Source organism: Sorghum bicolor, chromosome 7 (genome assembly GCF_000003195.3).
Source record: "Sorghum bicolor cultivar BTx623 chromosome 7, Sorghum_bicolor_NCBIv3, whole genome shotgun sequence".
Taxonomy (NCBI): domain Eukaryota; kingdom Viridiplantae; phylum Streptophyta; class Magnoliopsida; order Poales; family Poaceae; genus Sorghum; species Sorghum bicolor.
Genome location: NC_012876.2, coordinates 4736383 through 4806803, shown reverse-complemented (window position 1 = coordinate 4806803; position 70421 = coordinate 4736383). Strand labels below are relative to the sequence as shown.

The 70421-nt window shown below is 42.5% G+C and overlaps 5 protein-coding genes and 2 long non-coding RNA genes across 30 annotated transcripts; 2 read left to right on the top strand and 5 right to left on the bottom strand.

The window, feature by feature from the left end:
* Nucleotides 2887–6147, bottom strand: LOC110436868. Its single transcript, XR_002454747.1, has 2 exons — nt 4746–6147; nt 2887–4381 (listed from the first exon to the last, which is right to left on the bottom strand). It is a non-coding gene; the product is annotated as an uncharacterized LOC110436868 (long non-coding RNA).
* Nucleotides 14658–16514, bottom strand: LOC8080838. Its single transcript, XM_002443847.2, has one exon. The coding sequence runs from the start codon at nt 15918–15920 to the stop codon at nt 14796–14798; it is 1125 nt and encodes a 374-aa protein (XP_002443892.2). The 5' UTR covers nt 15921–16514; the 3' UTR covers nt 14658–14795.
* Nucleotides 26512–30840, top strand: LOC8080837 (protein NTM1-like 9). 2 transcript variants are annotated; one of them, XM_002445040.2, is made up of 7 exons: nt 26512–26974; nt 27700–27986; nt 28302–28628; nt 28768–29058; nt 29145–29744; nt 29935–30028; nt 30119–30840. In XM_002445040.2, exons 1-7 carry the CDS (start codon nt 26797–26799, stop codon nt 30331–30333), a joined length of 1992 nt encoding a protein of 663 aa, XP_002445085.1. In that variant the 5' UTR covers nt 26512–26796; the 3' UTR covers nt 30334–30840. The 2 variants fall into 2 exon arrangements, with proteins under 2 accessions (XP_002445085.1, XP_021320654.1); XM_021464979.1 differs by having other exon boundaries at nt 28765–29058.
* On the top strand, nt 33386–39301 carry LOC8069624. 3 transcript variants are annotated; one of them, XM_002445039.2, is made up of 5 exons: nt 33386–33597; nt 34013–35032; nt 35151–35323; nt 37952–38149; nt 38411–39301. In XM_002445039.2, the coding sequence occupies exons 1-5, from the start codon at nt 33474–33476 to the stop codon at nt 39026–39028; spliced, it is 2133 nt and encodes a 710-aa protein (XP_002445084.1). In that variant the 5' UTR covers nt 33386–33473; the 3' UTR covers nt 39029–39301. The 3 variants fall into 3 exon arrangements, with proteins under 3 accessions (XP_002445084.1, XP_021321432.1, XP_021321433.1); XM_021465757.1 differs by having other exon boundaries at nt 33387–33597; nt 35145–35323; XM_021465758.1 differs by having other exon boundaries at nt 33389–33597; nt 35145–35323; nt 38414–39301.
* On the bottom strand, nt 43669–45209 carry LOC8069623 (putative B3 domain-containing protein Os08g0157700). Its single transcript, XM_002443846.2, has one exon. It carries the CDS (start codon nt 44942–44944, stop codon nt 44183–44185), a length of 762 nt encoding a protein of 253 aa, XP_002443891.1. The 5' UTR covers nt 44945–45209; the 3' UTR covers nt 43669–44182.
* On the bottom strand, nt 48958–61260 carry LOC8080836 (protein CCA1). 21 transcript variants are annotated; one of them, XM_021465285.1, is made up of 13 exons: nt 60660–60765; nt 60281–60341; nt 59434–59488; nt 57479–57529; nt 57207–57232; nt 56988–57072; nt 56404–56432; nt 56029–56234; nt 55848–55959; nt 55624–55685; nt 51159–51380; nt 49682–51061; nt 48958–49592 (listed from the first exon to the last, which is right to left on the bottom strand). In XM_021465285.1, exons 8-13 carry the CDS (start codon nt 56146–56148, stop codon nt 49245–49247), a joined length of 2244 nt encoding a protein of 747 aa, XP_021320960.1. In that variant the 5' UTR covers nt 56149–56234; nt 56404–56432; nt 56988–57072; nt 57207–57232; nt 57479–57529; nt 59434–59488; nt 60281–60341; nt 60660–60765; the 3' UTR covers nt 48958–49244. The 21 variants fall into 21 exon arrangements, with proteins under 21 accessions (XP_021320960.1, XP_021320980.1, XP_021320961.1 ...); XM_021465305.1 differs by adding an exon at nt 60895–61260 and having other exon boundaries at nt 49010–49592; nt 56029–56432; XM_021465286.1 differs by having other exon boundaries at nt 49010–49592; nt 57422–57529.
* LOC110437092 lies at nt 52473–55617 on the bottom strand. The gene is made up of 2 exons (XR_002455203.1): nt 54436–55617; nt 52473–52836 (listed from the first exon to the last, which is right to left on the bottom strand). It is a non-coding gene; the product is annotated as an uncharacterized LOC110437092 (long non-coding RNA).

The following is a 70421-nucleotide window of genomic DNA, read 5'->3' as shown; positions in this document are numbered from 1 at the left end:
TGCTTAATTACCCAAATAGCTATTTGAATAGTTTATGCCTTCCTAGATACTTGACTGCATTGGTTTTACGCAAAGTCTGTCTCGTGACTCGTCTCGCTCTAACGTGATGGCGCAACCTCGCTCCCACCCTTTCCCTCTCTTCTTCCCCATCTCCGGCGCCCTTTATAAAAAGTTTCAGAGCAACAAGCGAGGTGAAGGCCGCGCTAACGCCGGAGCAGGCGACTGGGCTAAGTTGGGGCTAGGATGAAGAATAGCCATGGCGGCGGCGGGGAAAAGGGGAATGAGGTCGCCGATAGGGTTTCACCAAAGCTCCACGAGCGACCATGTGAAGTCCATGAATTAACTAAGACGGTCATTGTGAAAACCATAATCAGTTGAGCAACACTTAATTTTTACAAGTTGTTTTTTCGGACACCACTTCTATACATATTTTCTGGCTCCGCCCTTAGTGGGAGAATCTAGAAGCAAAGTAGTCCATGTATGATAGCCCTATGACGATGACTGATGTGGAATCTTGGAGGCTAAGTCTGACTTTGACGGTTTGACCCATCTACGCCTTCTGACCTTTTATGTGGGCCTATGTGGACGTGCGGCGTCATTGGGCTAAGGCCTTGTTCAGTTTGCGAAAATTTTTGGATTTGACTATTGTATCACTTTCATTTGTAATTGGTAATATTGTCCAATCATGGACTAACTAGCTTTAAAAGATTCGTCTCGCAAATTACAGACAAATTATGTAATTAGCTATTTTATATCTATATTTAATACTATTTAATTCTTTATATATGTATTTAAAGATTTGATGTGATGAGGAATCTTGAAAATTTTTGGCTAAACAAGACCTAAAGGAGTGTTCGGATCAGCTTGCTATGGCAGCTGCCGCTGCTACTTCTCAAGTGTCCAGCCACTGTAACTGCTTCAACTATTGCTTAAGACACTCAAAACTGGCCCAGTTACCAAATATTGAGCTTTGATTTTCGGCGTAAACAGTTTTGTGTCCTTTTTAGATGGGAAAAGGTTAATTTGAGCTCCTCAACTATTGCTTAAGACCAATTTACACCCTTGAATTAGAAAACTAAATTTTTAGACTTTTTAAACTCTTGTATGTAATCGTCTGATTTACCAATCTAAGCAGTTTTGGTTAACAGGGTGAGGTCATGTCTGCCACAAGGTGCCTAAATCGGATTCTCACGATAGTTCAGGGAAATCAATTAGATTTTATAAAAAAAAAACTATAGAAATAATTTTCAAAAAAATATCCACATTATTTTCTAGAATAAATATGCATTAACAAATACTCGATTCTGGTTTAATATTAGAAAACATTTTTTTACTTCCAAAAATATGAAACTAGTTTTATGTTTTTTTTCTAAAATCATGCTCCATCTTTTCATTCTTTGCTTAGAATCTAAAAACACCTACCCCTCGATCTTGCTTGGACTGTGGCTCAGGTCTCAGCTGGTGTGCGGCAGCGGTGCTTGATGAAGTTGCGTTGAAGACGAAGGAGAAGACAATGGGCAAAACAACTCATGTTCTAGGGTCCTGTTATGGAAAAAAATTGGGTGCACCCTGGGTACACCATGCGGCTCGTGCTACCCCCAGCTAGATAGAGGCCACGTACACAGCCCCTGCATCGTACGGCAGCGCGAAAGGACGCTCCGACGCAAGCCAATTAGGCACACGGCTCAGCTCGTCAATCCCCGTCGGCTCAGCCAGAATACAAGACGCATCGATTGATCGTGCTTTTAACCCTAGACCAGTGCGGCGGTTATTTTCTTGACGATCGGTCGCGCCGCACGAGTGACGCCGCGCCGCCGCCACTTGTTCGTCCTCGACGCTTGATCTCAGACGTGGCCAAACCAGAAGAGCTGAAGGGAAGGTGCGCCGGTGAGAAGCTGCAGCAAGGCCGCCATCTCCTCCTGCAAACCACGGTGAGAAACTTGATCGTAATATTCTCCCTGATCAAACTTGCAGAGAACACGTAATACTAGTGCGACATCGATGATCTGAAACCATCTTTAATCTAGTACTCGTACATGCACTTGATCGTAAATGTGCAGCTTCACGCCGCCTGTCTCAGACTTCGTGGGCAGCTATTCAGACTTGGAGACGTGGTTCTCATTAATCATCTGCGGCAGCTATTCAGACTTTTTAACTGAGACTAGGTAGCGTGCCCGTGCGTTGCTACGGGATAACTAATAATTTGTATTTAAAACACATGATCGCACGATATGATAACAATACTATGAGAATTAAATACCAATATTAATGTGACATTTAATCTAAAAAATAAAGTTTGTGAAATTAGTATAGTCATGGAGAGTGTAGCGTCGCAGGCTCATAAACACTATATAGATTTTTCCGTGATACGGCTAAGATAATGTTTTATATCAGAAGAAATAAATCTTTCATATCTATTTTCATAAATAAGATCCGCCCTATCTCTATACCATATGTGCGGGTCTGCCTCGTTTTTGTAGAGTTGTTTGCTATAGGGAAAGAAGGAATCATGCAGGAAAGGAACAAGAATAATTGCCACAACCAATAAATAATGTGATTATTCCTGTTTTTTAGAGATTTGTTTTTGGAAAGAAAAATCATAGAGAGGGGCAGCGCAGTGAGGCGCGAGACCAGAATGAAAACTATGAGCAATTACTCAAACCCGAGCGATCCTGGGGAGGAGGGATGGTAGGATTCAGCAGACCAATGACCGGATAGATTTTTATTTCACAGGATGGCGGTGCTGTGATTGAGTACGATTGCTTTTGGTTTCATGCCCGTGTTGCAACGGGAACGACAAAACTAACACAATCAAGATGATGGTTCATGTCTATATGTTTCCCATGCAATGTTTTTAGTGAATTCTTAAGATTGAACAAGACTAACACAATCAAAAATTTCCTTTTTAAATTATTTTTTTGTTGCAAGGTACATCGTGATTACAAATTACAAAATACTGATTACTGAAACATAACAAAGTGCTTCATGATTCAACACCTAAGCTGAGTGTTCGCTAGGCCTTTTGAGAATGATCTAATCATTGGAGCATTTCCCTAAGAGGAGGCCTCAAAAACCAGTTTTCTATCAAGCTTCAATCGTTGGGGTAGCACCAGCACTCTCGACACGCCTCCCTAGTTGCCATCTCTGCCACCAGTGTGACTGAAACCAAACAGCTATTGTGGTTCTAAGTTCAAACCAAACAGCTGTGGTGCATTGTCTCGTCTTGAACAACAATAACAGCAGATATGATATCATTCAATATTCTTGAAAAAAACACTAGGCCTAGACAGATTACCTAGCATAATAGACTATAAAGTGTAACAAAGAGGCAACGAAGATATGTGAAATAGCAGACATTGAACTCACTGAATCTGAATTTTTTTTATGTTACATGGTGTGCAGACAGTTTAAAAGAGTCATTCACACTTTATTGCGATGCTCGTACAATTAAGATGAATTACATGATTTCGTGAGAGGGTTTCTCACCTCTGCATCTTGTTACTCAATTTAGTGATGTACATTGCAATGCACATGGATTCCATGATACATCTAAGAGCTAGCTCTCTCTGCTCTACTCTTTGATCTTCCTTACCTGCAGAAAAGAACTAAGATTAAAAACAGGAATGGATTAAACGGAGCACTTACGCAAAGATGGAAGGGCCATAAGCTAATATGACTTACTGACCTCATCACTAACTAATACTAACTATAGTGTATAGTGAAGAAGATTGCTGACGGCCATGCTTATTTGGTTCCTGCATCTGGCCGAATTTCCAACTTCTAACAATAAAAAAAATCACGTAGGGGTGCTTGCTAGTCATTTTTCAAGGAGTGAGTTATGTTTTGGCTTGATCATTGTCTTACAGTAATCAAGAGAAAAGTATTACCTAATTGATTGCAATATCAAGAAACAAAAGCTAGTTAAACAAAAAAACTATTGTTTAGGTGGCAAAGGGCACCAAATATTGTGGGCTCCGGCGTTTGACAGTCCATTCCATCCAAGCACATGTTAAGAAGATACACATGGTATTATGAAGAATGAAACAACAATCGACATGTAAAATCCCTCAAATGAAATTTTCTTACCATTTGCCACCAAATATTGTGGGCTCCAGCGTTTGACAGTCCATTCCATCCAAGCACATGTTAAGAAGATACACATGGTATTATGAAGAATGAAACAACAATCGACATGTAAAATTCCTCAAATGAAATTTTCTTACCATTTGAACATCACCATTTCAGATGTGAGTTTGAGAAATGAAATTAGAAAGCCAGCTAAGGCTCTCTTACTGCAGGTTGCATGGCAGGATGAGGCTGAGTTGCAATCATCAGGCAGTGCAAAAAGCTCAAAATTGGTGACTAAAACCAAATGAACTCACTGCAAATTACCGAAACAATGTTCTTGTTCAAACAAATGAGCTCCAAACTATCCAAATTAAAATGTACTAAATCTAAAGCACTGACATATTGTAGAGATAGAAAAAGAAAAGGAGCACATTTAGCTTCCAGTTGAGTAGTTGACCAAGATGTTATAAAAATGTAATTATAAACATTATGGTCTCAATAACCGATCATGCAAAGGGAGACTATTCTAGTATCATAAACTTTGTCAGGATGGACTCATTAGAATGTTCCCATAAAAACAAAACATTGGATGCAGCTATGGCAATGCAATTGTTTCTTTAGGAAAATACAGATGTTTTTGTTATTTATTTATTTTCCTCTAAAACTCGAAGCAATACCTGATCCAATTCATAATCTTTCTTGCTCCTCTAGCTAGTCCCATAATTGAATTGTCTTATTCTGTACAAGAAACAGTAGTAGCTACTCTGCCACTACTTTCCTTTTCGGCAGAGGATAATAGGTCGAATCTGAACCACAAATCCTGCAAAATGTCCATTTTTGTTGACAAATGTTATATAGTTCATACGAATAATTCTTACGTTATATTTATTAAATGTCCTAAAGTTCAGTTTCAATGATGTGATATCTGCAGAAAGAAAAAAAATGAAGTGAACATACACTACGACCTAAAGAAAACTAAGACAAAATTTGCAGAAAAAACAACCAATCTAATTTCTAATATAGAAAATTACACTACGACCTTCTCTATGATTCAAACAAAGCACCGGAGATCTGTTGGATAATAAATATGAATATTCCTAATTTCCTATCCCTAGCAACTTGAATAATATGTAGTACTTCCTTAATTGCAATTTGTTCTATGAATTGCGAGGGCACTTTCATTCCAAGGCTGTTCATTATTTGAAATGATAATTTTCCAACAAAGAACAACCCATCACATAGAGAGGTTAACATCTCAGGAGCAGGTGCTTTTCTGAAGAAGTTACTGCCTCCTTTTGCAATAACCAGAAGAAGTCAGAAATAAAGAATCCTGGCAATAGGAAGCGATTGCATGAGTTTGGCTCTAAAAGGTACTTCGTGTGACATATGGATCCTCTAGCTGCACATGCTTTATATGGAGCACAAGTTGATAAGATGACTTTTTTAATTGCCACTAATCATATACTATAATCTTTAATCACTTGTTTTCAGATAAATAAAATCTCCAACTTAACTGAAAGTGGCAGCACAGAATATTTAGCTACTATCAACCCATGAGCTTAATATTACAATTTCATAGCATCGATTGTTATTATATTAAAATGATATGAACTATGCTATGATGCCTAAAGTCGCATTGGCTCACTTAAGAAAAAACCAACACCAGTATATACTACTTCTGGCTAATTCGGTACTTCTCAATGCCTCAATGAAATTCTGCTATATAAGAAGATTTTCAAACAAAATAATATTGTTCTGAGCCTACTCTCTTTGATCCTTCCTTTGCTCAATTCAGTAACCCGTAATCAGCAACGATCCATTGCCGGATCCACTCCCACCACCCCTCACATGCTAACTCCGCTGACACCAATACCACGCCACCCACCAGCCCTCCACCAACCATGACCACATGGCTTCGCCACTCATTCACAATCCCAAGATTTATAAGGGGGATCTCAAACCCCAAGTGACTTATTGGTAGTATTTTTATGCAATTTTGCCATAAAAAATAGACTACTAATCTAATTCACACAAGAACATAGGCAGTTGTAAAAAAGGACAAAGCCTGAATACAGATAACATAAGTAATCAAGCTATGATCTAGATTCATACCATTTTCTTTGACGCCTAGAAAGTCAGAAAGTTAATATAAGGCACCTGAAAGAAAAGCATGACCAACATTAGTAGGGTCATAAGATGCTCAGGAAATGCAAATGACAAAACTTGTGCACATCAGATGGCAAATAGAGCAGTGAAACTGTCATGTTCGGGCGCACCTACACAAGGCGTCGCCGAGCCAGAGACGTGCGCCGCGCCCAGGAACGGGCCGAGCATCACGCCCAGGCCGATCAGGAACCAGCCCTGGCCGCAAGTCACGCTAGTGGCTGAGAGGGAAGGGTGGTTAGCTGATTGATATCTGCCTAGTATTGTTAGTCATCTTTCTATTATTAGTTCCTAAATCAGGGGAGATTTGTTACTCCTTTCGGTTGGGCCAGAGGCCATTTATCCCTGTAATCGGCACATTGTCAGATTAAGCAAAGTTAAACCAATCTTATCTCTCTCTTCTTCCTCAAGCCGCCGGCCAGGGGGTATAACCCGGCGACGTGCCTCGGCGTGGGGGTATAACCCTGCCGGCTACCACGGATCGAGGCTACGAACTCCGCAGCCAAGGTCCTCCTGTCCTCGGGCTGAACGCCCTTGACAACCTGGTATCGCAGTCGCGTCGATCCTCTCGCTCCACTGCCACCGCATCCAACTCCAGCGCCACCATACCATCACCCGACCCACCACCCTCCTCACCACCCTCAGCCACCTCCTCCTCGGTGCATCCTACCATGGGGGAAGAAGAACCTAGCCTCGCCGACGTCGTCAAGATGCTGAAGGCCCTGTCCTCCGATGTGGCGGGCCTCAAGGAGAAAGCGGCCTCGTCGGAGTTGAGCATCCGGCCGGACGGCCAACACCACACCGATCGACCACCCAGGTTTCAGAAGATGGACTTTCCACGTTATGACGGCAAGAGTGATCCGCTGCTGTTCATCAACCGCTGCGAATCCTATTTCCGCCAACAACGAATCATGCCGGAAGAGCAGGTCTGGATGGCCTCCTACAACTTGGAGGACATCGCGCAGTTCTGGTTCATCCAGCTGCAAGATGATGAAGGCACGCCTACCTGGGGGCGTTTCAAGGAGCTGCTCAACCTGCGGTTTGGCCCGGCTTTGCGTTCGGCGCCGCTGTTCGAGCTCTCCGAGTGCCGTCGCACAGGGACCGTGGAGGAGTTCTCCAACCGGTTCCAGGAGCTTCTTCCTCGCGCCGGCCGCCTTGATGAGGCTCAGCGGGTGCAGCTCTACACCGGCGGCCTGCTGCCCCCGCTCAGCCATCTAGTGCGCGTCCAAGGGCCGCAGTCGCTCGCGGCGGCCATGAGTTTGGCGCGGCAATTCGAGCTGGTGGAATTGGATCGTCTCAACCAGGCGGCTCCCCGGGCGGCTCCCAAGACGGTCGTGCCACCGCCCGTACCACGCCTGGCGGCTCCCGGGGTGGCCGTGCTCCCGGTCCCGACAGCGCCAGCGCTGCCCGCTCCCCGACCCCAGCTGGCCCTCCCTGCACCGCCAGCCCGCGAAGGTGGCCCGGCCGCCAAGCGCCTGACGACGGAGGAACAGGCCGAGCGGCGTCGACTGGGGCTCTGCTATAACTGCAACGAGCCCTATTCGCGCGGCCACAACAGGGTGTGCCGCCGCATCTTCTACGTCGCCGGCGTCGAGCTCGCGGACGAGGAGGAGCAAGGGGAGGCGCCCGTGTTCTCCCTCCATGCGGTCGCCGGAGTGGCTGTCAGCAGCACCATCCAGCTGCGTGTGCAGGTGGGCGCGGCTGACTTCACCGCACTCGTCGACACCGGCTCCACCCACAGCTTCATCGGCGAATCCGCGGCCCAGCGCGCCGGCCTCCTCGTCGACACTCGCCCTCGCCTGACGGCCACGGTGGCCAACGGGGAGCGCATCTCCTGCCCGGGCGTCCTTCGTCAAGCGCCTGTCGTCATTGATGGCCTGACCTTTACGGTCGACCTGTACGTGATGCCTCTGGCAGGCTACGATGTCGTCCTGGGCACCAATTGGATGGCACCGCTGGGCGACATCGTCTGGAACATGGCGGCTGGCACCATGTCCTTCCAGCACGCCGGCCAGACGGTATTGTGGCGCGGCACGGCGTCACCATCGTCCCCACGCCTACACGCGGCCAAGCCCGCGACCGAGCCCCTCCTTGAGGAGCTGCTGGACGCGTTCGAGGACGTCTTCGCCGCGCCGACCGGACTGCCACCGGCGCGTGGACGCGTACACCGCATCAACCTCAAGCCCGGCTCCGCCCCGGTGGCCGTCCGACCGTACCGCTACCCCGCCGCGCACAAGGACGAGCTGGAGCAGCAGTGCAAGACCATGATGGCACAGGGCATCGTGAGGCGCAGCGACTCCGCTTTCTCCTCACCGGTGCTTCTAGTCAAGAAGCCGGATGGCTCCTGGCGTTTCTGCGTCGACTACCGCGAGCTCAACGCCATCACAGTCAAGGACGCTTACCCCATCCCGGTCGTTGACGAGCTCTTGGATGAGCTACACGGCGCGCGCTTCTTCACCAAGCTTGACCTCCGATCGGGGTATCACCAGGTGCAGATGGCGGCCGAAGACATCCCCAAAACGGCTTTCCGCACCCATGACGGCCTCTACGAGTTCCTCGTCATGCCATTTGGCTTGTGCAACGCGCCGGCCACGTTCCAGGCGCTCATGAACGACGTACTCCGGCCTTTCCTGCGTCGCTTCGTGCTTGTGTTTTTTGATGATATTTTGATCTACAGCACATCATGGGCGGACCACCTTCGGCACCTCCGCATCGTCCTCTCCGAGCTGCGCCGCCATACCTTGTTCGTCAAGCGCTCCAAGTGTGCGTTTGCTGTGCCGTCGGTCGCCTACCTCGGCCACACAATCTCGGCGGCGGGCGTGGCCATGGACCCGGCCAAGGTGCAGGCCATCGTGGAGTGGCCGGTACCCCGCTCCCCACGGGCGGTCCGTGGCTTCCTCGGCTTGGCGGGCTACTACCGCAAGTTCATCCACAACTACGGCGCCATCGCAGCACCTCTCACCGCGCTGCTCAAGCGGGACGGTTTCGCATGGAGTGAGGAAGCCGCGGCAGCCTTCACTGCACTCAAGGCCGCCGTCACCTCCGCGCCGGTTCTGGGCATGCCGGACTTCACCAAGCCCTTCATCGTCGAGTGCGACGCCTCCTCGCATGGCTTCGGCGCTGTCCTCATACAAGACGGCCACCCCCTCGCCTTCTACAGCCGTCCCGTGGCGCCACGGCACCGAGCGCTCGCTGCTTATGAGCGGGAGCTTATCGGGTTGGTCCAGGCGGTCCGGCATTGGCGGCCCTACTTGTGGGGGCGCAGCTTCGTCGTTCGGACTGATCACTACAGTCTGAAATACCTGTTGGACCAGCGCTTGTCCACCATCCCTCAGCACCATTGGGTGGGCAAGCTGCTTGGCTTCGACTTCTCCGTGGAGTACAAGCCCGGCGCGGCCAATGCTGTCGCAGACGCGCTGTCCAGGCGGGACACCGAGGACGGGGACCTGCTGGCCATCTCCGGCCCACGCTTCGACTTCGTCGACCGTCTCCGTCAAGCGCAACTCCAGGAACCAGCGCTGGTGGCCTTGCACGCGGAGATCACAGCTGGGAGCCGGCTTGCACCATGGTCCATCGTCGACGGCATGGTACTTTTCGGTGGGCGCCTGTACATCCCCCCCACGTCGCCGCTGCTCCAAGAGATCATGAGGGCGGTACATGAGGACGGCCACGAGGGTGTACAGCGCACCTTACATCGTCTCCGCCGGGATTTCCACTTCCCCAACATGAAAGAGGCGGTACAGGCCTGGGTGCGTTCGTGCGCGGTCTGCCAGCGCTACAAGGCGGAGCACCTCCAGCCGGCGGGTCTCTTGATGCCGCTGCCCGTTCCGCAAGGTGTGTGGACCGACGTCGCGCTTGACTTCGTCGAGGCCTTGCCGCGCGTCCACGGCAAGTCGGTGATCCTCACTGTGGTGGATCGCTTGAGCAAGTACTGCCACTTCATCCCGTTGGCCCACCCTTACTCCGCCGAATCAGTCGCACAGGCGTTCTTCAACGAAGTCGTTCGCCTCCATGGGGTGCCCCAGTCCATGGTCTCCGACCGGGACACGGTCTTCACTTCTCTGTTTTGGCAGGAACTCATGCGGCTGATGGGCACCAAGCTGCACATGACTACGGCATTCCACCCTCAGTCCGATGGCCAGTCGGAATCCGCCAATCGCGTCATCATCATGTACTTGAGGTGTCTCACGGGGGACCGACCGCGGCAATGGCTCAGGTGGCTGCCATGGGCGGAGTACTTGTTCAACACCGCCTACCAATCCTCGCTGCGCGACACCCCGTTCCGCATCGTCTACGGACGCGATCCGCCGTCCATCCGCTCCTATGAGCCAGGCGACACCAGGGTGCCAGCCGTCGCCAAGACCATGGCGGAACGTGCGGAGTTCCTGGCGGATGTGCGCGCCCGCCTGGAGCAAGCTCAGGCCACGCAGAAGATCTTCTATGATCGCCATCACCGTCACGTCAGCTACCAGGTCGGCGACTGGGTGCTCCTGCGGCTTCGCCAGCGCGCGGCCTCCACGCTGCCCCAGGCTTCCGGCGGCAAGCTTAAGGCTCGCTTCGGTGGCCCCTACCAGATCGTTGAGCTCATCAACGAGGTCGCTGTTCGGCTGGCCTTGCCACCCGGGGCGCGCATCCACGACGTCTTCCACGTGGGGCTCTTGAAGAAGTTCCATGGCGACCCTCCTACCACTACACCGCCCCTGCCTCCGCTTCGTCACGGCGCCATCGACCCTACACCAGCGCGCGCCGTCCGCTATCGCATCATTGGTGGCGTGCCTCAGGCGCTCATCCAGTGGCAAGGTGCTTCGGCTGCCTCGGCCACCTGGGAGGACACGGCTGCGTTCCGAGCTAAGTACCCAGCGTTCCAGCTCGAGGACGAGCTGATTCTCGGCGGGGAGGGAGATGTCATGTTCGGGCGCACCTACACAAGGCGTCGCCGAGCCAGAGACGTGCGCCGCGCCCAGGAACGGGCCGAGCATCACGCCCAGGCCGATCAGGAACCAGCCCTGGCCGCAAGTCACGCTAGTGGCTGAGAGGGAAGGGTGGTTAGCTGATTGATATCTGCCTAGTATTGTTAGTCATCTTTCTATTATTAGTTCCTAAATCAGGGGAGATTTGTTACTCCTTTCGGTTGGGCCAGAGGCCATTTATCCCTGTAATCGGCACATTGTCAGATTAAGCAAAGTTAAACCAATCTTATCTCTCTCTTCTTCCTCAAGCCGCCGGCCAGGGGGTATAACCCGGCGACGTGCCTCGGCGTGGGGGTATAACCCTGCCGGCTACCACGGATCGAGGCTACGAACTCCGCAGCCAAGGTCCTCCTGTCCTCGGGCTGAACGCCCTTGACAGAAACCCTTTATCAAACAACTCTCTTTCTACTATGCATAAGTACACCTATACAACATCAAACCAAGCAACAAAGGTTTATATTAATATAACAGAGCAAAGCGTCAGTTTTAAAATCCGACTCTCTTCCTACCTATGCATTATAATAATTGATCATTCCAACTAATTAGAAAGAGGAAGGTAAATTTGCTAGACCGTGCAATATGGACGATGACGTTAAAGAATGGTGCAGTGATGCTTAAGTGAGCAGGGGTAGTTGTATCTGGACGGCCAATGGCAGTGGATGGCCTTTGCAGCGAAGTTGTGGAGGACAATCAAAGTAATAAATTTGCCCTAAATTTGTAGAAAGCTCACCAAGCATTATTGACCAAGGTATTCTGAAACTGGTTCCAAAAGCAAGGAGCCCACCTGAAATTAGGTACATAGTTTGGTTCGAAAAAGGAAAAAAATAAGATGCTTACAAATTGGAGCTATTAAATCAACGAATAAGAAAGGTACCATCTGTCCATTTCATGGTGTCTTAAAATTTTAATTTAGCTCTTCATTTGAATATCACTGTCAAGAAAAGAAGAGGTTTCAAGGTTCCAAAATTTCTTGTCCATTTTGGTGATAAGGCTACAGTTATTTTCAAGCCAAAATCATTAAGGTTACAATTTTGTTACCTTTAAGACATGTACCCCATTTCAGCCCAAAACTGAAAAGTACGATACATGAAAAAAATCATCCGTGCTCTTACTGTTTTGGCAAAGTAGATCGAGAAGATCAAAGCAAAGGACAAAGCAGTATCTGTTACCTTCAGTAGGGGCTGACTGGAAAATCTGTGAAATCCAAAATGCCTTGAAAAGTTTCATTAAGAAACCACATGAGAAAGCCATCTTCTCAGCCCACTTAATTGATCTCAAAGGCAGATAACATTTGCCAAGATTTTGTTTGTTCCGTCCATTGACAATTTATGTAATTTAATAGCAGTGGGAGATTTGAATGAGTCCAAAACATACTCCAGTGTTTTAGAAAGATGTAAATGTACATTTAGTTCAATTATGTTAATGACCGGATGGCCAGGGCATGAAAATAAGAATTAGAAAGTTCACTCCATACCATTACAGTACTCTCTTCTTATACCATGTTCCTCATCAATCCAATCACAAATCGAGGCAACAAAACTAAGTTTCACAGAGAAAAAAAATTGCATCAAATACATCCCTTGTTAGTGGATGGGTACTTACCAATTAGATCAAGGAAATACTGTCAACAGTCTAAATATTAGTAGATCACATGAACATTCGCTACCTAGAAAAGGTCTAAATATTTGATCACATGAACAGTCACTACCTAGAAACGGTCTAAATATTTAGTCTCCAGTGTCCCGTCATTGCTAGCGCTCACTCATCAATTCATGACAAAAATATAAATTCGCATGCAAACATATCTCACGCAGATCAAGCTTCAACCATCTCAAGACACTCGCAAATCTAACCTCAGAGAAACCAAACCACAGGAGGACAGGTAGGTACCTGCGAGCAGGATGCCAAGCAGGAACTCCGATCCGCAAACCCGATCCATGGTTGGCACCAGCACCACCTCGATGCTGCATGCGCCCCCCATCTCCTCCTCCTCCTCCTCCTCCTCCTCCTCCTCCTCCTCCTCCTCCTCCTCCTCCTCCTCCTCCTCGCCTTCTGGAAGCTCCTGGATCGATCCTTGGAGCCTGGAGCGGCAGCACGGATAGGGTCTCCATTGCTGCCGGCTGGCCGTCCTGTGCTAATATGGGGAGAGGCGCAGCAGCGCCGAGGAGGAGGGCACGGCAGCCGCATCGCGCATTGGCGAGCGCGGAGAGAGGAGAGGCGTGTGGGATGGGGTGAGCGCGATTGGTGGCTGGATCTCGCGAGCGGAAGGGAGCAAGCGACAATGGATCCCATCTGTCAGCGTGAGAGAAAGAGGGCGGCGCTGCGACCAGGTAACAGCGGCCGGTGGATGCGCGGCCGTCGAGGCGCATGTGACGACGGCGGCGGCGGCGGTTGCAGCCTCCCGAGCTGCCGCAGGTGAAGACGACGCCTCCCCGGAGGCCGGCACGGCTTCCCGGTGCGTAGGCGAGGGCGAGTGGTACCACCGCGACGGTGAGAGTGAGGGCAAGGGCGAGGGCGAGCGGAGGCGATTGCAGAGGGGAGAGAAGTCGAGGCCGAGCGATGGGATGTCACAACGGAGGCGGAAGAATTGATACGGCGATGGGTCGCGAGAGGGGGCGATTAGCGCGAGCATTAGCGTGAGGGGGGGCGATTAGCGCGTCGGGCTGACGATGACTTGTGAGTCTTTTTAGTTGTAGAGATTCGCCGGCGGACCGGGCTTCTATCGCGCGCAAGGAGGGAGCGATCCGCGCAGGAAGGAGACTGCCGGGCGTCGTGCGGGCGCGGGAGGGAGACTCGCGGGCGTCGCGGGCGCGGGAGAGAGTTTCGCGCGCGCGGGAGAGAGACTCGCCGGCCGAAATCGCGGATACGAAGTCCTTCTCGCGCGCGGATATATAGGCACGCAGGGACTCCCTTTAGCAAGTTGAGAAATATACCAAGTCGTTGGAGAAGTGTTTTTGAGTTTTTGCAAAAATAATAAGAATACCAAGTGGATTTACCAAGTTGTTGGAGATGCTCTAAGTTCCAAAAAAATTTGCAAAATTTTTCAGATTCCCGGTCACATCGAATCTTTAGACGCATGCATGGAGTATTAAATATAGATGAAAATAAAAACTAATTGCACAGTTTGGTCGAAATTGACAAGACGAATCTTTTGAGCCTAGTTAGTCCATGATTGGACAATTTTTACCAAATACAAACGAAAGTGCTACCGTGTCGATTTTGCAAAAATTTTTGGAACTAAACAAGGCCTCAGTCGCATGAAGGTGCCCATTCTCTACCACCAGGAATAGGAATGATGCACTTGACACCAAATTTCTACTTACAAATTATGTCGCACTATTATGAAAATATGTCAATCGCAAGAAAAAAAATCTTGAAATATGATCACAATTCACATTATACATACATGCTGGCGCCTAAATCATCTGAAGAGAACATGCTGCAAGACCAAAATTCAGCTTAGAACATGCTGCAAGAGCAAGACCACAATTTACTCCTTTTTCATTAGGGATGATCACAATTCACATTATACATACAGAGATAGAACTTGACATGAATGCCCTAATAATAGTCATCAAAGAACTAGACCGGACCCTAAATCATCTGAAGAGAGGGAAGCAACGAACGCCTGACGCCGCCTGAGGATGTCCTACATGATGCTCGGCCTCCTCTCTCTCGCACGACGGGATGCATCTTCCGTTGCTTCTGCTCAAACATCTTTGCTGCATCCTTGTCGTCGATCTTCTGAATGGTGTGTTGACGCTTGATCTTCTCGGCCTCTTGGTAACCCTCACGCAGCTTGCGTTTCGTAGCCTCCATCTTCTTGCTCTCGTCGACGGCTGCCTTCTTGGTCTCGCTCGTGTTCGGTGTCGAGACAGTAGCTGCGATCGGCAGCATCGTCTTCTTCGCTGGTGGAACATACACCATCTTCTTGTGTGCCTCGGCGACGGGGACGATAGGAAGCATCTTCGCCGGCGGTATCTGTAGCTTCTTCTTGTGTACATCGCCGGCGGGAAGCATCGTCTTCGCCGGCGGTATCTGTAGCTTCTCCTTGCGCCCACGGAAACGCGCATTACCATCAGCTATCACTGCAGAGATGCTCTGTCCTGGGATTTGATCATCAGCAGAGAGCTTGTCGAGCTCTTCCTTGACTGCTGTAGTTGCGGTGACGTTGGCCGCCTTCCACCCGCGCACGACGTCGCCGGCGAGCCGGCGGATCCGGGCCGAGCCGTGCTTGTCGAGGAGGGCGCCGACGGTCCTTGCGAGGTCGGTGGACGCCAGCGCGCGGTGCGGGACGGGCGCCACCCGCAGGGTCTCGAGCGCTTCCGCCATGGCCTCGTCCAGCGCGCCGCAGAGCTGCTCGGCCACGCCGTCGTCGGTGGCGCCGCGGAGCAGCTGGAGGATCCGGACCCTCACGTCCCGGAACGCGGCGCGCGGGTGCCCGCCTGCCTCCTCGATCGCGTCGTCGATGGCGCCGAACGCGCCGTAGAATGGCCTCCACCTCCGCAGGAGGCTCCCGCTCTGCTCGTTCGCCATGGTGGCGGCGGCGGCGGCGGATGCGGAGAAGCCGGCCGGTAGGGTACGCGGATGAGGGAGAGCCGGCGAGGTGGGTCGGCGGATGCGAGCAGTGGACGAGCGGATGCGGGATGGAATTGGGAAATTGGTGCGTCCGATTATATAGAACGAGCCGGATCGAATCCGACTCGAGTTCCTGTGCATTCAATGCGTGACGTGTTTCCGCGAGCAATCCGACACCGACTCGAGCTCGGCGGCTCCGCGCGCGCTGCCGGAAACTTGTTAGAAATTGTTTTCCCGCCATGGGAACCGCTGGGATCCTCTACCGTCGCCATGTGATGTGCGCCGCCGCTAGCCATGGCCGCCGTCACGCGCTTTCTTCACGAGAGCAGCTCGGCTCGGGCATGTTCCTGCTGTACTGACGCAAGCGCCCCCACTAAGGTAAACTCATGCTGCTATCAAACCCGTCGTACCTTCGCATAGAGCCGCAGTTCGCCGGAAAACCTTGCGCGCCGCCGTGAACGCCTACTGCTCCCGTGCTCCGTCGCCGCGCTCTGCGCTGCCGCCGCCGCACATGGACGGCCGGCCACATGCTGCCCCTGGCCGACCACCTGGAACTCGCGGCTGCGCGAGAGGCTAGGGAGGCTCGCTATCCCACTCCCTACCGCCGGTGAGGCCATGGACGCCCTGTGGGGCCGTGCTCTGTTTCTGTATGTGAAGAGGAAGGTGGAGGAGTTGGGAGAGGAATAGAAGGAAGAGGAGGGCTCCATTTGAGAAAGTGCTTTCAAAATAATTTGCCGTCCCAATGCAAGACTGCAAGAGTGTCTTTTGTTGTAAAAAAAATGCAAAAGTGTCTTTTAGTTCTTCTTTTTTCTGAAAATGACCAGATGGGCTGAAAAAATATAAAATACGTAAGAAATCGTAGGGGAAAATCCAAAATAGCAATGTATTTTTTAAAAAAAATTATTGTCCATATCTACAAAGTAGAAGTGTAAAACCACTCATTTACGTTCGTATGGCTGATAAGTCATGACAAAAAGACAAAAAGTATAGTTAGCGGATTTATTATGAGAAAAAAAAACAATGTTGAATGGCTATTAGATTCGGCCAATAAGGCATTGTATAGTTCAAAAAATTGCAAAATCAACACTGTAGCATTTTCGTTTGTATTTGACAAATATTGTTCAATTATGAATTAACTAGGTTCAAAAGATTCATCTCGTAAATTACAGACAAACTGTATAATTAGTTATTATTTTTATTTATATTAATTGCTTCATGCATACGCCGCAAGATTCGATTTGACGGAGAATCTAAATTTTTTTGTAATTTTTTTTGGAAGGCCTAAGCTCAAGCGAACAGACTTGATGGGCAAATGTCTGACAAGCGTGGAATTTTCTTGCTTTTTCTCTCTCTGTCCTCGATGTAAGGCCTTGTTTAGTTCGGGCCGAAATCCAAAAAGTTTTCAAAGTTTTCAAGATTGCTCGTCACATCGAATCTTGCGGCACATGCATAAAGTATTAAATATAGACGAAAACAAAAACTAATTACACGGTTTGTCTGTAAATCGCGAGACGAATCTTTTGATCTTAGTTAGTTCATGATTGGACAATATTTGTCAAATAAAAATGAAAGTGCTACAGTAGCGAAATCCGAAATTTTTTCAGAACTAAACAAGGGAATGAAATGGTATAAAAAAAACTTATGTTCCACCAGCCACTCTAGCTGCCTCAACCAACAAGTGGAAGCTTCTTTTTTTTAGCAGAACCAACAAGTGCAAGCGAACACAGTGATCAGATTATCTGGTGCTGTACGCTGTTCGGTTCCTGGCTTGCCACTCTGAATTTTCAAATGCAGCTTCAGATTTCAGGCTTGGTTATGCCAGGTGCTTCATTAATCAATAGCGCGCAGCAAGTGGAGGAATTCAGGTGCTCTAGTAGAAGATGATTCGAATGTGGTCTTTGGACTCCAACCAGAAAAGGTATTTTTTTGTAATAAGCTAGAAACAACTTGCTTGTAAAATAAATAAAAAGGGTTTTTGTCATACATCATTTCAGTAGTTTGGCGATGGGAATTGACCTGGGACTCTACAGCGAGGCCTTCAAAATTCAAATGGGCCCACACACTTTTGGATCTGCCTCAATGGTTGAGTGGGCCACAAAGAGACGGTGAGCTTGCAACTGTTTGCACCCTGAGATTGCGCACGGGTGGTTTGGGCCGTGGGTGATTGTGCAACTGAGGTTGGGCCGAATGCAACAAAGAATACAAAATCCGTTGCACCATTGCAGAGAGACAAACAAAAACTATATAATTTTTTTCTTCTTTTATATATGGTTCGACCTTGGCGAGGTGCCGACGCCTACTGCCTAGACATTGAGCAAGTAAAGCTTATAGCGAAGTGAGCATTGTGAGACGTATCTATACTAAGGTAGTGTCTGCATCCATATGGATTTTAAGAATATGGATAAAAGAAATATCATAAATCCTATATATACACTCTAAGATTCTAGAGGATTTCAACACACGCGCATGGAATTCTTCCAAGAAACAGTGCAATTAGGTTTTATTTTTATCTATATTTAATGATCCATGCATGAGTCGCAAGATTCAATGTGATGAGTAATCTTAAAAAGTTTTTTGTTTTTGGAATAAACTAATTAAACAAGGCCTAAAATTAGGTCGTGTTTAGATTGGAGATGAAAATTTTTTGGGTGTCACATCGGATGTGTCGGAAGGATGTCGGGAGGGGTTTTTACAAACTAATAAAAAACAAATTACATAGCTCGTCAGGAAACTGCAAGACAAATCTATTAAGCATAATTAATCTGTCATTAGCACATGTGGGTTACAGTAGCACTTAAGGCTAATCATGGAGTAACTAGGTTTAAAAGATTCCTCTCGCGATTTTCAACCAAACTGTGTAATTAGTTTATTTTTTTATGTACATTTAATGTTCTATGCATTTGTCTAAAGATTCGATGGGATGGATGAAAAAATTTTGGAGGCCTTAGCCTAAAGAGCCGTTACTCCACCCAACCAAACACACTAAAAAGATTTGTCTACGGTGTACTATATCTACCTGCTGCGTGCTGGGTGCCTGGCTGCCTGGCTGCGTGTCATCGGTCGAATCATGTTTGCGGGCATTTGTGGAGTTTGGAGAATTTGACCTGCATGCTGGGTGGCCTCAACTATTCCACAATCCACACCGGGCAGCCCGCAGGGAGCCGTTGAGATGCGAGCACCGAGCGAGCATGAACTCTTTCTTGCACATCAACTCGTCGATCTGATCTGCTGCCTCGCAACCCAGTGCAGTGGGCGTTACTGTTGATGTAGCATGGCGACAAGGCCGACAAATAAAGCGACGTACGTACGCAAATGGTGCATTGTGGCGCTGAGAACCGAGAGATATATGAGAGAGAGGATATCTAGCTCATGGCAAAGGAGAAAGAAAGCTTAAAGCAGGTGGGCGATGGAAGAGGCTTGTAGAAGACGCCTGCCTGCCTGCCTGAGTGGCTCGTCTGGTTTTACGGACCTGCTGCACGTCGTCGTCGTCGCTTTCTCCGCGGGCGGCTGCATGCTGCCTTTTTCTCGATCGACCATCGCTTTGCGATGGCGATGGCGATGGTCTTCGATCGTTTGCGGAAAAATGTAGAAGGTGTGGATCGGAAGATGGATGGATCGAGAAGATCGCGTAGTCAGGCGAAGGCGATCCTCTACTCGGCGGAATGCTGCAGAAGAAAAGCTAGGTTCCGTTGCTACAAACAACGCTGGGATTGAGACCAGCCGGCGGCCGCCGCACGGCGCTGCCTCGAGGTCCGCGCATGTGCTGTGCACGCAACGAAAAAAGGCGAGCAGCAGCGCGCCCATCGGATTCGCGAGTCCTGGAATATATGGCGGTCCGCAGCAGCAGCAGCAGGACTGCCTTCCACGTACGCCGTCGGTCCATCGGCTACTGGGGCCCAGTGCGCACTCGGTCCACAGCGCTTTGTTGCCCCCGTGCCGTGCTCGGCGCGCCTCCGATCCGCATCCGCCGCCGTGTCGATCCCTCCGTCCGTCCCGCCAAAACAAAACAAAAAAAAAAAAGCCTCTCGATCCATCCATCTGCAAGGCCGCAACGTGCCGTAAAAAATCGACGTGATGGAAAATTTGAAAAATTTTACTTTTTTTTTTGAAAACTAAACAAGACCTAAGCCAAATTAAGCAGATCTAATTTGCCGTTGCAATTCTACCAGCATTCTTCTATCAATGCAAACAAACCATCCACGATGCGCACGATGGCACGAGGAGCTCCAGCAACTTAAAAGAGGCACGAGGTGCTCGAGCAAAAAGGACCTCCCACACATGCTTTCTTTAATAACGACCATCAGTGCGCGTCACACGGTATGTCACAAGCAAACAAATGCCACGCATGGCTTCCATGCTCTGCTAATTAATAACAATTGCGCCAAAAAGAATATGTGGCGACGAAATTAAATAGAGAGAGCTAGATAGGTTTTGCTTAAATAAAGCTAGGAATTAAAATAAACAGAGAGACCTAGACGCCTGATGATGTATCAACATCAACATCCTAGATTAACAACGGCGCACTTCCGGTGCGCTCTTCCTCGGTTTAAAAAAAAATGTAAATCTCGCAATCCAAGAAATCAATTCTTCTAGAGTTTATTAAGTGTAGTACATAAAATAATATTAATATTTGTATCTCAAAATTTATTTATAAAAAGACATTCAATGTTTAATCTAATGAACTTGTTAGTTACCACGAAAATTAGTAATTTTTAGTTGTATATATTTATCAAATTTGAAATTTACCCACTCCTCCAAAAACAATGTTTATATTCTTTCATGAGATGAAGGGAGTATATTCTCATCTAGCGGTGAGCACTAAAAACATGTTTGCTCGTCATTATACATAGGCCTTGTTTTGTGTAGTTCCTAAAACTTCTCAAGATTTTTCGTCACATCAAATCTTGCTTCATATATACATAAAGCTTTAAATATAGATAAAAAAGATAACTAATTACACAGATTACCAGTAATTTATGTTACAAATCTTTTGAGTCTAGTTAGTCCATAATTGATCAATATTTGTTAAATAAAAATAAAAATATTACAGTACCAAAACTCAAAAATTTTCGCGAACTAAACATAGTCGTATGCATTCCACGACGACGTTAGTGTGTTCATCACAAATGTGGGCCACGCTTGGGGTACCCTCGGAGGCCAAGCTGGAAAGCACAGGCCGGTTTTTCCATTTATTTCCATGCATGTTTCAACGTCTATATAGCGGTCTTGTTTGGATCCATTAGAATTAAAATTAGCAGCTACATACAATTAGTACTAGTGGATCTAAATAAACATACTAATTATTATCCAGAGGGCCCCTAATTATTAATTTGTAGTTGGTAATAGTTTTTATATACCTTTAACTCACTCTCTGAAAATTAGCTAGCTATGCTATTTTTTAGCTAGCTAATTTTAATGCTAATGAATCTAAATACGCCAATATTTTTCTGGGGATGATTGTTGCATTTTTCATGAACATTTTTTCTCATGCCAAGTGGGTTACTAGCTAGTGGAAGGATGCAAATTATACTCCTACCTATATCTTTGAGTCCTCAAGTGCTAAGCTACACTCCTCCATGCTAGCAGCAGCAGTGCACGTTATTATCGTGTTATGGCACGCCAGCCAATGTCACGACCGGCCGGCTTTCTTGCTGCTAATAATTGGGTCAAGAAAGAGAGCTCGGAATGGGAAAGGAGAGGAATGCTTGCTTGAATATACTACGTAAAAGCTACTAGTGACTAGTGACACCCAGCCGGCCACCGATGGACCATATCTGTCAAGTGTTTTCTTCGTCTCATTTGTATACTGGATTTCTTCTCCTCATTGGCTATGCAACGACGTTGATGTGTTGGCAAATTCGGGCCGCGTTTGTACCTTTACTTGTTCGGAGCCTCGAATTTTTGTCCTGGCAGATTTGAAGAGCTGAGGAGCAGTTGAAGCAATGACCCAATGTGCATGGGCGTCGACCAAGTGGACGGGAAGACCAAGACATCACCGTTGATATGAGAGAGAGAGAGAGAGAGAGAGAGAGAGAGAGGGAGAGAGAGAGAGAGGTCACTTGTCCGCTCACCACCCATTCACGTGTTGACAAGTCACAGCAACATCATCGAGTTCCGGTCCTACTCATCTTTCCCATTTCATCAGTTTCAAGTCAGGCCTTTCCTTTCACCCAAAAACCCAAAATTTTTCAAGATTCTCTATCACATAGAATCTTTAGACGCATGCATAGAGTATTAAATATAGACAAAAATAAAAACTAATTGCACAGTTTGGTCGAAATTGACGAGACGAATCTTTTAAGCCTAGTTAGTTTATAGTTAGACAATAATTACCACAAACAAACGAAAGTGCTACCGTGTCGTGAAATTTTTTCCTTCGCGAACTAAACAAGGCCAGTTGACCCCAAAATCCAAAAACTTTTTAAAATTCCCGTCACATCGAATCTTACGCCACATGCATGGAGTATTAAATATAGACGAAAACAAAAACTAATTGCACAGTTTATCTGTAAATTACGAGATAAATCTTTTAAAACTAGTTACTCTATGATTTGATAATGTTTGTCAAATAAAAACAAAAGTGCTACAGTTTCGAAAACTTTTCAGTTTTCGGAACTAAACACGACCTCAGGGACTTTGATAAAAAAAAATCAGTCAGGGACTCAAGGTCAGGGCAAATCCATGTTATTCTTCGTGAAACTATAACAGAACATGCGGTCTCTATTGAAAAATAAAACACTCGCCGCTGCTGACAGCTTCGTTAACAAAACATAATAACTCCAGTCTACTACGAGAGTTTTTGTCTGTTAGTAGCAGCAAACACCGTGACAGATACAGCACCGAAAGGCAGCGGTAGGTGTTGGCTAGTGCTCTTCTTTGCTTAGCGCGGCTGCTCGATGCATTAGCGTGTGTGATTTTAATTTCCAAACCTTCTAGGAGCTAGCAGCCTAGCAGTGTTCTTGGCCATTTCAAAAGTACTTATATGTTTTGGACAACTTGCGGATTCAGACAGATGAAAATGGAGACCGTTGCGTTACGCGTGGGAAAACAAGTACAAATAGAACAACCTATAAACTCACATGCATAATTTTTTTTTATTATAGGTCGCTTTGATCTTTTTGATATATTCATTTTGCTATGTGTCTACACATATAAGAAATTTAAGTATGAAAAATTCAAAGTGGTTCATTATTTGTAATAGGAGTACGTAGCACATACAATTCTCAACATTGTGTAACTTATAAGAATATAAGATGCAAAAAGGAAACACCAACACACACACTAGACGAAAAAACCCGAGGTCGTTGCCACGTACTTGCAAGTTTCCCAGACTCAAACGTTATGTCTTTTATTTCCTGGTGCTAATATACGAAGAGAGGGTCCAAAAGAAACCTCAAATATGAAAAGGAGGATCCTTTATAAAAGTAAAAAAAAAGAGAAAAAAAAAGGTGGAGAGCGCACTGATCACCTGTCAAAATCAGCAGTGTCCTGAACAGAACTCCTGATTAACTTGTACTACTATCCACCAAAGCACGGTTACATTACAAACATTATTCGTCCCTACACACTACTGTATGCTTACTGCGACGTTGACAGTTGAGGATATCTGTGTCACTGTGTGACAATTTTCGACTAATCCCTGAACCACAAGGAGCCATTCAAAATTTGTCTTGTCCCTAGAGGACGGTTTATATCATGGGTTCCCGCAATCAAGAAATCTGTATAAGGATCATCAGCAAGGCCTGCAAAGGAAGTGATATGAGCTGCACGGCCTTTATTTACCAACAGCATCACACAATGTCTTGGCCTTTAAATTGTGGTGGCTATTGTATTTATTAGTACATAATCATTTTGGATCGAAAGGAAATGCAAGGAAAGGAAACGTGAAGATGAAAAGGAGAATGCTTAAAGCAGTGCCAGGAGACGGAGACCCCACTGATCCTCATCTGTCAGTATCAACTATCATATACCAGTGTCCACCAAAGCATGCTTACTCTCTGAATAAACATACTCTAACACATGATTACTGCGACAACGACATTTGACAGAATCTGAAACCGTTTTTTTATCTCTTTTTCCGTGATGATATTTGCCATAGCAAATTTACTGAAATTTGGCCATGACTCTTCAGATTGCTACTGCTGTTTTTTTAGGTGAATAGGAGGGGTTTTGGCCCCTACTGAATAAATTTAATTAAACAACAAAATGAGTGATTACAAGCAGAAGCGTTCTTTTCTGAAACAGAAGAACAAAGGCTTGCCCCTCTGTAGCTGCTACTACAAGTGCTGTTCTGAATCCGAGAAGAGGCCGTGCCAGCTACAGCACTCAGGTGGTGCCAGCTCCAGCCTCCAGACATCCCTACTTCCTAGCGTGAATATTTTTCAGACCCACTAGCGCTACTCGCATTATCCTCATTTCATTTTCAGTGGTTCAAAGGACCTCAAGAAAACAAGGGAAACACTTCTAATTTGTTAAAGAAAGCCCTGAATAAATCGATGCTTTCCCTCCAAAGTAAACATTTCCCCTGAATGAAAGAATAATTTCTAGTTTTTGTTTTTTTGAAAAAAAATACCTGACAATGCTAGCTGCAATTCTGCGTAGATTGTGGGTCTGTCTGTGAGTCTGTCCACGCAAAGCAGGGCAAGCTGAACGCACCAGGCAAAGGCCAGCTGAACGCAGACCCAGTGCCGGCCCTGAGGTTTTAGGGGCCCAGGGCGAAGCCGAGATTTAGAGACCCCTAATATACACATGGATGAAACACCTTTTTTAGAGAAAAAGATAGAGGGACAAAGTTTTAAGTCTCTACCATTTGAAAATGGGAAAATGGTACAAAGTGAATGAACTAAATTTATATAGAGAGTGTTAAAGATAAATGCTTAGGTACAATGCATATAAAAACTTTGGAGATATTTTATACAAAATATTAAAACTAAGAAATAAAGAAGTAGGTTAAGCCTTGTCATATTCATATGTGCTTGGAAGAGGTAAGATAGTGAAGAAATCTAGCAAATTGCTCAAGCTTTCATGTCTTACTTAATAGAAGATGAAGAAAGCAAGTTAGCAGCGTAATGTACTGTCTCTGAAGAATAATATACATATTTTTTTTTGAGCAAATAAAGCATAATATGTATAACTAAACCTAAACTATTATATGCCGGAGCCATAAGGGGCCCACCAGACAGCTCAGGAACGAAGTATTGTGAGAACCGAGAAGTAAATACATACAAGTACATGCATATGCTCATGTGTGATACTCCATTCATCCCAAATTGTAAGTCGTTTGACTTTTTTTACCCCAAGTTTGACCACTCGTCTTATTCAAAAAATTTGTGCAAATATAGTCAAATTTAAGTCATTCTTGAAGAACTTTTATTAATAAACCAATACACAACAAAAGAAACTGATATTTTGTATAAAACTTTGAATAAGACGAGTGGTCAAACTTGATATTAAAAAAGTCAAACGACTTACAATTTGGAATGGATTGAGTAGATAATTTGGCACAATATACGCGCTAGTATAAAGTGAGCTGCATTTGTTAATCCTGCTGGCTAGCAAGTAGCAAGATGCAACGCCTGCATATATAATGGTATACCTTCGATGGGGCCCCATGGGATTGGAGGCCCAGGGCGGCCGCCCCGTCCGCCCGCCCTCAGGGCCGGCGCTGCGCAGACCGCAGAGCAGCCGGTCGGTGCCGGAGATTTCTGCACAGTGGCAGCACGTACGAGTATGGAGCAACCGGCAACGCACCCAACATGTCTACTGCTCAAAGCAGGAAGAAGCTCTGAAATCCCCGTAGTCTATGGTGGCCTCAACAGGATAGCACACACCGCCTCAGGCCTTGTTTAGTCCCCGAAGGAAAAAAAAAATTCGCAACACGTAGTATTTTCGTTTGTCTATGATAATTATTGTCTAACTATAGACTAACTAGTCTCAAAAGATTTATCTCGTCAATTTTGACCAAACTGTGCACTTAGTTTTTATTTTTGTCTATATTTAATACTCCATGCATGCATCTAAAAATTTGATGTGACGAGAAATTTTGAAAAATTTTAGGTTTTTGGATGAAAGTAAACAAGGTCTCAAGTGAGAGTACTCGTAGCTGGAGTCCCCAAATTTCAATGAGTATGTGAAAATTTTTAGATTTTGTTACTGTAGCACTTTCGTTTATTTATGGTAAATATTGTCCAATCATAGACTAACTAGGGTCAAAAGATTCGTCTCGCGATTTACAGTCAAACTGTGTGATTAGTTTTTGTTTTCGTCTATATTTAATGCTTTATGCATGTGCCGCAAGATTCGATGTGACAAAGAATCTTGAAAACTTTTTAGATTTCAGGGTGACTAAGGCCTTGTTTAGTTCTCCAAAAATTTTGCAAAATTTTTCAGATTCTCCGTCACATCAAATCTTTAGACGTATGCGTGAAGTATTAAATATAAATGAAAATAAAAACTAATTGCACAGTTTGGTCGGAATTGACGAGACGAATTTTTTGAGCCTAGTTAGTCCATAATTGGACAATAGTTGTCAAATACAAAAGAAAGTGTTACTATTCTTATTTTGCAAAATTTTTTGGAACTAAACAAGGCATAAACAAGGCCTAACATAAGAAAATTTCCTCAAAACGCAATACAAATCCAAAAAAAGGGGAACGGAAGATAGTAGTGGGGCCCAGTGGCAGCGGCAGTGGCAGAGTCGTAATACGGCGCCTCGGCGGAGTACCATCCAGTACACGCTGCTGCTACGCGGCCTGGGGGCGGGTATATGCGAGGAAATTCAGCCACGCGGTAAAGCGAGTCCCCTCGCTTTCTTCAACACCACGTCTCCTCCTCCTCCTCCTCCCTGTGCCTGTGCCTGTGCCCTTCCTCCACGGACGCCCGCTCCCTAAAATCCCCAATCCAATCCGACCACCAAACCCTAACCCCCCTCATTCCGCACTCCCTCAACCCGCCACGCGCGCTTCCTTCGCCGCTAAGCATACCCCTTCCTCCGCGCCAGCCACGCCGCGCGATCCCGATGGCGAAGACGGCGGTGATGGAGCTCAGGACGCTGCCGCTCGGCTTCCGCTTCCACCCCACCGACGAGGAGCTCGTCACCCACTACCTCAAGGGCAAGATCACCGGCCAGATCAACTCCGAGGCCGAGGTCATCCCCGAGATCGACGTCTGCAAGTGCGAGCCGTGGGACCTCCCAGGTACTTCCTTACTTTCCTCTCTGCTCATCGTCCGTCCCCGTCGCTTGATCGCCCGACTCTGCTCTCGATTTTTTTCCTTCGTTCCTCGGATTTTTGTCGTCGGTGGTCGTACACGGTAATCTCCGCTGCGATTTCCGAGTTCCTCGGCTGCTCGGTGCTTCGAGTCACTTCTGCATTTTTTTTACCAGGATTCGCTTCCGGTTTGCGTCCGATTTTGGGGGGTTTTTTGTCAGATGTTGCTGGATTTTTTTTGTGTTTCTTCGATTTGCACTCGCTGGACGCGATTCGCGCCATATTCAGTCAATCCGTTCCCATTCTCGCGATTCTCCCTTCTCCGTGTTCCCGTTCCCGTCGCCAGCTACCACACGAACCTTCCTGCTGCGGGAGTCTGACGCCTTTGTGCTGAAAAAGCCGAGCAGATTACAATCCGCTGCTTCCTCTGTTCTGTTTGGGGATTGCTTGCACTAGCGCTTCCTTAAGAAATACTAGTTCTGTGCTGGTTTGATGCGATTCCCTCGAACTCCGCTAAATCCTTTATTTTAATACCGCGTCCCCCCCCCTTTCCAAGATGCGATTTGATTTGGTGCGACGCAGCTGAACAAAATCCTTGCGCTGCGCCGATTCATTTTGTCGATCCGCGTGTCGAGCCGAGCCAAACTCCCGGGAAAGGTTATTCCAGTTCCTGATCTGGGGTACTGATGACGTGATTGATTGTGTATATGCAGATAAGTCAATTATCCAGTCCGACGATCCCGAGTGGTTCTTCTTCGCGCCCAAGGACCGCAAGTACCCCAATGGTAGCAGGTCGAACAGGGCCACCGAGGCTGGGTACTGGAAGGCTACTGGCAAGGATAGGATCATCAAGTCCAAGGGTGACAAGCGCAAGCAGCATACCATTGGTATGAAGAAGACCCTTGTCTTCCACCGCGGACGTGCCCCCAAGGGCGAGCGCACAGGGTGGATTATGCATGAGTACCGCACCACCGAGCCTCAGTTCGATTCTGGCGAGCAGGTATGAAGCTATTATTCTCGGTGCAGCTTATGGTTGTCAAGTTTTGCAGTGTTGTTTAGTGTTTGTGCATACGTGTTCTTTGTACTTTAGTACTTATATAAGTTTATCTTTGAGAAATATAGCATAGTAGTCTGTTCACTAAAGAATGTGTACCTAAACACTAGTTTGATTTCAGGTGGTTAAAAGAACTCAGCTCTAATCATCTTTGTAATTTGTTCTGTATAGTATAAGCACATAGTAAATGATTTTTTTTTTTTTTGCATCTCATGGCAAATGTTTACTAAAATTCCTGGTGCATGTATCTGATTCTTTCAGGGCGGTTATGTTCTTTATCGCCTCTTCCGGAAGCAAGAGGAGAAAACCGAGCGCCCCAGCCCAGAGGAAATGGATAGAAGTGGCTACTCACCTACTCCTTCTCGTTCTTCACCTGACAACCTAGAGGTGAATGAGGAAGCTAATACACCATTAAATAAGGAATCTCCAGAATCTGCTCTGCATGATCCGATTGAGCTGCCAAATTCTGTTGAAACCCATGTTGGGTCAGTGACAAGGTGGCTCGCGGACAGAAATGATAACCTGGTGGCTACTGCACCGGATGTTTCCCGTATACCTTCCCACGGACATGCTGCTGTTGTACCTAAGGTGAGCACAACAGAGCAAAGAGACATTTAACCTCTATATCAGCATTCAACATTTGGCTGCACACTATCGACCCTCATAATTACAATTTTATAACTTAATTTCTTCTAACTATTTCCCTCATCTTTATGATTACAAGCAGGTTGATCCTTCAGCTGGTGCTTCAGCCCACTTAGTTAATCCCCAGAATGGAAATGATGATTATAACAATTTTGTGTCCGGTTTCCCCCCCATTCTACCACTTGAAAATGCATTCTTCTCTGATATACAGCAAGGAGCTTTTGGTTTTGATGGCATCATGAATCCTCCTGATGCCCTGGATGCTTTCTTGAATCAAACACTTGTTGATCCTGATGAACATTCATCAAGAACATCAAAAGTTCAGTATGATTCTGACATTCCAACAGAGTTTGAGAAACAGTGGAATATGCAGGTACTTTTATATTCATATTGAGTTTGCCATCTGATGTTTTTGGTCATGGTTAATCCAGTAATCCTTATATTTTACTATCTTTTCAGGTTGAGCCTCAAGATGATCTCTGGTGGGCAAACATAGGTTTCGAGCCAGATGAGCCAAACCCTCTGCTTCCTTATGGCACCACTGACCAAGATGTACTTTCGGTCGACTCTGCTGCTGATTCCTTCAATGAGCTGTTCAATAGCATGGAAGATCCAAATGTGGGGATGACTGGAATTACTCTTAGGCCTCAACAGTTGGACTCCACTGTGCAACCAAGTCATGTGTTTGCTAACCATGGTGATGCATTAAGGAGGATGCGGCTACAGGTTGAGTGTAGGGAGGTCATAACTAAATATGATAGTGAAGATGAAGTATCATGTGTTGTAACTCCAGACTGTTTGAACGAATCTGTTGAGTCCACTGCAGTGAAGGATGTGGTTTCTGATGGGGATGAGGCTGAGTCAACAGGGATTGTTATTAGAAGCCGTCACCCTGCTCCAAGTTCAAGCCTAGAGAGTTCATTCACTCAACAGGGAACTGCTATGCGAAGGCTGCGGCTACAGTCAGGCCTCAACAAAGGCCCGTGTCCTAGTAGTGATGATTCATCAAGCTGCATCATAGACGAATCAGAAAGTCAGCACAAAACAGAGAAAGCAGAGGTGATTGTTCTTTTTTGTTACTCAGAAGCTAAATTTACAATTGTTTTTATGCCAGTAATGATCGGTACCTAGGATATTCCATAGATACTAGTTTTGTTAGTGTGTGGCTACTATTGTGCAGTGTTTTCTTCTGAAATCTTCGAGGATCCTGGATCGTATTTTCTGACTTCTCTTTACGATGTTCTATCAGATTGAAGAGGATGCAAGTACAAACCTCACTGGAAGTGTTGATGATCTACCTGGCAATAGCTATGATGATGAGCAAAAGAACATCTCTGAACATGGTAATAAAGCTTTGAAACTCTTGTTTATTGTGTAGCTTTGTGATAAGTTGTGCTTTTGCCAAGCCAGTTTAATATCTTGTTGAACTGCAGGTGCTGAAACGGCTGTTCCAGAAGCCAAATCTGTTCTGAGGCTGCGGAAGACTTCTGAGGAAAGCAACAAGGATGTCAAGCAGCAGGAGGGTTGTCTTGAGCCACACGTGAGAGCACCAATGCAGAGGGGAGGATTCCAATCATACATCATCTGGCTGGTTCTTTTGGTGGCTCTGCTGCTGCTCCTCTGTGTCGGGGCGTATGGATGGGTATAAAATCTATCCTGGTGCGGTGCAAGGCATGGTATTTTGCGCGCATGGATTCGTGGCATCATCAGTCTGGTGCGTGGTCTTTTGTACATAACCTGGGTTACGGCATGTGTCCAACAGCCGTAAGAAATCCCAGAATGCCAAGGCAGCTGAAAAATCAAAAAAGAGAGGTAGCAAGTGAGAAGTGAGAAAAAGAAAAAAAAAAAGAGAGGTTATCGTAGGTTTTAGTACATCGTAGTCTTTTTTTGCTGTTGCTGCAGATGTCTTACTAATGTCATAGCTGTTGTGTAGTTGTAAATCATGCCCTCGGTGGCCGGTTTTTTAATTTCCTGATGTAATGTAGCAAGAGCAAGACACTGTTAGATGGGTGCCCCGAACCTCGGTAATATCTGATGTTTCTTCTTGTAGATAGCTGTTTCAGAATTTTCGGTTCCTGAACCCCGTTACTGGTGGCTTGTTTATCTGTTTTCTGTGTTGCTATCTGACGGGATTATTGTGGCGAGTTGGAATTCATTGTGGCGAGTTCGAATTCATTGTGAAACATGCCAGCATGTGTGTATGGGGTACTAGACTTGTGATTGCGATGGTTTATACATTTTATAATAAATGTTGTTGCTTTGTGCACGGTGAGGATCTGCCGAGGTTGCGGCTGAAGTTTTCCAAAAACCAAAAACTTTTCAACTGTTATACTAAATTTTGCGGCATATGCATGAAGCATTAAATATAGTTAAATATAGTTAAAAATATAAATTAATTACAGTTTGTTTGTAAATCGCGAGATAAATCTTTTGAGTTTAGTTAATCTATAATTGGATAATATTCGCTACAAACAAACGAAAGTGTTACAGTGCCTCGAACCAAAAAATTTTGGAAACTAAACAAGGCCTAAATCACTTCCTCATACAGTTGTTAGCTTCCTGTCATGTCTTGTAAGCCGCTTTATTTCTGAGCGGCGTTATTTCTGATTTTGGGCTGTGCTAAATGTGAAAAAAATCAAGTGAGAAATGCGAAGCAAACCAATGCCCGGAATGGGAATGCTCCTAGGATGTTTCTGGTGACTTGGTGAGAGAGGGTTAAGGTCTGTCGTCAGCTTGTTCGTTTGAGCTTTATCAATCGAATTTAGTTTGTTCGTTTAAGCTTATCAATCAAATTTATCAATCATTTAACAATACTTTTCTTTTATAATAAATCAGTAAATAATATAAATTGTGAGCAAGTAAACAGACTAGGCAAAGAGTCCACATTTACAATCGGTCTGTAGTCTTTGCTGCTCAAGCACTCCCAAAAGGGTTCCTTTAAAATGGATCCGTTTTAATGCCGGTGTGTGTGTGGACTTGTGCTGGGCGGCTGCTTTGCTTTCTTGCCATCAAGCCTGCTGCCACTTAGGCCTTGTTTAGTTTCTTTGTAAATTTTTTTCGCTCATCTCATTAAATCTTTTGATATATACATAAAGCATTAAATATAGACTAAATAAATAATTACACAATTTAGTTGTAAATCGTGAGATGAATCTTTTAAATCTAATTAGTCTATGATTAGCCATGATTGCTACAAAAACCAACATGTGCTAATGATGGATTCATTAGGCTTAATAAATTTGTCTCGCAGTTTTCAGGCGAGCTATATAATTTATTTTTTGATTAATATACGTTTAATACTTTAAATATATGCCTTTATATTTGATGTGACACCAAAAATTTTTCTTTTTAAAGAATATCTGATGTGACACCAAAAATTTTTCTTTTCAACAAACTAAACAAGGGCCTTGTTTAGTTTCCAAAAAAATTTGAATTTTTTTAGATTTCTTTTTACATTGAATCTTGCGGCACATGCATAGAGCATTAAATATAGATAAAAGAAATAATTAATTGCATAATTTATCTATAATTTATGAGACAAATATTTCATAATTGGACAATATTTATCAAATACAAACAAAATGCTACAGTGTCTATTTTGTAATTTTTTTTCAACTAAACAAGGCCACATATCCATATGATCCGGAACTTGTAAAACGATGCAACCTTTTTATTTTTGGGTACTGTGAACTGCATTGTGAGCGTTCACATGATAACTGTGCACTTGGGACAAAAGTAAGCGATCCAAAAGCAAATGGGTGAAGCGACACGATGATGAACAGTTACGAACCTTTTGCTTAAGGCCTTGTTTAGTTCGAAAAAATTTCGGATTTCGGCACTGTAGCATTTTTGTTTTTATTTAACAAATATTATCCAATCATGGTCTAACTAGGCTTAAAAGATCTCGTAATTTACAGACAAACTATTAGTTTTTATTTTCGTCTATATCTAATGCTTCATACATGTGTTCCAAGATTTGATGTAATGAGAAATCTTGAAAAGTTTTTTGTTTTTGGAGTGAACTAAACAAGGCCTAAGTTTATCATAAGTTGAATAAACTCAAGAAAACGGTGATGAACCTAAGTTGAATCTATGAAGTCAAACGTGCATAAGCTAAAATAGTTTATAAAAAAGCTAAAATCAAGAAAAAAACGATGAAGTTGATTGGAAGCTGAAAGCAAAAAAGCGGCCTATTCTGTATAAACTTGATCAAACTTAATATAATTTGATTCAGAACAAAATTAAAATGTTATTTTTTTTGCACTAGAATAGGAAAATTGTAGAATTGTATAAAAGAGGTGCATGCCACTGATACAACCCGAAAGATTGTTAATTTGGCCGAAGGACCAATTCAAAATTTATATAAACTTTAAGATCTAGTTTGTAACGTGGGAATTTCTCTCGAGTCTTATAGTTTTTTTTTTGTGAAACTAAACACATTTTGTAAAATACTGTAAGACATTTTTTTATAAAAATCATACTTTCCGATATTTGTAAAATTCTGCATGATTTTTATGAAAATAATGTGTTTCAAACGGCTCTGATCCATTATTCCATTTTTGATTAAATGACCCTCGCCCAACTGTATTGCCTTCCTTCTCGAGGAAGCCTTTGCTTCGGGCTTCGGAAGGCGGAGACGGAGAGGCGGAAGTCCAACACTGATGCCCCTTCACTTTCTCGAAATTACCACTATGCCCTTCTAGACACCACTCACTCTCTCCCCCGTGTCCCCATTCCTACCTTGAGACCAGCCGGACGCACCGCCGCACCACACCAGCCTCGCCGACGATGCCCTCCTCCACCTCCGCCGGCGCCATTCCCGCCGGCCCACCGTCCACGCTCTCCCCGAACGCAGCTCCCTACACCCTCCTCGCGCGTCAGGTCCGCGCCCCTCCCGGACGCCTCCACGATGGTAATAACTTTCCTCCTCTCCCGTCCCCCAACCACTCCTTGGTAGCGAGCGCCCATGGAGCTTATGCCCCCAGCCCCCCTGGACGGTGGCTTTTTGTTTATTTTCCTAGGATTGTAGCTCACGTCCCATCGCGCTTCCCGGTTACTTTGCTGTATGGTTGGCATGTCGATTTGGTGCGGTGGCTTGGCGAAGGATTGGGCCTTTTCTGGGGTTCTTGTACTTTAACAAGGAAGGCTCGCTGGACGCATGGATTGGCACCCAGCATTCGTTATCATTACCATTTTTCTTTTGTTCTGTAGTTTTATCCTTGCATGGCTTGAATTGAATCACGATCACAATAATGTAGACAATTTTTGTTGGTTCTTTAGTACAGTCTAGTTTGACTCATGTGTTCCTATTTATTACTGATGTGTAGGTGATGCTTCGAGGTTGATTGATAATAACTTTGTGTTGAATGGAGAGGACAACAGTTCTTGTTCGGTGCCACTGGCAGCACAATTTGGAATGAAGCAGAGTGACACCGTTTATTCAAGCTGCGCACATGGAACACGCCAAGGTCAGCCAAGCTCAGCATGTGGAATTCCTGTCGGTGTCTATCCATCTCCGGCGTCCTCAATTGGGATAGTTTCAGAGCCGTCAGTTACCATAGCTTCTGATTTCAAGCAGCACCTTGTTCCATCGACCTCAGGTAAGGGAAGCAGACAACCAAGGGTGACGATCAGAAGCCCTCCAAATAAAACTTCAGAAACTAACAGTACCGTTTTCGGTTCTGTTAGCAAATTGGCTATAAGGCAAAATGATGAGTCCAACAAAGAGACTGGAAAACATGTCTCCTTTGGTGGGAACTTAGAACTCAGTAATCCTGTTCGTGGAAATGGCAATTCAAAGGGCACCATGGTTCTCTCGAAAGAGCTAAATCCTGAATTTAGCGTGAAGCCTCTTGTCCCATCTGCATGCGCTAGCTCATGTGTTACAATGGCTGATGATGTGAATCCTGATCCATCGGAGTGTTCTGTGGATTCACCTTGCTGGCGAGGGACAGCTTCTCGCCTCTCTCCATTTGATGGCCTTCCAACATTGGTTGGCCAATCAGTGAAACAAGAACCAGTGGCTTTTGATGCAGGGCAGGAACAAAGCTCAAGCAATCATTGTGAGCCTCCAACTAAAGTTCAGAATTTGGTCTCTAGCAAGAGTACGCAAAACCGTATCCAATCCCATGTTGAATTGGGTCTGTCCAAAGAACCTGGAGACATTGGTACAAATATTACACAATATGCCCATGGAAAGGAGCAGTTTGCGAAACATGGTGCAGCAAATTGCAATGCAGACAAACACTGTTTAGCAGTGATAGATGATTGCATAAAGCGATCTGGCCTAAACTCTGCAGCTCCTGATTTTGTTCCATTATCTATTAGGAAATCAAATACCGGCGATGGTGTGTCTCACACTCTTAACTCAAATCAAAATGTTCTATATGATTTCACCTGGTGCACCCTATCTCACATTAAATTTTTTCCTTCTTTGGCTTATGCATGTATTTGGTCCAGCTACAGGTTCCTGTTTTTCATCTGGAGCGAACATATCAGGAATTCTGGAGGCGATCAAGAGTTTATCCGAGGTGCTATGCAATAATTTTTCTGGTGAAATTGAGCTAGAGGAGCATGACCACTGCCTCCTCCAATCAGTAATTGAGAATCTTCAGAGTTGTCTTCATAAAGCAAGCAAGGTGCACCATTTTTGCAATTTGCATCAATGTGAAATACATTGTGTTGATGGCATATAATCGATGTGCATCTTTTAGTTTTCCTGGCCTCCTTTTATAGCTTGTTTATTTAAAACTAGTGTAGATGCACGTGCGACACGCATGTGTCTATAAAAAATCTTTTATAATAAAAAGTAATTAAATTTATAAGTCCAATTATTATAACTACAAATTCGCAGTCTCTCACCAAAAATTTACTTTCCAAATGCATAGTCTATAAAAAATCTTTCATAATGAAAAAAGAATAATCAAATTTATAATTCTAATTTTTGCAATTACAAAATCGTAGTCTCATACAAAAAAAAAACATTTTCCAAATGCATAGACCATAACCATAAAGCCTGATTTTTCTAATGCATAGAAGCAGGTTCAAACTCATATCACCATTGGCCTAGTCACAAATTCATTAAAAATAACACCATCACTTGTAATGTCATATGGAATGAAAATGAAATGTAGCTTCCAAATTTGTACTCGTTGCATCCTTTGTATCCTTTGTACTATCTACCAATACAAGTTTTTATTCCTTCCAAATGACATATTCATGGGTTCTGATGACCTAATGTATAAAAATTGCTAAATGAAAAATAATATAATAGCTATAATTTATTTTGGTCACCCGCATTGATTTGTAGTCTCAGATGCATTCCTCTTGGCCTTTAGCTTCTTTTTCCCCCCCTTTTTTGTATCTGGTGTTATGGAATTCCCCTAGCAGGTAAAGCAAAAAACATAAGCCTTTATTTGTTCTAAAAATAGTCAAATTTTCCTCAAGCAGAAACTACAGACAGGCAAATAGATTATGCCAACATATGTGTAGCAACTTTAATGAAAAATTGCCACCGTTTGCGAATGTTGTCCAGCTACCCTGCACGTAAACATCTCTATTAATTGAGAAGTGGGAGCACATTAGTTTCTCAGACAAGCTAGAGCACCACCACCTGAAATGACAGTATGCAGTTAAGCATTCGGAAAATCTATATCTGCTATATGACATGCTAACTGGATACTGTATTTTGTAGGATAAAATTCTAGCATGCCTGATTAGTGCATTTTGTTCAAGACAAAAATCTAGACTGTGGGATATTCTACATAGTTGACCCTATTAGTTATAGTAATATTTATCATTGCATTACCAAGATTGTTAACCGAAAGTTGCATATCAATGGACCGATCACTTAATTCTTTCAAGATATGAGCAGCAACATCGTCAGTGGACTGAAAGGTTGCATATTCAACCAGGAAGTTGGTGTTGAATAAACTGAGGTTGGTGTTGTATAACACACTAAGGTTGTGAACAAAAACTTTATTTAGATTCAAATGGCTAAAGTGATCAAGGCCAGGACACATTTGTTTATTCCTATATAGAAATGACAGTGCCAAGACAGAACACAGACCATGGAACTTCTTTGGAAGTACCCATGTCACACCTCAAGCTGATTTCATAATACCTAAAACACTAATATAGTAATATTATATCAAAACTCAAGGGGTTGGAGATTAGATGAAAAATCAAGTATCGGGAGCTGACCAGGGAGAGATGCACTTGAGGAAAAACCATCAAGAAGATCCGCAACTTGAGGTGCAGCAGGTACAGGTTTAGTCTCTGCAGCATGGTGTCAGATAAATAAGCACAAATGACAAAAACTCAAAATACAAATTGTACCTGTAATTAACCAAGACTACACTGACAAAGAGTCATGGATGCGCCTTGGATTTTGTTTCTTAAAAATGCAGTAGGCTGCGCAATTTGATTGTTGTTGAAGCACGTAGGCCAATGGTGCTTTACTAAGTATGCCTTGTGGCAAAATAGCTGCAGAAAGAAATAGGTAAAAAAATAATGTGAACTTTGATGCATCACCCCTATGCCTTGTCTGAACCAACAATCAAAGGCTACATGCAGAAAGAGAAAGAGGTCTGATGTATCTGAACCTAATGGGTGCAAAATATGATTATTTTTTCTGCGTCTTCTAAATCAGGTACGTAAATGAGATTTGATGGACAACTAAGGTTGAGTAAACACAGACAAAGCTGGAAATGTCAAAGGCTAAAAGTAATTAATAATTTCATTTGTGATTTAAATAGAACAAACTGTTTTTTCTTCGTCGAAGCAATCCTAAAAAGAAAAAAGGTTAGCACAGTAACTGTGAGGACCATAGTGAAGACATCATGAAGCAAAAGAAAACCCACTGAACCGTAGATTGGTCTGCAGTTTATAGAGACGAACCTATAGTAGCAGAGAGGGAGAGATGAACCTATAGCAGCAGGGGGGAAGATGAGCACGAAACGTGGAATATGTACCTAGTAACTCGTGTTTGAGGATTGGAGAGCTGCTCAAACCATGGCTTCAGGAGGGAGCACCCAGATCCTTATTTAAAATAAGAGGGTACAGTTAATCTAACTATTCTGGTTTGTTCTGTCTTTTGCTTTAATTTGGACTTCATTTTTCTCTCTGGTGCTAAATTTTATTTATCCCATGTTCTCTTAGAAGGAATAACTGTGAATCTTTCTTAAACCCTATCTGTGTAAGATCGGTGAGCTGTATGTTTTCTGCTTCTGTGAAATTTTGCTAAACCTTGTTTTGGCTCTTACTAGGTTCCTGTTATGGTTGCTTCTGATAAGTCAGGAGGACTAAAGGCTTGCTATGCTCAGAATGCAGTTTCAAAATCTGTCACAGGAGACTACAATGGTAGTTGCACTGCTGATAATGGAAAAGGCATAATTATCTCTAATCTTGGTGATTCTAGTCGTTTGGTTGGTGACTTAAGGAAAAAGAGTGTGACAGGGTACCAGGTAACCTTTTCTACACATTGTAAGACAGTTTTGTTACTTTTGAACGTGCAGAGTATCTTGATGAATTTTGTCTTCTGTTTGGCAACTTTTATAATAAGCATGTAAAACAATCTGCTGCTAGCATTTTCTCAGAAAATATCTTATAATTTGTTTCCTATTTTTTTTGTACCATTGTATTAAGATTCAGCAGGATCTGATTGCTGAACTCACATGGTATTACTTTTTCTTACCCTTTCTGACAAGCTACTGTTAATGATTTAGCAGTCTGCACTCAGCAATTTTTCAAAGGAGCTCTCATGTGAGGAGGAGCACCCACAGGCCGTTATCTATAAGAATTTGTGGTTTGATGCAGAACGTGCAAATTTTGCTTTGAAGTATCAACTGAAACAAACTCTTGTGGAAGTTGGCCTAGAGTCTAGCATGGCTCATATTGGTGGTGGTCGAAGAAACCATTCTTTGCATCTATGTGATATGGGTGTAGATCCAAGTAGTTCCTATGGATCTGCCATAACTTGCCCACTGATGGTTAAGGGCCATCCTGGAGGAAGAAAGACTCATAACCTGCTTTCTGCTGCTGACCACATTCAGTCAGGAGACAGCAGTGTTCTATCAAGATCAAAAGGTTGCATAGCTGTGCCAGAGAATATTAAGGATGAATATTTCTTGTCAGGCTCGGATGAAACTGGTGTCCACCGCCATGCGCATCCTGGTCTACAAGTGGCACCAAGTAGGGCTCTCAGAAGGTTGAACACAAGCACATCAGATGGAATGTCATCATCCTCGTATATCACTGGAAGGGACGACATTCTGCGTGGCAGCTGTGAGTTTGGATCTTCAGACTGGGAGCATGTGCTGAAGGAAGAAATCGGCTCAACCTAAGGGCTCAAGGGATCTGGCTGGAAGTATATACTAGTAGTGTACATGTACGGGCAACCACGAACCTAGGAATTCGAGGCCTCTTGATTTTGCTTGACAAGGCTGATGAATGGGCACTGCTTGATATGGTGCCGCTCTAGCCTACGGAAAAACCCTTATTTATCTTGTGTTGGGAACAATGTCTATAAATCATAACTTGGTTGACTATGCTAATTTTCTAGTATGCCAAATGCAGATGCTATTTTGGCACACGATTAAGAAGTCCAGCGTGCCATATTTCGATTTTGAGAGTTCATGGACTTAGTGTATTTAACTCAAGTAAATGTTGTCTATCAACTATATCTAAGCATAGCGTAAGTTTAAAGCATTAGCATGGACATAAGCGTAAGGGTGGAGCTCGATTTTCCACGAGTCCATTGCACAAATACTCTAAACCTAGAAGTCATGAACGTGGTCATAATGGAGAGCATTCGAATGATCAATACAAGTCAAAACTGTGCAGATCGGAACATGTTTTACCTACTCAAGAGCCAGGATACAACCCATATGACCCTTTGGTGTCTTAAGGAGTCTCCCATGCCTCATCCTTTGTCATGCTCAGCGTCGTCCATCAACGATTAAAGTGGTCGGGGGTACTAGCTTTTTAGCTGCCTCGCGCCCCAAGTCGCACCGAATCTACGTAATTATCTATCTAGTCATAACACAATACTATACTTACCATCCCCATCCATGGCAAGTGGTTGGTACAATATTGTGAAAAGACTTACTACAACATATGCAACGGTCCTTAATTGGCCAAAGGAGTTTCGTCATATTGATCAATGGCTAGAAGCCTTTGTATAATCCTTGCTATTCTTTTCATGACCTTTTTTTTTTGTTTCTTGAACTTGGAATTTCTAACCTTTTATCCCTTTTATTAATAAATCCTGGCCTTGCCCTCCTGTTTTATATAAAAAAGGAGTTTCGTCATCTAAGATCCTTGTCGAGCCTCAACCACATTTATTTTCTTGGTCAAGTTTTATCTCTTTTCTCCCTATTTGTTCATTAGGTAAGGCCATCAACTCCTAACCTTGCCTAAATAGTGAGTCCTTAATGGGGCCTGTGTGTACACTAGTAGTATGCCTTAGCGTGACCACTAGCACCAGTCTACATAAAGAACAAGATGACTAGGTTCAGGATCCATGGTGCATCCCGAGGTCTCACGCCGCAACCTCGATCGCTGGCCCCACTTATAAGGGACATAGGGCACCATATTAGCGAGATAACAAAGCAAGAACCCTTGCAAGTCCCTGTAACCACACATCTCTATCCCCTACTTGACTGTAACTCTATCTCTCCTGAATGCTTGAAACATGAAATTACTACTGGACGTAAGGCGTGAGGCCAAACCATGATAAACCCTTTGTGTCTTGAGTGTTATAGGCCATTGGGACTCATATATTGACATTTCATTTACTCATTGTAGTAATGAGCCCATGACACTACTATCCTGACATTGGTAGTCAAAAGATACATTGGACAATCTATTCAGACATTGGTGACATTGTCAAGAGGCCAATCAATAGGCTGATGCAGCATCAGATGGACAGTCTATACAAACCAACAAACAGTCCATCCGAACATCATAGGCTCTTGCCAGGGTCTTTTGACTAGGTCACTAAGGATGGTCTTGGGACATCTCAGCTTTCCCATGGGATCCAAGGTGTTGGGGTGGTTACGCCATCGTACATTGTCTTCATTGTAGATAATCCTCATTGATGGTTTTAGAGGTGATCCACTTAAGTTACGTGTGGGCATCTTGCTCCACTAACTTTAGGGCCAAGAGAGGCCTCGCATCGGAGATAAAGCATGTATTGGTTTCACTAATCCTAAGGAAAAAGGTGTATTGGCAAGAAAGACTTGAGCATGGTTGGAAGTCAAGGATGAAGAGAACACTTAAAAGAAAGCACAGACTTTGGGGTTAACTCAATGGTGTTTAGAAGAAGACAACAAGCATTACACAATCCATGACAAATGATAAGCACAAACTGGATGATGATCAAGGTCTTGGTTAGCTTGAAGGTCAAGGGTTACTCAAATTAGAGAAGGGAATCTGGTCGAATGATACCGGTCATAATAAGATAGCTTGTTAGTGTGGCTTTATAGAAGTCATGATAGTTCACCCCTGATGCCTGCATCCATTCATGGGCTTACCCATGTGGCTGTGGTCCACATGGAGTCTTAGTTCCATTACGACGCGAAGGATACTGCCATATCGTTGTAGAGCATGCATTCCATCGACAAACGTTTTATCGAGAGGGATGATTCAAGATGATATGGAAAAGGTTATGATCAAGACATCCAAGGGCGGTGATGAGTTGGTTAACCTCATGTCAAAGGCCTAGGATTCTTGGACTAACTTTAGAATGAAGATGGTACACCATTTTCGGGTTGTTATAGAATTCCTTGCTCCCCTTCCCAAAAAAAGTACGGTTTGAGATCATACACTAGTAAGTAACTTTAGCAACTCTGTACAAATAAACGAGCTTGCAATTCATGGCTGAAGTCTGTTGACTGGTTGTTAGACTACGCAACGGAGTACATTGACAAAGTAATCATATTCCCAATATGCATATTACATGCACTTGAAATAAATGTTTGTAAATTGGTAAATGTATGAACGACGATCCAAAATGGAGAAGGTTGTGCCACACAGAGATTAAAATGCTTTACTGCAACATGCACTTGTATACATGCATAAAACCAATCTGAATTTGTTTCCACAAACAAGTTGAATTTACCATGTAACTGACACAATGCTAAAAAAATGTATCCTCTTTGAAGCATCCATAAAGTAGAGAAAGTTGATTGTTTAATTTTTGGTTGGGGAAGATGATAACATAAAGCAAGGATGATCCTATCCACTTGAACAGACTTACTGTTTTACTAATCTGCAACTTGTAGCCCTGTGGTTGGTTTGTTAAAAAAAATTGGAGCAAGGATTACTTTGTTTAATTGTGCCAGCAGGTGGTCGTGTTGTTTCCTAGTCCCTGAACAGGTAAACGTGTTGCCAAAGTATAAGCCAGAGCGAGATGCACTGAATTAGTCATTTGAGGTGGCATGCGTGTTCATATTACGTACGGATTAGTACATCCAGTTTTCCTGTCATGATGTCTTCATGAATCGACTTTATTTTTGTCATTTTGTGATTAAATGCTCATCCGTTTATAAAATTTAATTGTGTCACCAACACACTATACCCTAGCAACCTCGTCTTTTCCCAACTTATTGGAGTTTCTAATAATAGACATTAGTTATGTTGCTCACCAATTGTGATTTATTAGGATATGACATCCCTTAATAAAAAAAAGATGTCATTGTCGTCGACCTCCTAGGGCGCTTGTTGGAGAAGCCTCATTTGTATGATTAAATTCTTCTTTTTAATACAATAATACATAAGTTTTTTGCTTATTCGAGAAAAAAAAAACAAAAAAGGTAATGTCTCGTTGAGCCCACCTATAGTCCTACGTACTACATGCCGACTTGGTAAGCAATTGGTGGTTAAGATAAAAGTGCAATTCGTGAATGACTGGTCCCAATGCATGTAAACAAAGCATAGTGAAATTAAGTGTGATGGGATCACTCTCAAGGGTTGTTATGGCTTATTATTCAGTGTACACACACGGGATACGCTGCTGAACCCAAAAAGGCAAAAGTTCACACACGGGCCGGGGACAACACTTTCATTTTTAAAATGTTATCTTTTTTGTTGTTTAATTTTGTGTACTGGCTATTCAGCTCAACAAATTCCTAAAAAAAAATCCACTTCATAGCAACTCTAAGAAATTCTCTATATTCTTCTTAGTTGCTAAAAATAGAGGTTTTGATGAAAAATACCCTCCAATAACTTCTTTATTTGGTTATCCAAATTAAATATAGCCATATTATATTTTTAATTTCTCATTAACCAAAGATATTAAATGAGAATAGCTTTCTAGAGTGCATATAAGATATAGATAAACAGTTAGAAAACAAATAGTTTTTATACAAATGACTCTCTAAATGATGATTTAGAGAGAAAACTTTAGAAATACTCTTGGAGGGGCTCTTAGATCAGTTATGCATGCATGCAACATTTTTGCTGAGATATAAAACACAAACTTTTGCATGTGTGGTTAGAATACACACACAAGATCAGATGTATACATATACATCATGCATGTATCATCATATATATGTACAGATACACTAACAAAATTTTAGAAGCTCTTCCTATGCACAAAAGGGACACTGATAATCTTCTTTATGGACAAATTAAGAAGACAAAAAAACACTCAGTTATTCTAACTAGAAGATATTATATATATCCTTGTAATCACAGGAAAAACAAAACAAGATATACATATCATAAATAAAGACTTATGGTGGTACATTTTGAGATGTGGTTAATGGTTTCATCCAATTAATTCTGGCTGCCTCAAAATAGTAGTCCAATATGTAAACAAGGTGATCAAAATTTGTACTCAAACATCTAACACATTCAGGAAAAAAGGCAAAGAGACAGACATGAAATGAGTTGGAAATAAAGACTTACTCAACTTGTAGAATAACTTATGCTATGATTCACACAAGCATGGTCATATGGAACATATATGCGACAGTGATAAAAACCATGGAAACACAATAGCTAATAATTCACCTCAATTCGTTCGATGCACACAATGTGCATACAATAAAACAAAAATCAAGGCCTTGAGTAAATATAAGCGGATCGATCATTAGGATCTACTCCCATAATTCAGTCGTGATTCGAAAACCTATGATTGTCTTCATAAATCTCACGGCCAGCTAGATACACAACTAAACCATAGTAAATAATTGCCTTCTTGCTCATAATCAACTGCACTAAGAGTAGTAATAATTATACTACAGAAACAAAAACAAGAACAAGGAACCAAAGAACAAGATCGAGAGAGCAAGGATCTAATCATCATTAATTACTTCATGCAATTACCTAAAATAAACCATCAATCCAATTGGAAATAAGAATGACTAGTTAAGATTCAATAAGGCACCACTGTGTATCAATAGAAATTGCTAGCTCTACCTATAGTAATAAGGTTCCAGTCTTCCAGATCAGTAGATCATCATCTCTGCCCACCTACGTCGTTGCTGCTACTAGCTGTAGTCGTCGTCGCCGTCGACGTCGACATACTCCACTTCGGCGGAAGCCGGTGCCGCCGGTGCATCGTCGCCGCTGCACTCAACATTGAAGCCGAAGAGCCTGAAGCTCCTCGCCGCCGAGGGTCCCACCTCGCTGTCATGACCGGTACCGGCGATGGCAGCGGACGCCGTCTCGACGGCCATCGTTGCACCCCCATTCATGGCTTGCACTCCGACAGCTATTGGCCACGGCGGCATGGTGGTGGCAGCGTCGCCGAAGCTGATATCGACATCGCGGCGGCGGCGGCGCTGGCAGTGGCGGTGCTCGATGAAGTATCGGCCGCCGCCGCCAGCGCCGCGGGAGAAGGTGACGGTGTCCCCCGCGGCAAGTCGCGCGGCGCGGACGAAGCGGCTCCACCCCTTGGTCATCACGTAGCTCTGGCTGCTCCCCCAGTAGGAGTACCGGAACTGCCACAGAGCGCCGCCGCAGTCCTGGAAGCACAGCTGCGTCCCGGCGCCGGCAGCCGGGAAGAACCGCTCCGCGTGCTGCTTCGGCACCACCAGACGGTTGAGCTTGCCAACATCGCTCGGCGTCAGCACCTTGTCGAACATGTGCTCCCGCTCCACCCCATGGCTTGGCTCGCCGCCGCCGCCGCCACCTTGCTGGTGGAGATCTTGACCTATAGCTCGTTGCTGGTCCAAATTGTCTTCTTGGTCTTCTTCTTGAACTTCTTGAGTGTCTTGTACCAGTGTGCCCAAGCTCAGGTCCATGTACATGGGATCAATTGGCTGGGTCGTTTCTCTCTTGCTCTAGCTAGATATATAGCACAAGATCTAGGAAATGTTTTGGGGGGATTTTCTTGAATATCTAGGGCAGATGGAGCATGTCTGAATATAATGCAACTCAAGAGCTAAGAGAGCTTGATCTTGTCTAGCTGGCTATCTATAGGTTATCACTGTCAGAAGTTTTCTTGATGAGAAATGAGAGACTAGCAGAGGGGCATGGCTAGAGGAGGAATCAGCTTTGGTGAGATATTCTTTGAGTGAGAGAAACAAGAGAGAAGCTTCTTGCTAAGAGGGGAAGAGAGGGGCTTCTACTTGACACACTAATCAAATGTGTTTAGGGGGCAAGTGGGTTTGTCCTTTCTGCAATTGGCAGGGCCAGGCAAGGTATGACCAATATTAGTAAACAATTAGCAACTACTTAATTCCTTGGAAACCACTAAGTGCTGCCTGAATGAATATATATCAACATACATGCTGCGGCATGCGGTGGTTTATGGTTTGCAACTTTGTTGATGGGGCAGGTCATGTCAACTAAGGATTCCTCGTGGAGGTTCAGCAGATGCAGTTTGCTGGCCCTCTGTGTAAACGTGTGCCAATATGATCTTTGATTTATATTATTTTCTTTTCTTTTTCTTTCTTTTTTGTGTGCTCTCTACTTCTCAAGTGAGCTCTGGGTCGTCTCTGTTCGCTTGGCTGATAAGTCATGAAAAGTACTGTTCGTTGATTTATTATGAGAGAAAAACACTACTGAATGACTGACAGATTCGGGTGATAAGCTCAAGAGCTAGTCTTAGAAAACTAGTTGTTTCACAACCCTGTCACCGACTTATGCCCCTTATTTCGCATAGATTAATAACTAAACCAGAAAAACAATCCACACTTCGGTTAATTATATATATTTGTTATTCTACTTGATGGAATGGAGCAAGATAATTCTGGGGAACTTTGGAAAAATTACAAAGGAACAATTCAATTTGCAAGGAATGAGGAGTAATAGTGTTCTCTCCGTTTTGGAAGAGATGTCAATATGTCATTCTAGTTTTATATTACGTCAGACTATATCAAATTTGATATAGAAAAAAATGCCAGCATTTATGATGCCAAATACATGTGCTGTGAAAATATATTTCATGATAAGTATAATGATGATACTTATTTGGTATCATAGAAATTGATTTAAAAAAATTATCAAAATTTCATCAATAAAGCTAGAATGACATTATTTTTGGGATTAAGTGAGTATACATCGGTATAAGGCCGGTCTCAATAGGTGTTTCATGAGAGTGTCATGCACATTAAATAGGATGCCACATAAGCAAAATTGCTGACTTGGCAGGGTCATTAAATGAAGGAGTTTCATCAGATGAGAGAGGAGTTTCATCCCTATGAAACTCCTATGGCTCAGTTACCTAGTTTATAGTTTTGGTAACTGTGTCATGAAACTATGCATTGAGACTGGCCTAACCCACTATCGTCTCTTCCTTTTTCGGGTAAAATACTGATTTGGCCACCTAGACATGGTCCCCCTTGTTCTTTAATGTTTGTTTTGTATTACTCCTACTAGCTTTGGTTGTAATCAAGTGTAAATCAGCAGGTTTCCCAAGGTCAACAGCTGTAACTAGGCAAAAATTGAGTACTAGTTAAACCTGGTTGATCAAGTCGGCAAGTTGATCTGCTGACGTCATCTACCTAGTATCTTGTGGCGTCAGCTTCCATATGTGATGATATATTATTATACAAACAAATTGGTTTTATAACTTCATACATAGCTATCGGATTCCAGCAAATAGTGTCTGCATCCTTAGACTATCTCCAACAATCGTCACCCAAAATACAAGACCCATTTGTCCTTTGGGTAGCGCTACAGGTAAAAGGTTCCATACCTATTTTTAGTCTTCTCCAACAACAAGACCTAAAAGACAACACTCTCTGCAAATGGGTCTCGAGGAGAGAGGATACCCAAATTTGGGTTATGCCTCTCCTGATACCCAAAATAGATCTTCTGTATGGGTACTCTGTTGGAGGCTATAGGTATTGTGTTGGAGACCCATTTTAGGTTTGGGTTCCCAAATGAGTCTCCCTGTTGGAGATAGCCTTATTAACATGAGCAGAGCCGGAGACAGAATATATATAGGAATTTCGGGGGGGGGGGGGGGGATAAAACTTAAAATTGAGCACTAAGATATAAATATGTACCGTAGAATGTAGGGATGGAAATAGAGCGGATATTTTCCGCTCTATACACATTGTCAACTTAAACTTTCATCACGAACGGCATTGTTACATTGGCGTCTTGGGTGCCCAAGGAAGTATGCGCATTGTCAATTTAAACTTTCAGCATGAATTTATTTTCAAATTACTTGAAGATTTGTCATAAAGAAGTCGTTCTAGATCCATGGATTTCCTGTACATGACGATTCTACGAAGAAGTAGGATGGGAAAGATCCGAACCAACTTTGTTCAGAAAAAAGAATTGATATTCACAAGCTAGAAAACTTATGCAATAGAGGGAAAAACTTATGCAGTAGCCAGTAGGCGCCTAGGCGGTGGTTGGACAACAGCCCAGGGCCAATCATGTTATAGGTAGTGTTAGATGATGACTTCAGCAAGTGGTATGATCATAGGGCAACACTGCTTAAGTGACTAGGTCAATTGGATCTACTTAACACAACAAGTTTTTTATTTATGAGTACCGAGTACGTTGGTAGAGGTTCACCGATTCAATTAGGACAAGTTTTTCTCTTTTTTTTTCTTTTTGAAGGGAAAGAGAGATTTGGTCGCTTAGACAGGGTAATTGGTACAACCATCATACTGATTTTTACTGCGTCTACCCTCAACCATAGTCAAACTCTTGGTAGTACCAAATGCATGCTGCAAATTAAGAGCAAAAGAGTACTAGCAGTACCAGAGAAAATATATGCCGCCCGATAGTAAATAGACAGAGAATAACAAAGGTAACTAAATTTACAGAAATATGTATTATTTCTTGTTCCATTTTCTTTTCACTTTCAAATTGAGCTAAGATCGAGATGTCTAGCTTAGAAATGCCATGCCAAAAAAAAACGATTTTTTTTTATTTTTCTTTCGAAAATCAAGAAATGCATCAACCGACAGTACATATGAAACATTATCCCTTGGTACAGGAAATTATATGTACACGGGCTGATCTGTTACAGAAATGTATGTTGTTGCAACTTGCATGCAACATGCACAATTATATGAATCATCTAAACTGCCTGTAAAATGAATAGGGAATCATTAGAACTGAAGTTCTGCCCTGTTTGCAAGTGGACGCGTGTTGAACATGTTCTTCCCACTCCCACCCCCGGCTACCTTTTCCCTTTGATTGATCAGGCAAGTGGATAACATCACATGTTCGATTATTTTTGTGCGCATCCTCTCAGCGTAATATTAAACAGAAGAAAAGCGAAAGAGCATTCCAGTTGGCAATAAGTGCCATGCATAGCAGCCTGATGATCACGTGTATACAATACATGAAAAAACACAGACAAATAAGGTCAGACCTAGAATCTTACAATCTCAGATGTTCTCCATATTGATCTGAGTCATTTTGAAATAATGCATTCTTTTAACTAGGCAAAAGTCAGATCATCAGTAATGTTGGTTTTTAATTGTAACATGAATACTGCTAGGTTCTAGCGGTTCAACAGACATAATATAGGAAACATAAACTTACAAATTGTACAGAAATTAGGTTCCTCCCAATATAATAATGGAGATGCAGGTGCAGGCATGTAGGAGATTAAATTAATGGAAGTCCATGAGAGCATAACACAAGTTAAAATGGAAGTGAAACATTTATGTGAGTACTTTTTCTACACAACCTACTGGCAACAGCAAACATGAAAAATGTTCAAATATTTTCTGCCCTATATTAGTCATAATGTCCACCCTCTCGCTCAGCCTATTCCACTACATAACTTGATCAAATAAACTTTTGCATCAAGTGTGCTATGTAAATGCATGACCCTGCAAAATGAATCAAATTTCAATTATTTTCCTTTCGAAAAAATTATAAACCATAAGGAAAATACCTTTTGACCAAAAAGTTCAATAGTTGCTTAATGCTTAAATCAGAGTCTACGAGATAAGGTTTAAAAGCAGTCTAGCGGGCTGCTTGACAAGCATTAAAATACAGCACACAACAGATTAAGTTTAATGAAGCACTGCATTGCAAGGTTTGAAGTCCTATAGTAGCTTAGATGTAAATATAACTTTGACATAAACTTCATGGTAGAGGCAGGCCGACCAGTCCCCATGTAGAGATCGATTATGTGGATGCTTCGCTCTCAAGACGAATCCTCTTGGTACCAACCTCGTCACTAGCCGGCACCCTATTCTCCTTCGCTTCCACAGAACATCTCTTGTATGGCTTGAAGCCTGTTCGGCGCGATTTCAGCTTCAGGTGCGACAATTCATTGGGAAAGGAAGCCCTTGGCTCATCCATTGTGTCGAGGTCATGATCAATGCTTGTGGCGTTCTTGTTGAGGTCAACTGCCACTGTAGTCACTTCATTTTCTTCCTCCTTGGCAACCTCCTTCGAGTCTTCTGCTTGTGGGGGAGAAAAGCTTTGCGGAAGCTTTTCTCTACTGAACAGCGCATCGAAAGCCAGACGACCCTGTCAACAAAAAAGTGAATTAGAAAGGCAATGGGGCATGCTGAAAGATTTGGACAGAGTGAATTAGCATATTGTTGGTATATTACAACCTCTTCAGAAACCTCCTTCCATGAATCACTAGTGCTTCCACTGCTTCTAAATCTGCGGTGGTTAGTGTCACCAGCTGAAGAGTTGCTGCAGGAGGCTTGCTTCACCTTCTCATTAGCATTGTCCTCCTTCTCAGGAACATTGTCTGCATCAACATCACTACTTGAAGGTGTGTTAGAACCACATGAAGAGCGATCCTGCTTTTTCTTATTCCTGAATGCATCACTTGTATCAGCTCCTGTGGTAGGTGTTGCATCAGCATTCTGGACAGGAGATATCTTTAACTCTGTGTGGAGAGACACCTCGCCTTTTCCACTCCCATCAGACACTGAAGAAGCAGCAACTCTTAAACCTTCAAATTGTCCCTGTTTTTGAGCTTCTTGGCATTCCTTCTGTGCATTTTCAACTGGGAAATCTCTGTCTTTCTCTGAAGGTCTTGGAACATCAACTGTGGGAAAGGCAGCACTAGGAGCTGGTACAAATGGAAAAGCCATGGGTGGAGTGAAGAAAGGGAGAAGACCTTGTGTTGCCCACCATGCAGATGCTGCAGCAACTGTAGCTGCTACAATAGAAGCCATGCTTGGAGGAGAGCCTATGTTCCTTCCTTGAACATCATCTGCAGGATTTTCTTGATTTGGATCGATAAGTGTGTTACCTTCAGCTGCTGGCCAGTATGATGCTGCGAGCCTGGCAGCTGCATGGATGGCAGGGTTTGACAACAACGTGGAAACAAGCATGCTGGAGAAGGTGGATGACATATTGACGAATGACCTGTAGGTATCTTGGTTGCAGTTGCCCTGCATCATTGGAGCAAAGGCAGCATAATTATGAGGAAAATGCTGTGGTGTGGCACTGCTATCAAATTTTGGATCTGAAGAAAGCATTGGATGGATGCATGGGTTAATGCTTCCATTGATTCCCACTTGATCACTTGTTTGATCAGAATGAGTTCCTTCAGTTGCAGTGACCAGAATGCTAGCTGTCCCATTTTTCTCCGCTAGGGAGTGCGAAGCTCTTGCAGTTTGTTTGTCCACATATGTTGTCTCCACAGATTTTGGCTTTAGCTTCATTTGTTGCATTGAGAGATCCAAATATCCCTCGTGAGAATGTTCACATTTAGAGCTGATTTGGATACTATTAAGCCTTTCCATTTCATGATCGCTGATCTCCTTTACATCCTCTTGCATGTTGGGGTTAAGAGAATTATTTTCCATGATGGTCATATCTCGGATTTCTGTTTTACTTGCCTCGACCCCCCTGGGTGCACCATGATTTGAAGAGCTTTTGTTAACTGAAGAAAATGACGCAGATGGGGCATCACGGAAGAGATTAAGAACTTCTGAGCAACTTCCTTTTTCAGACAACTCCTTCCTTTGAAATTTCTGGATGCAAGTGAGTTTACAATTAAAGAAAATTAAAGATACTTATACAGAGGATAACATGTGTTCCTAGGAAGGCAAAATACCAGGGAGAATTTACCTGAAGAGATGCATCACCTGCCATTTGTACATTTCCATTGCTCAAGGGCATATTTGGTTTTGCTGACTTGTCATTTGGAAAATCTTTGGTTGGTGTCTCAGAGCTGAGACCACTTTTTCGAGGATATGGATTGTTAGGCTTTCTTTTAGGCCGTGGTGGAGGTATGTCAATGTCAAGGGCTTGCCCCGGAGAAGTACCATTGGTCATAGCTTCCTTTTCCAACTGCAATTTCCTAATTTGTTAGGTACAGGCATTGAAAATAAAATTACATGCTTGAAAGAAATAATTAAGGACTTGAAACTGTTGCCAGTGACTGTATATTGTTAGTCTCTAAATATATATAACCTTACAAGGTAACAAAATAAGTCAGCTTATACAGATTCCAGCCAATCAGAAACCAGTAAGATAATACATGAATCTCAGGGGAGGAAATGTTAATGGCAATGGCACAGTTCTTTTCAGTTTGCACCAATTATAACTGAACATAGTGCTTATAGAAAAACAGTGTTCAAAGCACGCAACATAAGTGGAATAGTTTAATACTATTTAGCAAAGACATGAATTCACAGCTAAACCAAGGGTTCTTTTCTTCAAGTTTGACATTGCCCCTGTCCCTTATCCGAAACTTTCATATCATAGGTTATATCAAATTGGAAATTATGCTCGAAAGTTCAAGTTATGGAATGAGAAAAAAGTAAAACTGCAGATATCAATCATGTGGAGTAAGAATTATCAACAGAAGGCTATTAGAAAACTTTAAAACAACTTAAGATGAGAAAATGCACTGTATTTTTGCTGATCTACAGACTAGCAAATGGCAGCTGGATGGAAAGGGTTTCGCTGGCTACAAGCTTGTCTAAGGACAATGCGCAGAAATGACGGATGCTAGGTGGCACCTGGTTAATCCTACTCTTAACACATGACTCCAGAACCGTTTATCTCGTTCAATGTAGAAAGAACAGATAATGAAAACAACAGAAGAAAGAAACTGTGCTTCATTTCTTCGTACCCAGAGAGGGAGCCTAGCTGCACGCCTGCCAGCACGGAGTTTGTATGTTGGCGAGTGGCTCAATGACAAGGACAGAGGTAAGATACAAAAATGTTTGAAACCTTCCTCTCCTACAGCACTACAGTGCAGCACTTGCAGGATAAAACTGGGTGGTGAAGAACATGTGAATGAATGGAATAAAATACAGACAATGTACTGAAGTTTTATCTTTTACTGTTCATCTTTACTAATTGCCATGAAAGGGCCAAGCAAATCATAGCCAGTTTTTAAGCATCATTTCCTTTCTTTATGGACAACCTTCCATGAAAATATATAGCAATAATAATTACTCAAAACCTCCAACCCACATTATAAACATAAAAGTACTTGGTGCAAACCTGACACTGCTAGCAAATTTGGACTAAATCGAAAGAGCCACTAGTGAAAGCAATTAGACAATAGATAGTATAAGCACATATGAAGTCACAGCCAAGCAAACCCCTTTACCCCACTAGTTTGCATCAACTACCCCCATCCCCACCCCCACCAAAAAAATGATTCTAAACTTGCATAGGTCCTCTGGACCCCAACCCAAGTGTTTCTTGTTGTTATCTGCTTCAGAAGTTGATCAACCAGACTGCATTGTAGAACACTATAACACATATTCACTCTTGATAATGAATTGGCCAACTACAAAACCAAAAAATATAAGAAATAATCTTCAGATTTTGCCCATAATCTTCTCAGAAATGTTTCAGATACAAGGTATCAAAGGTGGTTAAAGAATCTTCAGACTTTGCCCATAATCTTCTCAGAAGTGTTTCAGATACAAGGTATCAAAGGTGGTTAGACAGGAAGACCTTGTTCAGTTGTATCTTGGGAAAACATGCATATTTCTACCACCTCATATTAGAAAATTCTGGCAGAAAACAGTTTGTAATGGCATTTCAATAACCCTGATAAGTAGATATCATTGATTCAGCTTGTCTTATAAGTTTACGTCATCCCTTCTACAAGACTAGAGAAAGAGGCGGGATAGTGGCGGTTGAATGGCATACATGATTATCTAGAGAAGGATAAGAATAGACTAGGGAGAAATAACTTTGTACGGAGATTTAATTTATTATTTGCCACCAAAATCCATAGAAACTAACCTGAAAACCAATTAGCCAGCTCAACTGGGCAAAAGGCAACCTAACTAGACAGGCAGGACAGAAAACCTAGCAGGCAACACTGACCACAGGCATTTCTTACCTGGCTGGCCTGCTGCCTATATGAGGTCTAGATCAAGGTCGCTATTTTCATAGCAAGCACAAGCATGTACTCTTAGAAACTTTGTGTGTGTGTGTGTGTTGGGGGGGGTAAGGGTTTCTTTTCCTTTTTTTCTTCTTAATATAATGCTATACAACTCTCCTGCGTATTCGAGAAAAGATCAAAAGAAACACTCCTGTTTCTCTTAAATGATCCTGACAGACAACAGAAAAAAATCAGAATCAAATATAACTGAAAAGGCACGGAGATTCCTTAATTGAAAAGTTTTTCAGGTAGTTTTCCTTCATGGTAATTAAGTAAACAATGTTCATGGTTATATGTGAAATCTTTGAAGTAATTTATATGTCACAAATATTATCTTCTGGCCTCAGATTGCCATGGCGAGGTTCAGTTCGAACTTGGGATGTCAACCATGATGCTTATCATCATTGACCAAGCAGGAATGCAGCATAGGGCCTTTGAGATTGCTAGAGGAACCTTGTGGCATTTGGGTGGATTGAATTGATATTACCAGAAATATAAATGAAGGAAATCAAAAGCAATGAACTACCAGACCTCTGTGTGCCCTGTTGCTTATTGCAAGTTTGCACAGACAAAAGTGAAATTTTGTTTTCAATTGGCTACCACTAAACCAGATCCAAAAAGAAGCCCACTCATGGTGGGTTTCAGCCCACAAAAGTCAACCAGTAGCTTCAGAGCTATATGGCTGTGATTACTGACTACAGCATTGGATTAGAACAAATATAATGGTGCATGTGAAAATGTGATGGCTTGAGGAAGGCCTAGATATGAACTAGTTAATGCCCCCAAACCATAATGACGTTCCAAAGTGTTGCTTTCACATTTTAGGCTCTCAATGTTGTGGCCTAAGGCCTTACAAATTCTAGATAGACCAAATAATTACTCTCCAAGAAAAATACAGTGACACACAGCTTTCCAGAAAAAAAAAATAGTACATTAACATAGTGAATTAGTGACTACTAGAATGCCTGCTCCAAATTCAAACATTTGCTTCACCTGAGTGGAGGTTGAAGGATGGATTTTTTTCCCACTCATCCATCTCTTCGCTGCTCCAACTACAAGTCAATTTGTACAAAAGGTAAAATGTTAAGCACCATATGTATTAATGAAGCTAAATTGTGTCACTAGTTACCCTTTCTCGAACACGGAGGAGAGTTGCATATTGTTAAGTGTATATCAAGGCCTGTCCTATAGACCCATATTACTAACCTTCCCATCCTTTCCCTTCCATGGAATTGGCAAAGATGCCATGGAGAGTGTGGGGCAATGCAACCTCATTGAGCCAATATTTTTAATGGTTGTTCCATGAACACTCTTAAGATTGGCTGGTTCAGGATTTGGCACCCCATCCCCATCCCACTAACATGTGGGATCATCTATGCAATGAAAGTGAGCCAGGGTGGCAAATCATGAACTGCCAACGATACAAGTGGTGAGCTCTTAAATTAACCCCATCACAGCCTAGCCCCTTAAAGGCACAGGTCACAAAAAAAAAGGAAGGGGGCAGTGTAGGGCATGAAAAGAAACTAGAATAGTTCTTTGTTGCTCATATTATGTTATGTGTTTATAATTAAGTTGGTTCTTGTCTTCATCAAATATAGCTTTCAAGTAATTTATTTGTGACTTAATATTTTTCATATACAATGTATAGTCTCAATTTCACTCTAACAAGGTGCTATCCCATTATTGGTACTTCAGTCATGTTACACAATATAGATGATTATAAGCTCAATTACATCATGTATACATAAATAAATGAACCAGGTATAAACAAATTCGTAGCATGTTTTTTTCAATTTCAATATGGATTTATTTAAGAAGTTAATAAACAGAGCACTGAGGTCAAAACAAAGAAATCATGAATGGCTCATGCTCTTCAAACCCATCACTGTGGCACACATATAATGCAGTAATGTAAAGACACTAAAAATCAGGAAACTAGTGAGTCTCTGCCCGGGGCGGGCTAAAGCTCTATTGCAAATCATGTAATGCCTGGCCTTGTAATCAAACTATTTCTGTCTTAATACAAAGACGCACAAACCTTTTGCGTGACAAATAAAAAAAAAGGAAATTAGCACAAAAGGCATTCACGTTATCAGCAAATATAAAGTCGATGCAACTAGAATGCTAGGGCAACAGCACTGAACCAAACAAGGGCACTAGCCAATCAGATAGAGGATGAACCTTGGTGAAGAACTTTTGAGCGTGACTTCTGATCTGCACGGCCGTCTTTGTCCCAACATGCTCTATGGAGCAATTCGGAAGCCAAACAAACAAAAGAAAAAAAGTGCAATCAGTATCAATAAGGAAACTAAATCAACATGAATAAACCTCAGTGGTTACAGATTGATGAAGTCAGGAAACAATAGCATAAAACTACTTGGATACAATCGCTATGGAGATTTTACCTTCTATACGCTGCCATGCTCTGCCATAAAGTTTCAAGGCTTCAAGGAACCGTTTGTGCTCAGCCTCTGTCCACCGCTCCCGCTGCTTTGTGATTGTGTATGGCTTTCTTACCTACAAAGAACAGTGATAAAATGTTCATTCTTTACCACAAATCAACAAGCACAGTATAGAACAACTCACCTTGACCACCATTTCCTCACCAGAGGAATTCACCTCCATCTCCAAATCCGGCAAAAATAAACAGAAATAGAAGGGAAAGGTGCAACAGTTGTTCGCTTTGTCACTTGGAGTTGAGGTCATCAATAAACAAGAGAACTCCTCCTTCCATATCTCCAACCAAACGCTGGATCTGACGCAAGTAGTACCTCATATCTCCCCCTAGACCTCTATATCACACCAGCACTCCCAATATTTCAATATTTCAAATTTGTGCGCCCAGACCCAAAAGAGCAGCCAAATTAGTGTTAAATTTACACGAGAAAACCTATAGAATTCACGACTCTAGTCATGAATTGAACTGGGATCAGAATCTTCAAAAGGATCAATTCCACTCACCTACTTGAATTGATCCAATTGCTGTTACTCTGCAAAAAAAAATTAAGACAGAGCAACATCATTTAAATATCCATGTGCTTCCTTTGAAATGTAAATTACAGCATGACTACATTTTTAGGGCTCCTAAAGCCCGATTTTTCAGCCACCAAATTTAAGATCTATAGCTTACTTTGTACGCAACTCTAGTATAAAGTACTTTTTTTTTGCGAGACACAGTTACAGTCCAATATAAACTGATTCTAACTGAAACAAAAAAAAAGTCAGGTTTTAGGAAGCCTTAAAAAACACCATCCCTAAAGCACAAATCTGAGGCACACACAAGTCAATTGTTGGAACCCTCTAAATTCTATATGTCAAATTCAGAGTTCCTCTTTTATATATGTATTTAGGGATATTCACTTACAAGAAGAAACTACCATGTACCTAAAATCAGGTACTGTTTGTTAGGCAATATGCCGCAGCATATGGTAAGGGGCTGCGGCATATTCTATTGCCTAACACTGTTAATTAAGCAAACTAAATATTAACATAATTACAAGAGTTACTTCAAATGGAAATCCCAGGATCGCCACCATTCCACTTACCTAGAGAAAAGCTTAACATAGTTGATCCGTTGCACGCAACAACCAAGTAAGAGTTTAAACCTAGCTCCGCTCCTTATCTTCAACTCTAGAATCATATTAAAACTCGCAAGTTTTCAAATTATGCAACCATTCCAAGAAAAGAAATGGATTAGATTCATAAAACCAATCAAAAGCATGCACAAGATGTAAAGTACTATCAGAAGAAGAGATCAAGCTCACCTCCTGAGGCCAAACACTTCGGTAAACTGCAGAACAAAAAGAAAGGGCATAATAAGTGCCTACTCCCAATCAAATTCAACCCTTGATCAGTTCATGATCAAAAGGCACTATGTTTAATAATAGTTGTGTACTTATTGCCATTAAAAAAATAGTTGCACTCTCGAAACATAAAAAAAAAACTATCTGGGTTTAGCTGAGCTTAGAAGTTCCAGTACTTCGCTTAGATGAGTACTGATTGAAGAGTGGACTGTTCAGCACGGTAACAGGCGTACCAGTACAAAATCTCACAGCTCCAAAATAATCAAATAGCACCCAAGATATCCCTACATTTGAAAGTTACTGCAGTAAGAATAACCAACTAGTTTGTCAAACACAAGAAACAGTGTGCTGAAGATGCCAAATGTAGATTGTGTTGCTGTGTAACCAGTTGAACAATGAAACAACATAAATAGCAACTCCACAATATAAAAAGGAAAAAACATACAGTCAAGTTCTATGTACTTTTATAAAGAAAAAAAATGCAACGGAAAATCTTGAATTATCATATGCTATCAATCCTCTCTCTTTTACTTGAATTTATTTATTGTTTATGGATGTCTCTAGTAGGTTGTCAAATATCTAAAATGTGTTACGTATGGCCAAGGGCTAGATGTACAAGTGTTTCATATGCATAAAACCCCTCCAACTAGAGAGGAAATACATGTGCACACCCACAACCATAAATACATCTAATCCTCCCCAGCTCATGGTGAATCCATAACACTGAGTTTGGAAAGTAAAAAGCTATGATGTGCCCTTGTCTGTGCCTTTCTGAAGAACTCAACTAACTAAACCTCTAAAGGTAGAAGGTGGTGCAACAACAATACACCAAAATCCACAAGCCATCATAAGCAAGTCACCTTTGCAGTCACAAACGGCATGGCTTGCAAGTCAACCTTAGCACTCAAATGAGGGAAATAGAGCGGGGCATGGAATGGCATGGTAGCTACCCCAGCCTACGGACATGGCACGACAACAGCATGCATGTGGGGCCCAATATGCCAATGAGGGGAAGGAAGAAAGGGATTTGACAAAATTTGTTGGTTGTTCTCCTATCTTTGAAGGATTAAGGGGTTGATTTTCCCAATTAAGTAAAAAAAGATAGGGAAAGAGGACTGGAAAAGGAATCTGGAGATTTTTTTGCATTCAATCCCCTTTATCTCTGGTGATAGGGAAAGGGGGTCACTTATTCTAAATTTGGTGGAGATGCTCTAAGGGAGCACCTAGGTGAGTGGCGTCTCAACTCTCAATTGAGGGCTCTACCAATGGAGCAATCTCTTTCTTGACAAAATAACCAAGAATGGTTCAATGCAAAAGAAATATAAAATAGATGTAGAAGAATTGTTCACTCTGGCACAATAAAGTGTCATTTTGGACATCTTCATCATTGTGCAACACATCTTTAACCATTGCTATCGTAATGTATTCATATACATGGAAAAAGTATACCCGATATGAAGCTTATTTTGAGATAAATTGAAACATCATTTTGCAAGTTCAATCTCATCAGTGAAAGGCAATAGTAACCAAAGTTCAAAAGCTTAGCTGTGCTCGTCCCAAAACGACACTACATAGCTCAAGGGTTTGCCATGCATTTTGGATATCAAGTGGATCATTTAGCAAGTTCAGGTTGCAAATTAATAGTTCCAGAACCTACATGACACATTCAGCACAATTTTAGGGACTACTGGTGTGCTTTATTATGTATAGGACATAGAAAAAAATGCTACTATGACCATTTTGAGATAAATGGGCACATCATTTTGCATGTTCAATCTCAACACTAAAAGAAATCTATAATCAAAGTTTATAGGTTTGGTTGCACCCATTCCAAAATGACATTTTGTAGCAACTACTCCCTTGGTCCCAAAATAAATGCACATCTTGCTTCCTGAGAAGTCAGACTTTTTAAAGTCTGACCAAATATATACAAAAATGTACTAATATTTATGATGTAAAATAAGTATCATTAGATTGAGCATCGAATATACTTTCATAATAAACTTATTTGGAGATACAAATGTTGATACTATTTTCCATGTTTCTAACATTAAAAAAATTTTACTTCTCGAGAAATGAGATATGCATTTATTTTGGGATGGAGGGGGTAAGGTGTAAACGCAGTAGCCATCTTTACAGATCAGTCCATTAACGTCTCAAAAAACAAATATTAGAGAAATAGAAGTACCTTCTAGAACAACCTCAACGGAATTGCTGAAACGGCTAGATCAAGTAGTTTCTCCCTACATAGAAAAGTGAGAATAATAAATTGCACTTTTCCTTTTCTCACCACTAAGAACGCCTTACTAATTTGATTTAACTGCCTATTCGCTTGAGCTTATCTACCGAATCTGAGTCATTCAACAGTGTTTTTCTCTCACAACAAATCTGCGAGCAGTACTTTCAGCTATGGCTTATCAGCCAAACGAACAAGCAGTAATCACTTTTCATTTTCGCCCCTAATGACTCTAAAAGAGTTGGAGGAATCACTCTCCATTTTGCCCCTAATAATGACACTAAAAGAATAGCAGGAAATCACTCTTCATTTTCTACCTAATGACACTAAAAGTAATTTGGAAATTTTGCAACTAATGCAATAAAAGGCATTTCAAATTGAATAGAGCAAGACGAAAGCACATCCGGGACTAACTACATGCCAGAAAATAATCCAGCTCAATCGACTAACAAAGGAAACATGAATTGCAAAAATAGACCTCAGCAACAGTCGTTCTCATCAACAGAATCAGGCAATCAGACATGCTTAACCTCCACACATGAGCATATACCGTAGGAAAAAAATTCAAAACTAAATCTACTAAGTTAAGAGTTCACAGAACCCAATTCTTCCAATCAAATTAAACCAATATCAATATCAGAGAATCATATCTGCAAGAAACAGATAGCTCTCATGTCCAGAAACTAAAGCAAGTAGCAACATAGCTCAGCAGCAGGAACAGTAACACAAACATCCATTTGACGTCCTAAAGCACAACGCTGAAACAATATCTTTCTAGCCTCACCAAGGAAACACTCACCCCCGTGAAGTTTCCAAGCACACACACCGTGACCAACAAATCCCAACCGCCGTCCTCTCCTCTGCAAAAGAAACACAGCGAGAAGCGGCATAATAGCTCATTAACAACTACTGTACGTCACGACTCGTCAGATTCTCAAATTGCACAGACACCAGAGATCACGATCCATTCCACTGCTAAACTAAGCATCGAAAACACGTAGCCCAGGAAGAACAAAGTGAAAAATAAGGCGAATCGCCATCTGATTGCAATCACAACATTTCGAAAAGTGATTTTCTGCAAGCCAAAAAAAAAAGTAGTAGTAATCCGTGGGGGCATGTAGCGTGGACTAGAAACAGAGGTCCGTGAATTTGAGCTACTAGAAGAGAAGCAGCAGTACCTCAGCAGACGCAGACCAATCGAAATCGAACCCAACGCAACCTCGGTCCGCGCCGCCTCGCTCCCCGCCCCCCCGCCCGTCCACCCTCGTCCCCACGCACGGCCGCCTGCATACCAACCCGCGCACCCATTCGAGCGTCAGCTCAGCTCAGCTCATTCATCACAGCGAAACGAACGCCACGAACGAAGCAGCAGCGGCAGCGCACAAGGAAGGCCCGAGATTGATTCCCACCCACCTCACCTCAAGCGACCGCCACGGCGGGCATCACCGGCCGCGCCGGCGCCTGCGCCGCAGCAGTGGCATAATAATCCGCGCCGCCTTCCCGCTCCCCGGTTCCCTCTCCGCCGCCGCCACCACCACCACTACTCCTCCTCCACAAGCTTCCCGGTCGATCGGCTGCCTGCCCGGGGGATCTACCTGGACTACGGCAGCAACAAGCAAGCAAGCAGGCAGAAGGTGGATGGAAAGAGGAAGACGCGGAGGAAGATGAATGAATGAGAATAAGGCTCTCGGCTCTCGCGCGACTTCAGCAGAGGTGCTTTGCTGTTCGCTGTGGTGGCCGCCGGTGCTGTGTATGCTGTGCGCTGCGCCGGGGCCGCGGAGGGGGGAGGGGGAGGGGGAGGCTGTGGGGGTCGCGATCGCGGCGGGCGCCGCGAGAAATCTCAGCCACTATCTTTTCTTGTGGATTTCTCGCGCTGCGGCCCCCGGAATCTTGCGAGCGCGCCCTCCAGCATTCTCGGAATTGCAGCGTTGAGAGAGAATAGTTTATGCAGAGCAGAGCAGAGCAAGGTGCTGGGATGCTGCATTGCTGCTGGCTGGCCTTGTTTAGTTCGTAAAAATTTTCAAGATTCTTCGTCACATCGAATCTTTGATTATATATATGGAGCAATAAATATATACGAAAATAAAAACTAAGTGCGTAGTTTATCTGTAATTTGTGAGATGAATCTTTTGAGCCTAATTACTCCGTAATTGGATAATGTTTGTCAAATAAAAACGAAAGTGCTACAGTAGTCAAAAAACTAAAATTTTTGCGAACTAAACAAGGCCTCTCTTGTCCAGCTATCTGTCTGTGTCTGGCTCTAACGGAGCAAAATGGATGGATGGCCTTTATTCTTGATTTGGTAAGAAGGTGAAGGTCAAGATTGGTCACGCTCATCCTGCTTGCTCAGCTTTTGGAAAGTGTGTGTAGAAGTACTTACTTATTGTGGTCAGTGGTCACTCTGAACAGGTAGTTAATTACATGAATATATGATTCAAATAGTGCAGGAGTTTGAGGGTCCAAGTAAGATCAACCATCATGTTTGCAGAGAGTGGACTATTTAGCTACTTTTTCTGTTTGAAATTATAATTTTTAACTGTGTATCAATATATATCTAGGTGCGTAGCAAACAATATGAATGCAGAAATGTCAAAAATGTTTTATAATTTGAAACGGATTGAGTACTTAGCTTAGAAGTTGAGCATCTAAGTCTAAAATTAGGTACCATTTCTTTTTGTTTTTGTGGTCTGTCTAATTTGTGTCATTTGGTGATACTTCATCCAAGACAAGGTCTATTTGATTTGTACATGTGTCATGTGTGTTGTGGTCCTTTTTGCTATCCGCATTGAAGAGTGTATTAATTATGTTATCATACTTTGGGTAGAGCAAACTTAGACTATTATATATGTATTTATTATTTTATTTTATTTTATTTTTGACAAAGCACTAGAGACACACAAACTCAATTGTTTATCCTAATTGGTCACTGATTTATTGTAATAAACACACAAAATGATTCATGAATGTTTAAAAAGATGCATTATGTTGTCATTTCGTGCCATCGATTTGAATATGTCATCTACATGTACACATAGGAATTACGACTTTTATGTACCGTAGAATACATGAAATAGTGGCATATAGTTGTTCCATAGTGTGTCTTGAAAATTTTAAAAAATGATTTATAAAATTAAATAGGTACCACCTCCGTCCCTTTTTAAGAGTCGCTCGGGAGATGTGTCTGTGAGAGGTGCACGTTTTCCAAGCGACTAACATTAAGAGACAGACTAGTATGTTGGTTGGTAAGCGAATATAGCACACTACGCAATAAGAGTATGTGTATAGAAAAGATGTTGGACATACTTGATGTTTTTTCCTTCGATCTAGAGTTAACATAAATAAAAGAAAAAAAGATAATAATTCATATTCAAAGTAGAATAATCAGTAACTAATACATATTTATGTGTTCCTTCTCTCGGAGCATTTTTCCTCTCAAGAATAAATAGGCATTAAACAGCAGACACTAATCTACACCACAGTGTTCTCTGAACAGTAAAATCCACAGCCAGGAAAACCTCCACGGTAGCCACACGCAAATCCAGTCTTCAGCAGGGACCCTCCCGCAAACCCCAAAAGGTCACTGACAATAATGAATAATTTGCGGTCGGGAACGCCCGAAGCGGCCTGCGCGAGCGCGCCCCTCCGCGCGGGGGCCCACCTGGCGGCCAACTGGCGGCGATCTAGTGGCTGGCCTTGCGCTTTTTCCAGGGCACCCGCGGCCGCGAACCTGTGGCCGCCGTTTCCCGACCCCACACCCGCGACGCGATCCGGGCCGTCCGTTCAGCCCGCGCTAGCGCCTCCGCGAACCGTCCGATCCCCGCGCGGGGAACTCGTGGCCAGCGTTCGCTTGGGGCGCGTGGACGGCGGCGATGCGCGCTCCGTCACATCGTACGGCTGGGCGGGCGCGTGTGCGGGTGTAGAAGATGCTGAGCCTGTGGCGGAAAAGCGCACCAGGGGGTGGGGCCCCTCCGCGGGGCTGCGCTGCGGCCCATTGCGATCGCGGAGGGCCTGCACGTGGCGACTAGACGTGTGGGAGGCCGGGGAGTACGTGGGCCCCTCCTCCCCCCCGGGGTTGGACTGGTGGCTTATCTTTATGGTGGTGCCCGGTAGGACGTGACGTGGCGGGGCGCTTTCTTTATTCGCGGTCACGGCGACGCCAACTCAGCACAGCCAGGGCGTAGCTAAACAAATTCGAGTCTTTTTCACCTGGGTGTAGGAGTAAATTATTAAATTTTCTAGGGCCTTGTTTAGTTCCAAAATATTTTACAAAATCGACACTGTAGCTCTTTCGTTTGTATTTGACAAATATTGTCCAATTATAGACTAACTAGGCTCAAAAGATTCATCTCGTCAATTTCGACCAAACTGTGCAATTAGTTTTTATTTTTGTCTATATTTAATACTTCATGCATGTGTCTAAAGATTCGGTGTGACGGGGAATCTGAAAAATTTTGTAAAATTTTTTTGGGAACTAAACAAGGCCTAGGATCTGTCTACTTGTTATTGACCCAGCACAGCCTGCACGCTCTTGACAACTGATTTTTGCCCATATATTTAGGCCATGTTTAGTTCGTAAAAAATTTTGTTTTTAGTTACTGTAGCATTTCGTTTTTATTTGACAAATATTATCCAATCACAGAGTAACTAGGCTCAAAAGATTCATCTCACAAATTACAGGTAAACTGTACAGTTAGTTTTTATTTTTGTCTATATTTAATGCTCCATGCATGCAACCAAAGATTCGATGTGACAGAGAATCTTGAAAAAAAATTTCGAACTAAACAAGGTCTTAGGCTCTGTTTGGTTTCCTTTGTTAAATTTTAGCTAGCTAAACTTTAGTCACTTTAGTAGCCAAAGTTCCAAACATATTGACTAAAAGGAGTTAAAATAGTTTAGTTCCATTAGTCACCCAAAAATAGCTAAAATAATTTTAGCTAGCTAAAATTTAGCAAGGGGGACCAAACAGGCTCTTCTAATATCTTTTAGTTATTTTATTATTATATTCACAATGATTTCTTTGATTTAATTTATTGGAAAGAGTGATGTAATTTGGGGATAATATAGTTTCTATTTTTATGGTTTGTGGATCTCATAGAAATATATGCTAGCTTTTTTAGAAAAATTACAAATTATTTCTATAGATTGCAAATATTCACCAAATTGTTCATATTTTTTTTTTTAAAAAAAATGTTCACACAAATTGATGAGAGCCTGGGGGTGCTTCCATGCCCGCTCCCGCACAGGAGCAGTGGGCGATCTCGGGTGGCGGCAGACAAAGGGGAGAGAGGTGTGCTGGCAACGGCAGACTGGGGCCAGCGACAGAGGGAGTAGGGAGCGTGAGGAGATGTGTAGTGTAGCAAAGGAGGGAGCGGGGAGCAAAATCGGTTGTGGGAGAAACCAAAAAGAACCAATTCTCTTTAGCAATTGTCGTTTTTTATCATATGATATGAATATTTATATGATGGAAAAAATAATTGCAATTACTGTTTTCTTCACCCTCATCCCCTGCCAGCAGATGACAAGCGTTTGTTGCTGGGTCTATTCCCAGTACTACTGAGACATAGCATCAAAGTAGATACGGGTAAAGTAAATAATTGTTCATGATGAATTGACTAACATGAAAAAATATTGGCATGTAGCATTTTGGACTACCCGCACTCATAAGTAAGATTAGAATATCTCTTAAAAAAGGTTAGATTAAAATATATAGAAATCCTTTGTATTTTAAGCACTAACAGGTGAAGCGACCTACCCACACATACCCACGAGTAGAATCTTATATGTATACCTTGCACTCACATATGGAATTATGTATTTATACTCACACCCAAACAATACCCACGGATAGAGGATGAAAGCAAAAGGATTGAAATGAGAAATAAGGGAATAAGTGACTAACCAAATTACTATTGTATTTTAATATTAGATACAAATGGGTACTCCTTCAACTATGAAATAATAGGACTTTGAGTTTGTCTTATTTATATCACCCTTTATACCTATAAATTTCCTCTTGGTACCTCTATAAGACACAAGGAAAAGAAACAAAATACCAACCGGGAAAAGTATTCACCCAATTTCTGTGAACTTCATTGATGAATGTTTACTAAGGATAAGCACATTAATTATTTAAATACTCCCTCCATTCTGAATTATAAGTCGTTTTGACTTTTTAAGATATATAGCTTATGTTATAAACTTAGATATACATTATGTCTAAATACATATAAAAACAATGCATCTAAAAAAAGCCAAAACCTTCCTATAATTTGAAATGGAGAGATTACATAACAGTGGACTTGGAGACAATCCATGCTTGGCAAAAGTTTTGTATTGCCACAGTCTCTGGCCGATATTTGACAAACCCATTTCATAATAGGCTCGTTGTCCCATTTTTATGTGTAGACTAGAAACATGTTCAAGGGTCCTTTGGAATTTTGGAGAAATACTATTGGCAAAGGAAAATTTCCTATCCCATGGTTTGGTTGGGAGGAAGCATCACTACTATTCCATAGGATTTTCGTTCCTTTTGTGTGTTGATTGATTCCATAGGATTTTTATTTTTTAACATTCGCTCAAATCTCTTAGAAAAATTCGTATGCACAAAGTATGACGAGCTAAATGCTAGCGCTACTAAGTAATGGTCCATTATGGCTTCTCACTTGTCACTTGGTGTTATTTCTTATTTGATCTTAATGTTTGTGTAATATGCAGATCCTTCATTTCCCGTATTCCCCAACCAAACAATATTTTTTCACCCAACATATATCCACATTTACACAATCCTCTGTTTTACACATGCATCCGTTCTTACGTTTTTTTTTCCTTTTTCTAATCCTACGTTTTTTAATTTCTGCATTAATTGCAAAGGAGCCCTCGATGATGATACCGTAAAAGAGGTGTTGTTTTGAGATGAATTTAAACCATTGCAGTTGTCAGGCAACTGGCATACTGCATACACCGAACTCCCTAATAAACACATGAGTTGTCTTAAAACTAGAAAATTTTGCTGATGACGATGCCATGAAAAAAAGGAACTGCATGCAACCGTTTCCCTCCCAGTTCTGTACGTAGGAGATCTGATTGATAGATAACATTAACAAAAAAAAAATCAACTGCGACTGTTGCCCTAAAAGAACGTACGTACGAGCTTGTGGTTAGCGTGAGTTGATGACTGTACCTGGATCTCGTGGCGCTGTGTCGTCCAAGTGTAGGAACACTGGTAGCTAGACAACGACACCGACGAGGGTAGCAGCAGCTGGTGCTGCCTTTTTGGCTTTGGGTGTTTGTGGTCCTCGTCATCTTCGCCTAATAGATCGTTGAAAGGTCAGAGCCTCATCCGGCACCTTCTTCTAGGCCAACCTATCATATGCAACCCAACCCAACTTCGTGTGCAACGTTTGCATTCATCAGGTCACATGATTTATATCCAACGTCTGAAGATTTTTTTCACTTAAATCCTTCTACCTGTGGGTTTAAATCTAACTCGTATGTATCCAGATGTGAGGGTTTAAGTGAAAAAACCCTCAGACATTGGATTTAGATCATGTGACCTTAATTGGTGATTGTATAGATTGCACACGAAGCTGGGTTGCACGGAATACTCTTCTTGTACACCCTAATCATCTTAATTATTGAGTTTCGGCTTGTCGGATGGAAGGGGACGGGAAACAACACGAATTGTGTCTCTCTCACACGGCCCAGAGCAAATTGGAACGAGGAAACGAGGAGGCCTAGCACCGTGGGGGGCCGCTTGCAGCCCGGGCTGCTCGCTCGCTGGGCCTCCGGGAAAGGTACGCCGATAGCCCATGTGCCTCCTTACTGAGCCACGCATTCTCGTCTTTTTTTTACTCAGGTTTTGTTTATTAGCAGCCCATGTTACGGGTGGTGGCCCAAATGTGGAAGGAAAAAGTCTACTTTTTTCCCTCAATTTTTACGAAAGTCTATTTTTTCTCGCTTAACTCTAAAACCGGGTAAATCACTTCCCTCAACCTTTTAAACCGTGCATTTTACCTCTCTGAAGTGGTTCCGAAGGCGTTTTTGCTACAGTGAATAGTTGTTTACTACAATGGCAGTGTTTTTGTCTTTTTTTTTTAATTATTACGGCTAAATCTTTGAAAAATCATAGTAAATCACAGAAAAATCATCAAATAAAAAAAATCTAATTTCGTCGGACTCCGCATAAGTAGCTCTACATAATGAACATATATATAATATAGTATGCTTTCGTACAAAGTTTTTGCTATAAAAGTTTGTCTTTGTCATTTTTATTTATTTCTGCTAAATATTTGAAAAATCATAGTAAATTACAGAAAAATCATAAAATCTAAAATCTAATTTTGTTAGACTCCACATGAGCATATCTACACAGTAAATATATAATATGGTATGCTTTAGTATAATTTTTTTATTGTAGCTTTAGATCTATGTTTTTCTCTAATTAATTGAAATAATTCATAGCTCCAGATTATGTAATTATTTTGTCGGACTAAAGCATACATATATTATATGTTCATTATGTATATATACTCATGTGGAGTCTAAGAAAATTAAATTTTATATTTTATGATTTACTATGATTTTTTAAAGATTCGGCCAAATAAATAAAAAGAATGAAAAGGACAAAACCTTTATAGCAAAAACTCTGTACTAAAGCATATCATATTATATGTTTACTATGTAGACCTACTTATGGAGTCCAAAAATTGGATTTTCTATTTTATGATTTTTTTTGTGATTTAGTATGATTTTTCTAAAATTCAGCCAAAATAATTAAAAAAGAAAAAGACAAAACATCGTTACTGTAGCAAAACCACCATTCACTGTAGCAAAACCGCCTTCGAAACCGCTCCACAGAGAGGTAAAATGCATGGTTTGAAAAATTAAGAAAGATGGTTTCTTCGATTTTGAGAAGTTGAGGCCCAGCACCGTGGGGACCTGCTTGCAGCCCGGGCTGCTCGCTCGCTCGGCCTCTCCTTACTGGGCGACGCATTCTCGTCTTTTTTTTACTCAGGTTTTGTTTATTGTCGGCCCATGTACGGGTGGTGGCCCAGATGTGGAAGCTAGCAACGTGGGGTGACTGCTAGAGTGCTAGTGCTAGGCTCCCTGCTCCCCGAGGTTGTTTTTGGGGCATCTTCAATCAGGAGCCGATTCTTGTCCTTCTACATCTTCATCCACTTTTTTTTAATAAAGGATAGTTTATATCCGGCTTCATCTATCAAAAGATAGAATCAGACCAATTATTACAGAGTTCGAACACAAGATCAGTCCGACATTCCAAAGCTTACACAATTTACTTTGGAAAGAAAGAAACAAGGAGTAAAGTTTAGACTAAGGAAGACCAATAAACCTATTCGACAGCCAGCCACTTGAACTAAAGAAATGTAAGGCTGACGACTCAAGATGATATCCAGCAAGCATCAGCTGATCCCGTAAATCATCACGCCGTTGTAGTTTTGCCCATTGGCGTAGCCAATATGTTCCCCGGAAGAGTACCTGCAAAAAAGTTTTCGGTCTACACTTGTCAAAAACCACTTCGTTTCGTGTTATCCAAAGTGTCCAACATAAAGCCGATGCTGCAGTTAATAACAATGAATTATGTAAGTTATCACCCAACTTAGACCAGTGAACAAATAAATCATCTATGGTAAGAGGAGGTCATATTCCAAACATTAAATGTACAGCACGCCACAGAAATTTGGCATAAAAACATTCGAAAAAAGGTGATGAATAGTCTCTGGAGAGTGACAGAGGCTGCATCTTGTGTCAAGAACCCAAAAAAATTTATAAGTGACCGATTTGGGTGATTTAATCAATACATTATTGAACACCCAATCGTTTCTAACTTTCCACAAGCTCCAGAAATTAAAACAGCAGCAAGAATAACGAAAGCAAAATTCCTATTTTTGAGTCACCTGTCCAATCCCCCATCAAATTCTCAAAATGAGTGACCGAGACACGTCTCACATCCCACGTCAAACTAATCCTAATCCATACCCAAATAAGCTGAGCAATATTGCAGGTAAAGAAAAGATGATTTTTGGTTTTTAAAGCTCCACAATACTTGAGAAACCTTCCACTTTAATATTAAGTAGCGACATATATTACTTTGGTCGTGATACCCATCCATTTTGTTTCTTCGATTGTTACTTTTTTTTGTCTTTTACTTTTAAATTTCTTTGTTTCTTTTAATATAACTTTTCAGCTCTTAATATCAGTCTTTATTTTTCTATACTTTATTTCCACCTACTTTTTTTAATTCATCCTTCTTTATTGATTATATTTCAATCATCACATAGCATGCTTCAATTTTCTCTTTATTTGTTTCGTAATATTTTATTTTATCTTGCTACATCAATATTTCACTTTGTTTATTTTGGATATCGTTATTTCCATTTTGGTTTATGTTGGCACATTTTTGTAAAGCTAGGAAAAATTTATAAAGCTAGAACACTTTTCTTTATAGTTGGAGCATTTTTCTCACGAAGATAAACTATTTTTTTATTTTAGGTTGGAGCATTTTTATGTGAAGCTAGAACAATTTCATGTCAACGTAAGACCTTTTATAGTAAATCTAGAACTTCTTAATTTTATGTCGGAACATTTTTTTTCATGAAGCTGGAACGATTTCTTTGAATCTATAAGTTTTTTTGGTGAATACAACATTTTGTAGTGAATGTAGAACATTTTCCTCATGGATCCGGAATATTTATTTTAAGCTTAGGTCATTTTTCATATGGGGGTATAACATTTCTATTATTGAACTAGAATAGTTTATTTACAAGCTAGAATATGCTTCATGATGTTCATTATGCAATCCCTTCGGTCATTAACACATCATTTAGAACAAGATTTGGCCAAAAATTTAAAACTATAAACATCTTGTTTCTAAAACTTTGCATTGTTGTTGAAAGTTGCAATTTTTTTAAAAAAAAAACTTT

Excerpts from the sequence above, each read along its gene's own strand:
- LOC8080838 (XM_002443847.2), bottom strand. The coding sequence starts at position 15,920 with ATGCACAGGAACTCGAGTCGGATTCGATCCGGCTCGTTCTATATAATC.
- LOC8080837 (XM_021464979.1), top strand. The coding sequence starts at position 26,797 with ATGGCGAAGACGGCGGTGATGGAGCTCAGGACGCTGCCGCTCGGCTTC. Across the intron at positions 29,059-29,144 it reads AGAAACAGTGGAATATGCAG|GTTGAGCCTCAAGATGATCT; the intron begins GTACTTTTATAT and ends CTATCTTTTCAG. Across the intron at positions 29,745-29,934 it reads ACAAAACAGAGAAAGCAGAG|ATTGAAGAGGATGCAAGTAC; the intron begins GTGATTGTTCTT and ends ATGTTCTATCAG.
- LOC8069624 (XM_021465757.1), top strand. The coding sequence starts at position 33,474 with ATGCCCTCCTCCACCTCCGCCGGCGCCATTCCCGCCGGCCCACCGTCC. Across the intron at positions 35,033-35,144 it reads GAAATCAAATACCGGCGATG|CTACAGGTTCCTGTTTTTCA; the intron begins GTGTGTCTCACA and ends TATTTGGTCCAG. Across the intron at positions 35,324-37,951 it reads GTCTTCATAAAGCAAGCAAG|GTTCCTGTTATGGTTGCTTC; the intron begins GTGCACCATTTT and ends GGCTCTTACTAG.
- LOC8069623 (XM_002443846.2), bottom strand. The coding sequence starts at position 44,944 with ATGTACATGGACCTGAGCTTGGGCACACTGGTACAAGACACTCAAGAA.
- LOC8080836 (XM_021465305.1), bottom strand. The coding sequence starts at position 56,148 with ATGACCTCAACTCCAAGTGACAAAGCGAACAACTGTTGCACCTTTCCC. Across the intron at positions 51,381-55,623 it reads CTCAAAAGTTCTTCACCAAG|TTGGAAAAGGAAGCTATGAC; the intron begins GTTCATCCTCTA and ends AGGAAATTGCAG. Across the intron at positions 49,593-49,681 it reads GGAAGGAGGTTTCTGAAGAG|GGTCGTCTGGCTTTCGATGC; the intron begins GTTGTAATATAC and ends TTTTGTTGACAG.